Source organism: Hypomesus transpacificus, chromosome 22 (assembly GCF_021917145.1).
Source record: "Hypomesus transpacificus isolate Combined female chromosome 22, fHypTra1, whole genome shotgun sequence".
In the NCBI taxonomy this organism is placed as follows: Eukaryota; Metazoa; Chordata; class Actinopteri; order Osmeriformes; family Osmeridae; genus Hypomesus; species Hypomesus transpacificus.
In genome coordinates, this window is record NC_061081.1 from 6,335,489 (window position 1) to 6,394,885 (window position 59,397).

General features: G+C 49.1%; 8 protein-coding genes and 2 long non-coding RNA genes across 13 annotated transcripts in view; 6 read left to right on the top strand and 4 right to left on the bottom strand.

The window, feature by feature from the left end:
* LOC124484359 overlaps positions 1 to 826 on the top strand; it is a 3,063-nt gene extending 2,237 nt beyond the window's left edge. The window contains exon 8 of the mRNA XM_047045251.1: positions 310 to 826. Within this exon, the coding sequence (XP_046901207.1) occupies positions 310 to 453 (144 nt within the window). The 3' untranslated portion in view covers positions 454 to 826. The remainder of the gene's footprint in view (positions 1 to 309) is intronic.
* Positions 827 to 1,162: 336 nt separating this feature from the next.
* Positions 1,163 to 4,515, top strand: LOC124484360 (coiled-coil domain-containing protein 17-like). The gene is made up of 5 exons (XM_047045252.1): positions 1,163 to 1,176; positions 3,120 to 3,341; positions 3,516 to 3,738; positions 4,050 to 4,160; positions 4,286 to 4,515. Exons 1-5 carry the CDS (start codon positions 1,163 to 1,165, stop codon positions 4,436 to 4,438), a joined length of 723 nt encoding a protein of 240 aa, XP_046901208.1. The 3' UTR covers positions 4,439 to 4,515.
* A 7,485-nt stretch (positions 4,516 to 12,000) lies between these two features.
* si:dkey-88l16.3 (very low-density lipoprotein receptor) lies at positions 12,001 to 19,869 on the top strand. The gene is made up of 22 exons (XM_047045253.1): positions 12,001 to 12,064; positions 12,275 to 12,519; positions 13,050 to 13,128; positions 13,372 to 13,584; positions 13,681 to 13,857; positions 13,955 to 14,170; positions 14,277 to 14,506; positions 14,657 to 14,786; positions 14,909 to 15,102; positions 15,194 to 15,380; positions 15,483 to 15,698; positions 15,778 to 15,961; positions 16,117 to 16,318; positions 16,401 to 16,565; positions 16,689 to 16,907; positions 17,027 to 17,600; positions 17,684 to 17,809; positions 18,004 to 18,111; positions 18,633 to 18,869; positions 19,026 to 19,326; positions 19,551 to 19,686; positions 19,767 to 19,869. Exons 1-22 carry the CDS (start codon positions 12,001 to 12,003, stop codon positions 19,824 to 19,826), a joined length of 4,263 nt encoding a protein of 1,420 aa, XP_046901209.1. The 3' UTR covers positions 19,827 to 19,869.
* A 1,079-nt stretch (positions 19,870 to 20,948) lies between these two features.
* LOC124484555 lies at positions 20,949 to 23,635 on the top strand. The gene is made up of 4 exons (XR_006957972.1): positions 20,949 to 21,135; positions 21,951 to 22,291; positions 22,409 to 22,491; positions 22,674 to 23,635. It is a non-coding gene; the product is annotated as an uncharacterized LOC124484555 (long non-coding RNA).
* Positions 23,636 to 23,879: 244 nt separating this feature from the next.
* LOC124484552 (claudin-23-like) lies at positions 23,880 to 25,979 on the bottom strand. Its single transcript, XM_047045511.1, has one exon. It carries the CDS (start codon positions 25,002 to 25,004, stop codon positions 24,183 to 24,185), a length of 822 nt encoding a protein of 273 aa, XP_046901467.1. The 5' UTR covers positions 25,005 to 25,979; the 3' UTR covers positions 23,880 to 24,182.
* Positions 25,980 to 26,080: 101 nt separating this feature from the next.
* LOC124484553 (claudin-23-like) lies at positions 26,081 to 27,241 on the bottom strand. The gene has a single exon (XM_047045512.1). It carries the CDS (start codon positions 27,117 to 27,119, stop codon positions 26,304 to 26,306), a length of 816 nt encoding a protein of 271 aa, XP_046901468.1. The 5' UTR covers positions 27,120 to 27,241; the 3' UTR covers positions 26,081 to 26,303.
* A 1,514-nt stretch (positions 27,242 to 28,755) lies between these two features.
* Positions 28,756 to 31,607, top strand: parm1 (prostate androgen-regulated mucin-like protein 1). 2 transcript variants are annotated; one of them, XM_047045508.1, is made up of 5 exons: positions 28,756 to 28,951; positions 29,194 to 29,955; positions 30,560 to 30,649; positions 30,760 to 30,838; positions 30,932 to 31,607. In XM_047045508.1, exons 1-5 carry the CDS (start codon positions 28,918 to 28,920, stop codon positions 31,002 to 31,004), a joined length of 1,038 nt encoding a protein of 345 aa, XP_046901464.1. In that variant the 5' UTR covers positions 28,756 to 28,917; the 3' UTR covers positions 31,005 to 31,607. The 2 variants fall into 2 exon arrangements, with proteins under 2 accessions (XP_046901464.1, XP_046901466.1); XM_047045510.1 differs by lacking the exon at positions 30,560 to 30,649 and having other exon boundaries at positions 28,760 to 28,951.
* A 1,456-nt stretch (positions 31,608 to 33,063) lies between these two features.
* On the bottom strand, positions 33,064 to 34,753 carry wu:fk95d07 (formin-like protein 14). Its single transcript, XM_047045513.1, has 5 exons — positions 34,652 to 34,753; positions 34,348 to 34,434; positions 33,971 to 33,997; positions 33,695 to 33,730; positions 33,064 to 33,540 (listed from the first exon to the last, which is right to left on the bottom strand). The coding sequence occupies exons 2-5, from the start codon at positions 34,399 to 34,401 to the stop codon at positions 33,262 to 33,264; spliced, it is 396 nt and encodes a 131-aa protein (XP_046901469.1). The 5' UTR covers positions 34,402 to 34,434; positions 34,652 to 34,753; the 3' UTR covers positions 33,064 to 33,261.
* Positions 34,754 to 37,472: 2,719 nt separating this feature from the next.
* On the top strand, positions 37,473 to 39,488 carry LOC124484557. Its single transcript, XR_006957973.1, has 3 exons — positions 37,473 to 37,901; positions 38,060 to 38,127; positions 38,238 to 39,488. It is a non-coding gene; the product is annotated as an uncharacterized LOC124484557 (long non-coding RNA).
* Positions 39,489 to 40,161: 673 nt separating this feature from the next.
* spp1 (secreted phosphoprotein 1) lies at positions 40,162 to 44,915 on the bottom strand. Of its 3 annotated transcripts, none has more exons than XM_047045507.1 (9): positions 44,709 to 44,915; positions 43,051 to 43,120; positions 42,898 to 42,942; positions 42,716 to 42,778; positions 42,537 to 42,593; positions 42,249 to 42,377; positions 41,909 to 42,145; positions 41,565 to 41,666; positions 40,162 to 41,455 (listed from the first exon to the last, which is right to left on the bottom strand). In XM_047045507.1, exons 2-9 carry the CDS (start codon positions 43,102 to 43,104, stop codon positions 40,925 to 40,927), a joined length of 1,218 nt encoding a protein of 405 aa, XP_046901463.1. In that variant the 5' UTR covers positions 43,105 to 43,120; positions 44,709 to 44,915; the 3' UTR covers positions 40,162 to 40,924. The 3 variants fall into 3 exon arrangements, with proteins under 3 accessions (XP_046901463.1, XP_046901461.1, XP_046901462.1); XM_047045505.1 differs by having other exon boundaries at positions 41,559 to 41,666; XM_047045506.1 differs by lacking the exon at positions 44,709 to 44,915 and having other exon boundaries at positions 41,559 to 41,666; positions 43,051 to 43,270.
* Between the last annotated feature and the right edge of the window lie 14,482 nt (positions 44,916 to 59,397).

Below are 59,397 nucleotides of genomic sequence, written 5' to 3' on the forward strand. Positions count from 1 at the left end.
GTACCGGTTCATAGCTAACCATGCTCTATGGTACTGGTACGGGTCCATAACTAACCCTGCTCTATGGTACTGGTACTGGTCCGTAGCTAACCCTGCTCTATGGTACTGGTACGAGTATATAACTAACCCTGCTCTATGGTACTGGTACTGGTCCGTAGCTAACACTGCTCTATGGTACTGCTACGGGTCCATAGCTAACCATGCTCTATGGTACTGGTACGGGTGCATAGCTAACCCTGCTCTATGGTACTGGTACTGGTACTGGTCCATAGCTAACCCTGCTCTTCTGGTACTGGTCTGTGCCCTCAGGTCCAGGTGAGGTCAGAGACTCCAGCTCTACAGCATCTATCTCTGGAAGCTTCTGAAGATCTGGACCCTGCTCCCTATGACCCTATGTTAGTCTTACCCCTCTCTCTCTCTCTCTCTCTCTCTCTCTCTCGCCCTCCATCATGAACAAGAGAAATACGGATGTTTTTAGAAACGTCATGCAAAGAAAAGAAAAGATGCATTAAAGTTACAGTAAAACTATAGAGTAAAGACAATAGGCATAGTATGTAGTTGATTGGTCAAAGAAAGCGCAACTGTAGAAAGTTCCAGGTGCACACTGACCTTGAGCCAGTGGTAGAGGGAGGTTTTCTCTTATTACTCCCATCCAATATTTAGAATTGTTTTGAGTGATAAGGGGAATGCTGTGGCAAGGTCAGAGATAACTGCAGGCTCAGATAGGAGTGTATGTGTGGGAGGTTGGCACACATCCTGTTGTTCATGATAAAAGTGGAAGTTAGTTTGCAGTTGTGAACCTGTTAGCCTTGTTGTCAAATGCATTGGGAAGAAGCCTTGGTCTATTTAAAGTGTATTAGTAGTACCGTATTTTTTGGACTACAGTATACGTCACTCCGGAATATGAGTCGCATCAGTCAAAAAATGCATAATGAAGAGGAAAAAAACATATATAAGTCGCACAGGACTATAAATTGCATTTATTTAGAAATGTATTTCACAAAACAGACATTTAATCTGGAAAGGCAAGTTATTCAACTACACAATAGCACACAGAACAACAGTCTGAATAGGTGTCCGGTATGTTAACATGACACATTAACAGTTATTCAGCTACACAATAGCATAAAGTACATACCTGGGAGGCTTTCACCTCCCGGAAATGAGTCTCTGCAAGTTGGGATGTCTGCCGTTGTACTCATTGGTTCATGTTAGTCAGTATGAATTAACTTTTAAAAACATGTTAAATTATATATATATTTTGATATATAAGTCACACCTGACTATAAGTTGCAGGACCAGCCAAACTATGAAAAAAAGTGTGACATATAGCCCGGAAAATACTGCAGAGGACCCTTATTATGAGATATGTATATCTGTGTATATATATATACAGTGCCCTCCAAAAGTATTGGAACAGTGAGGCCAATTCCTTTATTTTTGCTGTAGACTGAAAACATTTGGGCTTGACATCAAACGATGAATGTGAAACCAGAGATCAACGTTTCAGCTTTTATTTCCAGGTATTTACATCAGGATCTGATGCACAAATGAGAAAATATCACCTTTTTGTTCGAACCCACCCATTTGTCACGTGAGCAAAAGTATTGGAACATATGACTGACAGGTGTGTTTTGTTGCCCAGGTGTGTCCTATTACATACATTATTCAATCAATAAATACCACTGAATGTCTACACTCAGGTTCAGATTGGGTAAGATAGGTTTTGTCTATGCAGACTGTATTCAGAGGTGAAAACAACATGAAAACCGGAGCGCTGTCTTTGGGTGAAAAACAAGCAATTGTGAGTCTTAGAGAAGATGGAAAATCAATCAGAGCCATTGCAGAAACATTGGCCATAGCCAGTACAACCATTTGGAATGTCCTGAAGAAGAAGAAAACTACTGGTGTACTAAGTAACAGACGTCGAACAGGTAGACCAAGGAAAACATCAGCAGTTGATGACAGAAACATTGTGAGAGCTGTAAAGAAAGACCCTAAAACAACTGTTAGTGAGATCAGCAACAACCTCCAGATGGCAGGAGTGAAGGTATCACTATCTACTGTTCGCAGAAGACTTCATGAACAAAAGTACAAGGGCTACACCAGAAGATGCAAACCACTCATTAGCAAGAAGAATAGGAAGGCCAGGCTGGAATTTGCCAAAAAGTACAGAGATGAACCTCAAAAATTCTGGGACAAAGTTTTATGGACTGATGAGACAAAGATTAACTTTTACCAAAGTGATGGAAAGGCTAAAGTTTGGAGAAAGAAAGGAACTGCTCATGATCCCAAACACACAAGCTCATCTGTGAAACACGGTGGAGGTAATGTCATGGCTTGGGCTTGCATGGCTTCTTCTGGGACGGGCTCATTAATCTTCATTGAGGATGTAACACATGATGGCAGCAGCAAAATGAACTCGGAAGTCTACAGAAACATTTTGTCTGCCAATTTAAGGAAAGATGCAACCAAACTGATTGGCAGAGCCTTCATCATGCAGCAAGATAACGACCCAAAACACACTGCCAAAACAACAAAGGAGTTCATCAGGGGCAAGAAATGGAAGGTATTAGACTGGCCAAGTCAATCTCCAGACTTAAACCCTATAGAGCACGCATTTTACCTGCTTAAGAGGAGACTGAAGGGAGGAACCCCACAAAACAAACAACAACTGAAAGAGGCTGCAGTGAAAGCCTGGGAAAGCATCAAAAAGGAAGAATGCAAAAGTTTGGTGACGTCAATGGGTCACAGACTTGCTGCAGTTATTGAAGGCAAAGGATTTGCAACTAAATATTAAGTCTTATTCACTTAAATATGTTTTAAGTATATCTGTTCCAATACTTTTGCTCACATGACAAATGGGTGGATTCAAACAAAATGTGATATTTTCTTAGTTGTGCATCAGATCCTGATGTAAATACCTGGAAATAAAAGCTGAAACGTTGATCTCTGGTCTCACGTTCATTATTTGATGTCAAGCCCAAATGTTTTCAGTCTACAGCAAAAATAAAGGAATTCGCCTCACTGTTCCAATACTTTTGGAGGGCACTGTATATATATATATATATATGAAACATGTGAGCTTTCCTCATCCCCTCACTGCTGTGTGTCCCCAGGGCGGGGCTGGTGGTATTCTATGACTGTGTGCTGGGACTCTCTCCAGACTTCAGGGTGTGCAGGCTGGAGGTAAGCCTGTCCAGTGGAGACCAGGAGCTGAGCAGCCCCAGACCCTTGCCCCCAGCACACTCCCAGCCTGTCAGCCTGTCTGCCCTGCCACCACTCCCCCAGCAGTCCAGAGGAAGCATGGCCATTTTTGCCACCAGACAGGCAGTGCCCATGTGAGCCTGCCTTCCTTTCTTCCTTAGCTACCTAGCCTACCTAGCCTACCTACCTAACTTTAAGTTGGATGTGAACATTTTACAGGATGTCATTTGTAACTTGTAACAAATATAAGGCCCTACATTTTGGTGTCTTCTTACCTTAATAGTATCTGCCCCTCCCTCCTACCCCAGGCTCCTCCCCTCCTCCTCCATCTCCCTGGGGCTCCAGCTGCAGGCCTCGGGAGGATATGACATGTGTGGACAGGAAGTGAGGCACCTGGTGCCACGGGGCTGGAGCAAAGTTGACCTGTTTGATAAACACAACCGTGTGCTTAGCGGGAGGTGGAAGGTTCTGGTCCGGGTCCTACCGGTCCGACCCGGTCTAACCTCAAGAGAGATCAATACTATTCCTCAGGTGACAGTAGAGCAGGGCCCGGTTTCAGTACAGAAACACTGCTCTTTTTTTCAGTCCGGATCGTTTCAATACACTCACCCTCTTCTGTCTTACCTTCCTTGTTGTAATAGCATTCCTGTGTGACATATGTACAGCTCCACATTCATATTTGACCTCAGCGTTGCACATAAAGCTGATTGCATGAACTGCTTGGATGTGACTGTTTTGTGACGGCTGAAAGTAAAAACTGCACACATTGGTGCCCCACCCCTCTTTCAGTCTCCACTGTATGTTGCCCCCTCCTCCACCCCCACCCCACGCCCCTCCTGTAGCTGGACCGTGCAGAGCTCTACCTCAGGGTCGTAAATGCCAGAGATGCAGACTCCCAGAGCTGTGAGGTCATCAGTCTCAGCTCCATGGGTCTCTACAGGTACCCCCCTCTGGTAGGGACCCCCCACCGCACGCACACATACAGGGGTTCATGGGGTTGTTATATATATATTTTTAATTATTTCTCTATACCTCTCTTCCTTTCTTCCTCCATCACTATCCCTTCAACCGTCACCAGATTTGTGAAAGGAGCACACACCTCGATCCCTCCCGGTACCAGGCTCAGGACCAGTGCCAGGCCCAACTGACAGACTTCCCCCCCCCCAGCTTTCAGCAAGGGGATCCTGGGAAGCCTGAAGCCCCTCCCCTGTTGTCCTACCTGCAGGACTGACAGCTGCAGTTCTTCACTAATGATAATGATGAGGATGATGAGCTGATCTGAGATTCTTGTCTATTAAAATGTCAATGATTTGTAAGGGTTATAATAAATAAGTGTCCTATTATTTATGACATCTCTTGAAGCGATTCTACAGCTGTTTTTTTTCCCAGCACGCAACGGTGTGTGAAATCACGTGCCACCCAACCACCTGCCAGTCCTAATCAGTTCTTAATTAACTCCAAGCTTTGAGAAATCTCCTGCGGGTTGAAGTTGATTTAAGTCTTCCGACTCGACTCTTCTTAATTGTGTCAAGCAACCTGCTGCGGCGTTTTTCAGTCATGGAATTACGTCCGTTCGCTTATTTTATATTAGGCCTACTTACGAGTTTGGGACAAGGTAAAAGCCTCTACTCTTTAACGTTCACGCCACTGTATATCGCAGTTCGTTGGTGTTATCATAATCATAAAAAAGATTACAAATCAAAGCTTGTGTGTGCCTGCACATGCAGGTAAAGGTTGTGGACCAACCCGATGGCAGTGTGATGATGGAACGTGCGTGCCTCCCGAATGGAGGTGTGACGGGGATGGAGACTGTTTGGACGGCTCGGATGAGATGAACTGCGGTGGGTTTCGGTAGCAGTTATAATGTTTGTTTTTCACTTTACGATGTCATATCCGCAGGGGCTCTGATAGAAAACACGTGTGGATTTGCAGTCCAGTATGGTTCTCAGTACAGATTCATGAAGGATGTAATTGTAGATTTGTCTCCCGTTTTCTCCTTGTCTCCAGAGTGTATGCATGGCCAGTTTTTTTGCGTGGGCTCTCGGGTGTGTGTGAGTGAGTCAGCGCGGTGTGATGGTCAGCAACAGTGTGCCGACGGTTCCGATGAGTTGAACTGCACTGTCAGTCTGGCCCAACAACAACACCAGGAGCCAGGGTGTCTACAAGGAGACTGGACCTGCAAGAACACGATATGCATCCCCAAGGAGCTCCGCTGTAACGGGGCCAACGACTGCATGGACAATTCTGACGAAACGGACTGTGGTGAGCTCTGGGGTAATCTCCAGGTTTGGGGGTCCTCTTTGTGATCTGGGAAACATCTAAAACATACAGGGCAGGGGGGCACGAGGACCAGGATTGAGAACCACTTGCTTTAGACATGGATCAAATACAATTGTTTGTGCAGGAAACTGTGACCAGGCTAGTCTGCGTTGTCCTGGAGGGCTGTGTTACTCCACTCAGGAGAAGTGTGATGGCAAGGTCCAGTGTCCTGATGGCAGCGATGAGCCTTCTACTTGTGGTAAAACACTCACATTTCTTCCAGACAACTTCTATTCTGCATAAAAAAAAACAAAAGATCTGTCTGTGGCTGAGCTTGTTTTCCCCTCAAGTCAGTCCTGTGGTTGACCTGTGTTTGTGGTTCTTATGCAGGCCGAAGCTGCTCCGTGGCTAACGGAGGCTGCAGTCACAGGTGTGTACCCCAGACCTGGGGGACCCTGTGTGTCTGCCCCTCCGGCTGGAAGCTGTCTGCCAACGGATCCATCTGCCTGGGTAGCCTTAACTTGGACCACAATTATAAATATACATATTTGTAAGACGTACAAATACTGTTTGTGATGGAGCCCTGAAACTTCTCTTCCACCCTCCAACTCGTCTCCCCTGTCTTGTTTACTGCTCCCCGTTCTCCCTGGCTCAGATGTGGACGAGTGTTCCCAGGCCTACGGTCCCTGCAGCCACAGCTGTGTTAACACTGAGGGCTCCTACTACTGCCACTGCAGGGATGGCTTCCAGCAGAAGGGCAACACAAACTGCCTCCCCACAGGTGACTCGGCCGGACTCAGTCTGACTCTGAGCCAAGGACACGGGCTAGTCCTGCTGGTGCCTTGCAGCCTCAGGGTTGTGACTTATTAACTAGATTGTTAGTCTGACCACTTTACTGCCTAAAATACAAGCTAGTCCTGTTTTAGTACAGGTGACTGGGAATATAACCCTGCCTCAGTCCTCCTGCTTCTGTATCTTATAGTAACTGAGAGAGAACTAACCAGATGGGCTAAAGCAATACCTTTTTGTTCTAGCCTAGCTACCTGCCTGGAGCACAGTCTTCCCCAAGTTAAAGATAACCCCGTCAGCAGCACACTAGATTAGTTTTTTCTTATGCCTGAATGTAGACATCCCTCCCTCTCCCCAGGTGCAGATCCCATGCTGCTGACTGTGCTGAAGGGCACCTTGGGTCTTATCAACCTGAAGACACTGCAGTTTAAGGTGGTGCATAGCATGAGTGCTGACACCTTAACCCTGGCCTACGACCTGACCCGGAGGAGCCTCTACTGGGCTGATGACCAGGGCAACATCTACAAGCAAGGCAACGTCCTATACAGCAGTCAGTTACCAATCCTGCTTGTAGCATTCAGGGGAGGTGGTTTGGGATCACATGGCATTTCTTGGTCTAATGGTGGATTCTATAGTAAAGGCTCAGTGTGTTCACGTGGTGTCGAAAAGGGGTATTGAGACAACATGCACGAGACATGTAAGCCACTTGATTCTTGCTTCAGTTTGATGCTCAGCGGAGAGGTAACTCATGTAACTGATGTTTATGGCTTTACCCCTTACATTCCCTAGCTTTCATTGTTTGCTAGTTACTACACACAAGTCATTTTCTTTCAAGGTCAAACTGGAATCAAAAGTCTGGCATGTGATTGGCTATCTGGTCAACTGTACTGGACCAATCAGAAGTCTAAGTCCATCATACTCGGGGCTCCTGATGGGAGTGGCTTTGCGACCATTCTCTCCAAGAATGTTGACCCACTGGATCTGGTGCTCCTACCCAGTGAGAGGTAGAGTCCTGATTCTGTTCACTCCTGAAGGGGCTACTGGTGTCTTCACCTATCCACCCTGAAGTCCTCGCGTTTTCTTATGCCCCCCCCCCCAGCTGGATGTTCTGGGTGGACCAGGGACCAGGTGAGCGGTTGACCCTGGAGCGTGCTGCACTGGATGGGTCCAGCAGGATCTCCCTGGCGGTGCTGACTGGTCAGGCTCCACGGGGTTTGGCTCTGGACGTGGCTGCTCGCAGGCTCTACTGGATCAGCGACTTCAAGAAGGCAAGTGTGGCATCAACAGCGCCTGACAAATACATAAATAATAATAATTTACAAAAGAGACCAATATTTAAGAATATACTAGAGTGGTGTTGTGTACAAGTCGTGGTCATAACTGCGGCCTAGGTCTACTAACGGGTTGCAACACGAGTGGGGCGTGGCGGCTGATCCTCCTCTCTCCCCCACAGTCCATTGAGACTGTGCAGGTGGACGGGAGCAGGCGTTCCACGCTCGGAGACTTCTTCAGCCGGGGCCAGGCATCGGGCCTGGGGGCCTTTGCAGGCTGGTTCTACTGGGCAGACGAGAAGGGTCTGTGGAGGTCCCCCCAGGACCAACCCAAACGGAAGAGCTTCCTGCAAAGGGCGCCTCTGGCCTCCCTGCTGATCTACCACCATCTGCAGCAGCCCAGTGGTAGGTGACCTCAACTGCACTTCCAACTGAAAATGCTGTCCTCCCAAGCACCGCTTGGTGTTGGCCACTTCTTATTGGTGGAGGGTACATCTGTCCCTATAGCATGTTGGTATGGCTTTGTGTTTTGTGATCCAGGACGCTCTGTGTGTGGGAGAACCCCTTGCCAGCTGTGTCTTCCCTCCCTGGCCAACCCCACTGGCTTCACCTGCATATGTTCTGATGAGAAACTCCTGCTGCCAGAAGGAACCTGTGATTGTATGTCCTAGATCATGTCCTCTGAATTCCATACTTCTGCTCTAGAGTATAGAATCTGCAACATTCTCTGTACTGTCTCCCAGATCCTAGGTTTGCCTATGGCACATCCAGCCGCATCTACCTCCTAGAGTTTAGAGGCACAGAGACTGTGAAAACGTTGATGTTCTCGACAGACCAGGACCTCCAGTCTTTTGACATAGACTGGTATCGGGGCTGGTTGTACTGGGCCAACAGCACTGGACACGTGAAACGTGTCAGCGTCACTGTGGACCAGACTGAAGAAGTCCCAACATTGAAACCAGGTATTAACTTCACACCTCACCATCTCGACATGCTACGGGAAATGACGCGTCCAAGAGGATTTAGTTTTTTGTCTGAGGATCAATCCCATGCTGTGCCCTCTCCTTCCTCCAGCTTGTACAGTCAGGGTGGACCAGACCACTGGGAATGTCTTTTGGTTGTCATGCGACCAGCTCTGCATAGGGTTCACCCCCGTCTTCCTGAGTAAACCGTGGAGACTGTACCACGCAGAAAGTGATGTCAAGGATATATCTGTGGATTGGCTGAGGGGAGTGTTGTACTGGGTAGAGAAGGGCCATGTCAGTACCATGAAGCTCACTGGAGGAGCCACCACAGAAGTGATGAAGGTGGGAGATGGAGTCATTGGCAGCATGGCCCTGGACTTGAGGGCCAATAGTTTCCTGTGGAACTCTCAGGGGAAAGGTCAGTAGAGCTTCACTGTCCAATGGTGAAACTGTTTGCAAACAAGGATTTTAAGTGCTGAATTACACAATCCCAAGTCCCATATTTGATCCATTGTGATGAGAGACGTTCTTCTAATGGAGCTCTTGGTGGCTTGTTTCGTCCTACAAGGCTTGACCTCTTTTAGCCTGGTCCAAGGGAAAGCTCATCTGGCAGGGAGCAGGTGGAACACTTTAGGCTCCATCATGGCAGCCCTGGAACCCTTCATGGTGTCCTATTCTGAAGACAACATCACTCTGTGGAACCGGAAAGACGCCCGCAGAGTGTTGGATGTTTCTGTCGGCAGTGGGGTCATTGGAGTGGTTGCTTCAATGAAGAAAATACAGAAAGGTGGAGTTCACTGCCGAGAATGGGGGTGGGGGGTCAGTCAATGGTTCCATCGTTGTCATGGGAACCAGTTTGTTGGTGTTTTACCATGTAGGTTTTTTTGTTTGTTTCTTCCTCAGTTGCCCCAACTGCTCCTCCCTGCAGGAGTCCTTCAGTGACGTGTCCTGGTTCTTCACTCTGCATCTCCCAGACTCAGCTGTGTGACGGACGGAGGGACTGTCCTGATGGACACGATGAGGACGACTGTGTCACATCTTGCCCCAACAAATGTGTGATGCACTACCAAGTAGAACAATGATTGTAGAAATGCACTAGCTCTTCATGTGCCTCTAACAAAAGGTTTGTGGCACTTTCTCTGTCTCTCCCAGCTGACTTCCTCTGTAAGGACAGCAGGAAGTGTGTTGCCACGACCCTGGTGTGTGATGGACGCTCTCACTGCCATGATGGTTCAGATGAGGTGGGATGCCCCACCATCGCCGCCCCGACCTCCAAGGCAGCAGCCCAGCGGTGCCGACTAGGCGCCAAGCAGTGCCTGGATGGGAAGGGCTGCGTTCTGCACAGCCATGTGTGTGACGGAGAGAGAGACTGTCAGGACGGCTCAGACGAGCAGGGCTGTGGTGAGAAGCTTGTTTCACCTGGTGGAAGTTTTGAATGATTGGTTAAATTGCTGCTACTTCATTCAACGGGTCATCGACAAGGATCATTTGCCCTCTGAACTTTAGCTAGAACAACCGTTCGTAAACTCTTTACTTAAAGATTGGAAGGAAACTTGTATCTGAAAGGCTGGGCTACAGTGCTTTCCTCTGTACCCTTACCTTTTTCTGATAACATTGCATTCCAAAACCTTGGGACTGCAACAGCACTGGAGGGGGTTCCAGAACCTGGAGGAAGTTACATAAACATGGACAAATTACATTTGTTGACGAAACATTTAAATAATGTTTAAACTTTAAAGACTTCAGTAATGACTTTTCTATAAAACTTGTGAGAATATAGTTGTTGTGGTTTTAAGTACTAAGATGGCCTCTTCACAGATTACGTCAACAGCTCTCCAGCTACCCCCCCACCTCCTCAATCTACTCCCCCTCCACCCCCTCAGTCCAGCCAGCCTCCTCCAACCGCTCCTCCCTGCAGGAGTCCTTCAGTGACGTGTCCTGGTTCTTCACTCTGCATCTCCCAGACTCAGCTATGTGACGGACGGAGGGACTGTCCTGATGGACACGATGAGGACGACTGTGTCACATCTTGCCCCAACAAATGTGTGATGCACTACCAAGTTGAACTATGATTGGACAAATCCCCTTGCTCCATACATGCCTCTAATAATTGTGGCACTTTCTATGTCCCTCCCAGCTGACTTCCTCTGTAAGGACAGCAGGAAGTGTGTTGCCAGGACCCTGGTGTGTGATGGACGCTCTCACTGCCATGATGGTTCAGATGAGGTGGGATGCCCCACCATCGCCGCCCCGACCTCCAAGGCAGCAGCCCAGCGGTGCCGACTAGGCGCCAAGCAGTGCCTGGATGGGAGGGGCTGCGTCCTGCACAGCCATGTGTGTGACGGAGAGAGAGACTGTCAGGACGGCTCAGACGAGCAGGGCTGTGAGCTCAAATGCCAACCAGGTCAGAAAGTGGCCTCCTCCCATATCTGGGCTGCAGGTATCAGTATTCAGCTGCTGACTCCTCATGCCATGTTGCCCCACAGGTGAGTTCCAGTGTTCCCATGGCAACAGGTGCCTCCCCCAGCAGCAGGTGTGTGATGGTACGCCCCAGTGCCGGGACCGGTCTGATGAGCAGGACTGCTGGAAGCCCTCCAAGAGCTGCAGCCATCGCTGTGACAACCGGACCAGATGTCTCCCTCAGCATTTCCTGTGTGACGGAGAGAGAGACTGTCAGGACGGCTCAGACGAGCAGGGCTGTGGTGAGAAGCTTCAGCAGCGTCTGGTGGACGTTTGAACGATGATTGGTGACTTTTTGCACCATTATTTAAAAGATGCCAAGTTAAATTGATTTCTGAACTTTAGCTTAGAGCCAAATGTTCTTTAGACTTTCCAACCCATATTAGGTGAAGTTGAGATTTGAGTTGTAGAAATGCACTGCTATAGATTGGTATCTCAAAACCTGGGATACACATCGCTGGCTTCTCTCCCCTTTATCCGTTTCTGATCCAGTGGTTTTGGAAGGCAATGTGAAGGGCTTCCGGAAGACAAAAATATTATTTTTAATCAATTTCACACCTTCAAGACTTTACTCATTAGTGACCATTGTATGAAAACCAAGTTGGCCTTGTCTGGCCTCCTTTCTTTTCAGATTCCATCAACACTTCTCCAAATGTTCCTTTGATCTACATAAAGACAACTACACCATCTCCATCTACTCCTCCTCCACCCCCTCAGTCCAGCCAGCCTCCAACTGCTCCTCCCTGCAGGAGTCCTTCAGTGACGTGTCCTGGTTCTTCACTCTGCATCTCCCAGACTCAGCTGTGTGACGGACGGAGGGACTGTCCTGATGGACACGATGAGGACGACTGTGTCACATCTTGCCCCAACAAATGTGTGATGCACTACCAAGTTGAACTATGATTGGACAAATCCACTTGCTCAATACATGCCATCTAATAATTGTTTTGTGGCACTTTTTATGTCTCTCCCAGCTGACTTCCTCTGTAAGGACAGCAGGAAGTGTGTTGCCAGGACCCTGGTGTGTGATGGACGCTCTCACTGCCATGATGGTTCAGATGAGGTGGGATGCCCCACCATCGCCGCCCCGACCTCCAAGGCAGCAGCCCAGCGGTGCCGACTAGGCGCCAAGCAGTGCCTGGATGGGAGGGGCTGCGTCCTGCACAGCCATGTGTGTGACGGAGAGAGAGACTGTCAGGACGGCTCAGACGAGCAGGGCTGTGAGCTCAAATGCCAACCAGGTCAGAAAGTGGCCTCCTCCCATATCTGGGCTGCAGGTATCAGTATTTAGCTGCTGACGCCTCGTGACATGTTGCCCCACAGGTGAGTTCCAGTGTTCCCATGGCAACCGGTGCCTCCCCCAGCAGCAGGTGTGTGATGGTACGCCCCAGTGCCGGGACCGGTCTGATGAGCAGGACTGCTGGAAGCCCTCCAAGAGCTGCAGCCATCGCTGTGACAACCGGACCAGATGTCTCCCTCAGCATTTCCTGTGTGACGGAGAGAGAGACTGTCAGGACGGCTCAGACGAGCAGGACTGTGGTGAGAAGCTTCAGCAGCGTCTGGTGGACGTTTGAACGAAGATTGGCACATTTTTTGAAGAGTTAAATTTCTTTCTCAACTTCAGCTAGAGCAAAAGCTCTCGACTTTACAACCCATATTTGGGCGAAGTTGACCTTTTGAGTTGTAGAAATGGAACTGCCATGGCTCGGTATCTCAAAGCTGGGAGACGCATTATGGCAATATACACATGGCTTCTCTTCCCTGTATCCATTTCTGATCCAGTGGTTTTGGAAGGCAATGTGAAGGGCTTCTGGAAGACACAAATATAATTTAATCCATTTCACACCGTCAAGACTTTAATGACTTGGTGTGCTTTGTATGAAAACCCATTTGTAAGTTCCAAGTTGGCCTTGTCTGGCCTCCTTTCTTTTCAGATTCCATCAACACATCTCAAAATGTTCCTTTGATCTACATAAAGACAACTACACCATCTCCATCTACTCCGCCTCCACCCCCTCAGTCCAGCCAGCCTCCAACTGCTCCTCCCTGCAGGAGTCCTTCAGTGACGTGTCCTGGTTCTTCACTCTGCATCTCCCAGACTCAGCTGTGTGACGGACGGAGGGACTGTCCTGATGGACACGATGAGGACGACTGTGTGGACGCTTGTAAAGGCCCTGGTAACTACATCCTGTCTCTCGCCTTCTCGCACTCGCTGTCTGTGCTGGACACACTTTTTACACCAAAGTGGTATGGCATCAATGAAGACGGAAGAGAATGTCATATTCCTGAGCAAGCAAGACTTGTTTCCTAAATAACAAGGAATTGGAAGGAATTTAACTTTTCCAAAGGAATATAAGTAGGAAGCTGAGCCAAAGCAGACTTCAGTTATTGCCGCCTCCTAACTGCCTCTTATCTTCCAGGTGACTTCCTGTGCAAGGACAGGAGGAAGTGTGTGTCAAGGTTGGAAGTGTGCGACGGGCGTGCCCACTGCGCAGACGGCTCGGACGAGCGCGAGTGCCCGTCCTTGGCGCCATGCGTGCTGCGCTGTGACCGGGCAGCAGTCTGCCTCAGCCAGGAACACATCTGCGACGGCAAATCTGACTGCAGGGACGGTGCAGACGAGAGAGGCTGCGGTGAGTCACGCCCCTGAGTGGGACCGCACTGAGCGCCAGGAGACTTTTGTGGAACTGGGCGGCTGTACAAACCGACGTGTGTTTGTGTCTCTCCAGCCTCCTACAGTGCAGCCCACCCCAGGACAGTGGCTCCGGTCTCGGTGAAGTGCCGACTGGGTACGCTCCTCTGCAGTGACCACAGGGAGTGTGTGCTCTACAGTCACGTGTGTGACGGAGAAGCAGACTGCCGGGATGGCTCAGACGAGCTGGGATGTGCCGTCCACTGCAAGAAGGGTCCGTGCTCACACACACACACACACACACACACAAACTAGCTCCCTCTCTCCCATGTACAACCTCTGACTAGTCTCCTTACCTGACCCAACCCCAGGTGAGTTCCAGTGTTCCCATGGCAACCGGTGCCTCCCCCAGCAGCAGGTGTGTGATGGTACGCCCCAGTGCCGGGACCGGTCTGATGAGCAGGACTGCTGGAAGCCTTCCAAGAGCTGCAGCCATCGCTGTGACAACCGGACCAGATGCATCCCTGACAGTTTCCTGTGTGACGGAGAGAGGGACTGTTTGGACGGGTCGGATGAAGGGATCTGTGGTAGGACTGTCTAGTCTTGGGACCAGACTAGACCAGCTGAGGCTGTGCTAGTTACTACATCACAACCACTGTTTTCCCTCTTATTCGTCTCCACTCCCTCCACCAGCAACCAATCGGTGTGGCGCCTCAGAGTTCCGTTGCAGCAGTGGCCAGTGCGTGTCGGGTGCGCTGCGCTGCGACAGCCACGCCGACTGCAGGGACCGCTCTGACGAGGCGGGCTGCGCCAAGCCTCCACGCTGCCCCCCCGAGCTGCGCTGCCCGCTCAGCCACGAGTGCCTGTTGAAGGACTGGCTCTGTGACGGAGAGGACGACTGCCTGGATGGCTCCGATGAGAAGGTGGAGGGGGGAGGTTGATCAAAGGGGGTGGAGCAGGTTTGGGGGGGCTCAACCACGGCACTAGACTCGCTCCACCTGCTTGTGATGTTTCTGACGAGGTCCCGCCCCCCCCCCCCCCCCCCCCCCCCCCCCCCCCCCCCCCGTTTCCAGAACTGCAAGGCCTCTCCTCTGAAGTGTGGGCACTACCAGTGGGCGTGTGCCTCCAAGCAGCAGTGTGTACCCGCCAGCTGGAGGTGTGACGGAGGGATGGACTGTCGTGACGGCAGCGACGAGAAGGGATGTGAGTGCCCCCCCGAGGACACGCTCGCACGTCTATCAGCAACTCTGAAGCTGCTACAAGACTCCTCCCAAGTCTACGCTGTGTGTCCTGACTCCTGACCCCCGTGTGTGTGTGTACTCTAGGCGGACGCCCCAAGTGTGCGTCCCAACTCTTCCAGTGCAGTAGTGAGGAGTGTGTCGACCCCAGGCTGGTGTGTAACCAGATCACCAACTGTCCAGATGGGTCTGACGAGGGCCCGGGCTGTGTCCTCCGGAACTGCAGCAGCCCCACAGCCCCTCCCTGTGAACACCACTGCATCAGCACCCCCCATGGACCGGTCGGTAGAAAACCAAACGTTGTTGTCGGGTTAACCCCTCCCGGACCCACCACCGACTCTTTCCTTCCACCTCACCCCGTGTGCTCTGCAGAGATGCGGCTGCGCGTCAGGCTTCAAACTGCGGCCCAGGGGCGTGTCCTGTGAGGACGCCGATGAGTGTAGCCTCCAGCAGGGGGCGCTCTGCAGCCACACCTGCCTCAACACCCGCGGCTCCTACCTCTGCCAGTGTCACTCTGGATACCTGCTGGAGCTTGACGGACACACCTGCAAGAGCCCGGGTATGCGTACACACACACACACACCTGCAAGAAGCTGCGGAATGCATTGCAAACCGCTTGCGCCGTTGTCCCATGCGTGAAATGTGTGTTTCCGTGTGTTAGTGGAGCCGGTGTTGCTGGCATGTGTCACGTCTGAGCTGCTGCTGCTGGGTGTGCGCAGCGCCAGCCTCCGAGTGCTCATCTCCTCCAGCAGACCCGTCTTCTCCCTGGACTACCACTGGGGGCGCCAGAGGGCCTACTGGCTCAGCCTGGAGCAGGAGAGTATCCTCTGGGCCTCCCTGGACCACCACAGCCCTGCTGGGGGGACCCTGCTCAAAGGTTTGGTGCTTGGTGGGGTGGGGGGGGGGGGGGGAGTGGGCTCTGGGACTGGAATGATCTTCCAGTGCTGTGTGTTCAGGTGTGAAGTCTGACTGCCTGGTGGTGGACTGGGTTGGGGAGAACTTGTACTGGCTGGACGGGGAGAAGGGCCAGGTTCTAGTGGCCCACCTGGGCCAGGGTCTGCTGAGGCCTCAGGACTGCATCGTGGTGCTGGACGAGGACCTGGATCAGCCACGCTCACTGGTCCTGCTGCCGCAGAAGGGGTAGGCTTGCCTTGGCACACCCCTGAGCCTAAACAACCAGGCGGGGTAGAGCGCTACTGCTGAAGGAGGGTTGGCTGGAATGCAGTCTCTGTCTCTGGGAAGTGCTATTCCATTTCTCCTCTCTCTCCAACGCTCACCTTTCCTCCTCTCTCCAGGTTGATGTTCTGGTCGGAAATTGGCAGTGAGCCCCAGATTGAGCGGTCAGGGATGGACGGTTCCGAGCGCGTGGTTGTGGTCAGTCGTGGGCTGAGCTGGCCGGTCAGTTTGGCCGTGGACCATCTGGCCCACAGGATCTACTGGACCGACCAGAAGCTGCACTGCCTGGGCTCAGCTGGCCTGGACGGAGAGGACCTCAAGGTGAGATGCTCCCACGAGCCGTGAAGTCGCTCACCCGACACGTGACGGGGATGACAACCTGATGGTTAAACCTGTCACACAGCTGCTCCAGCTATCGGAGACCCACAGCCCCTTCGCAGTGTCCGTGTTCAACGACCAGGTCTACTGGTCTGACACCAAGAGAAGGACCATCCAGACGGCCCACAAGAGAACCGGCAAGAACCGCCGAGTCCTTCTCAAGAGACCCGGCCAGCCGTTCGGACTCAAGGCGAGTCTGGACAGCGGTGGGAGGAACCGATCCCTCGTTCCTCAATCGACTGTTAGAGCCCTGCTAACGGGTCTCTTGTAGTGCTGGTGGTAATGATTCATGATCCTTCTCCTCGTTCTGTAGGTGGTCCACCCCCAGGCCCAGGTCAACGTGTCCAGCCCCTGTGGCAGGGTGAGGTGCTCCCACCTGTGTCTGCTGGCTCCAGGGGTAGCTCCAGGCTCCGGGCCCAGGGCCGTGTGTCGCTGCCCAGCAGGACTGCTCCTCGCTGAGGATGGTGTCACCTGTGCCCCCCCTGTGGACTCCACCTTCCTGCTGCTGCTTTCCCCCACTACCATCACTCAGGCAGGCCCCAGCATTCAGCCTTTCCCTCTCTCCGTGTCAATCCCATTGGTCTACCCGTATCTCTCCAATTGGATCTTTTAACATGCAACTTTTTAATCCCGCCCTCTCCTCTCTCCCAGATCTTCCTGCGCAGCATGCGTGGCGGGCTGGGTCTGAAGCAGTGGCCAGACCACCGCGTCCTGCCCATGCCGGGCGTCAACGAGGCGTCCACTCTGGACGTGTCCCTCCGGGAGCACGGCGTCTACCTGGCCGACTCGGCCCAGGGCTCCGTGGTTCTCATGGCCCTGAGCAGGGCGGGCCTGTCCCCGACGCCGGGCGGCCCCGTGCTGGCCCTGCAGGACGAGTATGTGACGGCGCTGGCTCTGGACTGGGTCACCCTCAACCTCTACTGGAGCAGCAGCAGGCAGCCGCACGTCCACGTCACGGCCACCCGGGGGCGCTTCACCAGGACTCTGGTGCAGGTGCTGCTGGAGGAGACCAGCGCCATCGCCCTGCATCCCGCCACTGGCCGACTTTGCTTCACCTCTCTGGGCAGAGGGGAGGGCAAGGGGGGGGAGACGGCCGGCGGCATGGCACAGCTGCAGTGCACCAACATGGACGGGGGATACCAGGCCATGCTCTGGAGGAAGTCTGTGACACCGACATCGCTGGTGTTCTCTCACAAAGGCACCCATCTCTACTGGGCGGACCTTGGTGAGTGGGCCTTTCCTCTGAGCTGTTGGACATTGTGTCCTTGTGTAAGGGCTTGGATCATCTGACCTGTGGTCTGTCTACAGGGGCTGGGGTTATCTGCTCAGTTGCAGTGGATGGATCAGACTACAGGCAGTACAAGACTGGTCCTGGCATCCTGATGTCCTTCACACGCACTGAAAACATGCTGCTCTGGCTCACCATGGACAACGGTACACACACACGCCAATTTCTCGTACCTGTAAACTCTCTGCAATAAACTGGGTTCTGATTCTGACAGGCACTGAGCTTGCCATACCACCAGATGGCAGTGTAGAGACTTCAGTCCCTACCGGCCTTACCCAAACACATCCCCAAAGGTGTTTAGTCTGTGTACATTAACCCACGTGTGTCTGTGTTCCTGCAGATATAACCAGGCTGTGGTTCAGTGATGGCGTCCAGCCTAAGAAGCTGTGGTTCGAGGTCCAGACCAATGTGGTGTCCCTCCGGGCTTACAGCAAGACCAGCCAGAGAGGTAGGGCTGGGAGAAGTAGGGTGTAGAGTAACGTGTACGGTGTGTCTGTCGAGGCCCAGCAGGGCCCTGGAGAGAGGCGTGTGAATAGCAGCAGGTGATGTGATCCAGCCCCGTGGGATATGGACTTGAGGGGGCTGCAGAGCGGTGAAGGCCTTGTTTGTCCCCTTTTCTCAGCTCCATTCAGGCCTCAGTTTTCAGAGCTCAACTAAAACGTCTCTTCATTCCACACCTCAGTCACCTGGAGCCAGTCTAGCCACACAAACGCACACAATGAACACAACCGATACCAGCTTTGCAAGACGAGAGGCGGTGGTAGTCACAAAGATGATTTACAAATGGCTGCTCTTGCGACACCATACTGGATGAAGCTCATTCTTCTCATGTCACAGTTGGTGGGGCATGTGAAAAAATGGTTTCTAGGTGACAAGTTAGTCAAATCCATTGTTTGTATTTGAACTTGAACTCATGACTCTGCCCCATGACACTACCCTAAACCAATCATGACTCTCCTTTCGTCCAAGGAACCAATAGCTGCTCCGAGAAGAACGGAAACTGCAGCCAGTTGTGCCTAGCCAACCCATGGGGGAGAAGATGCAAGTGTGGCCATGGTTACCACCCTGTGAATGACACTGCTTGTAGCCCCACCCCCGAGTGCCCGCAGGGCTTTAGAGCATGCTGGGACAGCAGTAACTGCTTTCCTGATGCCAGATTCTGCGACGGTGCTTTTGACTGCCCGGACCTATCGGATGAGCAGGAATGTGAGTTGGTCCATCAGCACATTCTCATTGACGTCTTTGACTTAATTCCTCATGCTAAACAGGCTTCAGGTTCATATGTATTGATGCTACATTTTATAATGTAATGCTGGCGCCCGCTCTGTTTTCCAACCGGATTCAACACTCCTCCCCCTTCAGGTTCCTATGGTAACGTGGCAGCCAAACCTAAAGATGGTAACCCTGCCTCCGCGTCGCCCCCGCTCAACAACGGGACGGCACAGGTGAGGAAGGACAGCCTGGCGTGTGACGAGCAGCGCTGCGGCGGCCACGGGACGTGCGTGACGGCGGACGGAGTCGAGAATTGCCAGTGCATGCTGGGATATAAGGGCGCCTTCTGCCAAGAGGGTGAGGGGTCCGGGGGGAGCAAGGCACCCTTGGTCCTGGGGCTGCTAGCCCTGCTGGCTGTACTGGTCATCGCTGGCCTGGTCTTCAGGAGGAGGTACACACATTGGCATGGGGTTGGGGTGGTTAGAAGACATGTAGGGTGAGGGATATGTTTGTAGACAGACTTCTATTTTGTGCTGTGTTAAAACCTCAAACATGTATATGTTTTCTATACCTCTCCTAAAAAGAGGTTAGTCCTGCATCACACACGCATGGGGTGCACACAATGGAGTGCCTTGTTTATGTGGACCTGTCTCATGGCCGAGGGGTCTGTTGTAGGCGAGCCATGGCAGCAGACAAGTGTGGAGGTGCGGAGAAGGAAACCCTGATGACCAACATGGAGGGACGTGCGGTGTACTTTGAGTCCTTCACTAACGACCTCTATGACCCCTCAGACTCCGACCCTGACGACAAGGTAACCGGTGGTTCATGGGGGTCACTAAGCAACCGTCATTTAGTTTTTGGTTCTAATCCCGGGTATCTCTCTCGTCCCAGGTGCTGGTGTCTGCTGCTGATGGCGTGTGTCACCAGGAGGAACCTCTACCTGCTTCATAATGCCTCCCTGTGCTCATTTCTCCTGTTCAATAAAGCATCAACCTGATACCTGACTGTTTCGGTTCACTAACATGGATGTCTCGCGTTTGATGCACAATTATCTGTTGTGGGCTCCTTTTGGGTGCCATGTCAACCCACCTGTTATCCTGTTAAACAAGACTGAGTTCCTGTTAAACTTGTAACCTGCCTGTGTTTTGCTCAAACCTTCCTTCCTGCCCTGTTCTGTACACAGGGTAGCATGTGTTGGGGTCCAACAACCTGGTATTCTGTACCCCCACCCCCCCTCACAGTACAAACTGTATCCCCATCTCAGTACAGCCATTGCCAGTAACTGTTCGAAATATGAATCTATCTATCAAGCATTGCAGTCAGTCGGTGAACAAGTTTAAGAATGTTTATTGCTTGCGGCCGGCCCACAAGGAGACAAAAACATCACTCGCCATTGTGCTACATTACATTTTACATTTACATTTAGTCATTTAGCAGACACTTATCCAGAGAGACTTACAGTAAGTACAGGGACATTCCCCCTGAGGCAAGTGGGGTGAAGTGCCTTGCCCGAGGACACAATGTCATTTGGCACGGCAGGGAATCGATCCGGCAACCTTCTGATTACTAGCCCGACTCCCTCACCGCTGAGCCAACTGACTCCCATAGTTTGTCTGCTAGCATGTGCTAGCTAGCTATTTAAGCAGCCCCACACTTTACAGGCATTGATTAAGACAAAGGCATGCAAATGTTCCATGGCTCTTCTTCATTGGCTCCTTGCGTAGACCTGGTGCGTGTTTGTGTGTGTGTGCCTTTTGATCCCTGTAAGCTTGACCATATGATTCACCCAACACAGATAAGGCCAGACATCTTTTATGGCCTCTCCCTACACACAAGGAATGCTGAACACAGAATCATTCTTATACAGGATAAATGTGTTACATCTTAAATGTTTCCAACAGTAACCCCCCCCCCCCATCTCACAGACCAGTCTGTGCCCTGCCAGTCTCATAGTACAGATCCCATTACCTCCCACCAGGCTTGAAGCTTCTCTGACTACTCAGAACACTGGAAAACAGGCATGTCTGGTCTTGCTTGACAAAGATGTTTTGAGGAATTCTGTGTGTATTGTGACTCAGCCCAGGTAGAGATTAAGAGAGTGGGTTGGATAACACAGAGGGCTTGGCCTCTACTTTTGTTCCTACTTTTTGTTCATTGAAAGGTTAGTTCCCTTTTCCCCTCACACTGCCTGGACTCCTAAATTCCGCTCCCCAGGACGCTCCTAAACCCGAGTTCTCAGACCAGCCTGTCCTCCATGCTCGTGAGTACATGACCAGCTTGCATTTGGGGATCTGTAGGAATGTTTCTGGTAGTTGATGGTACCTTGAAACTGTTGTAGAACCTGAAGAACGGGATGCTTGTCTCATACAGCAGCTGTGGGCTCACTGGGCTGCATATCTGTTAACTTAGTGTCAACTGTGAGCTAATGCTGTCTTTATAAACTGTCCTTTGTTTGGAGTTCTGAGCGGGTGATCTGGTTGTGTACCACCGTCATGGTCACTGCTTTTGACTGTATGGTCTGAACTTGAAGGAATGGTTGTCATCTTTTGTGTGATTTTGGGTTGCGTTTTATCCTCACCTGAACAGAGGTTACACCCAGGGTTAACTACTGTCACAGCAGGTAACATGATATGACCAGGAACGGAAAAGTCCTGAAGTCTGTCCTGTTCTGCATGTCTGTGGTCTACTTTTTCATGTATTCATTTAGCAGACGCTTTTATCCATATGATCATAAACGACAAAAGAGCCCCAAAAACATTGTGGGTGGCCAAAACATGAAGCATACAGCACATTGTGAAAAGCAAATATGTGCCTGAGTAAAACCAGAAGAGCAAGTAGTTAAACAAATTGCAATAAAAAAAAAACATGATCCTCATAAGTGCTCGAGTGTGCCTGGAGGAAAGCAAGCAACAATAATATAATTCATAGTGAGTAGTAGTAGTTAAAGGTAGTTAAACCAGTTACAACTAGGCAACAAGTGTCATTGTGTGTCTATGGTGGGAAAACTTTAACTGCCAAATAGTTGTTTAACCAAGTTGGTCTGTGTTTGTTTGCCTGATTATTTCCATGTTCCAGAGGGAGTGCATGTTCACCTAGGCAGCACAGTGTCCCTGTATTCTCTTGCTGGCCCCACCCCTCACCAGCCTTGCCATGGGCGACAAGCATGGTGTGGACCTGGCTCTGAGCCTGCCCACCTGTGAGGAAACACTCTGTAACAAGCGAGGAAGCTGCGTCACAGTTGACAACTACATGGGATGTGACTGCATGCTGGGATACCAGGGTCCCAACTGTGCCGACACCGTGAACAAGAATCTGAGCCTGCCCCTGACGCTGGGGGTGCTGTCTATCCTCTTCGCCTGCATCTTCCTCGCCTTCCTCTTGGCTCATCTGAGCCGAAGACGCAAGGCTCGGCGCAGGTAACCGTGACAACCAGCCCAGTTTCAGAGGATTGGGTGAAATGTCGTAAACCTTGCGTTACTGGGGTCATGCTGATGTCTGATCAGGTGAATATTGACCTGTTTCTGTATGTGCAGGGTTGATGCACTGAAACAGAGTAATGGTGTGTAGAGAGGTACCCTCAACCCTGGACACTTGTAGGATACAGTCCTAACTCACGGTAGGACCCCTGGAACACCCTCACACAAAAAGGAAGGAATATTAATGTCCTCCAAAAGTGATTTTCAGACGCGTGTAAATGTTTACTAATGTGGTACCCTGTTGTCCTCACTCATATTTTGTTCTCTCCCACAACTTTTTTATTTTATTTCTCCATTTCATTTGACGCCTATCCTCTTCCAGCACCACCCCCTCTGCCTAGCTCCTCCCACCCTCGAACCTCTCACTGTCCTCTCCAGAGCTCATCAGTCTAGCATGAAGAATGGGATTCATCATTTACAAGACAGCTGCTGTTTCTACTTCTAAAGACAACCTGATTCATCAAGAACACCTTTTAATTGCCAATCAACACTATAGATATGCTTTTAGGTTGAGGTTCTGAACAGAAAGCATTGTTGCGCTATAGATTGGATCAAAGGGGAATTTACCGCAGGTGCAGGGGGTGCATTTGCACCCCCTTCTGTTGGGATGAAAACATCAATATTTTAATAAAAAATGATGAAATGTTTTTAGAACATATATCAGAGTTGTATGTTCTATGGTTTGTTGTACTCTAATGAATAATTTTAAATTTTAAGATCGAGTATTCATTTTGAGCATGTTTTGTAAGCAAAAATAAGTAAATCCCCATACCCTTTGCTCCTCCAGTTTTAAAACCTAGAATCGCCTATGGACTGGATATTGGAAGCTGTGCATTTTGGGAAGTGTACTTCTGGTAGCTGTGTCCCTCAAGTGCCTTGCTTGATCATCTTAGTACATCCGTGTCTAGGAAATGTAGGTCTTGTTTTTCGGTAAACATTTCACTGATCTCAGTGTTCTGCCTGAAACACACAGCTCTGTCTCTCTAAACTATATCAGAAACGTACATTCTGCCGCTCCCTGACTGCACCGAAACTGAATTTGTAAACAAGCTTATTGTCTGACAGGTGAAGGACAAGATCTCAACTGGTCTGACTACTGTCATTCCTCTAGTCAGACGTGATGCCTGTATGCAAAACAAACCTATTTATAAGATGACTAATGTTTCATGACCTGTCCAAGCAAACAAAGGTTCTTAATTCCTGTATATTTATTTTTACAAATTGTAGAAATAAAGATGTATTTTGGACAGATGCATTGTTCATAAAATGTTGCTTCACAGCTTATTGATGACTGGTTTGTATCTGATGTCTGCACCAACCTGTCAGCAACAGGAAGAGAATCAACCCACGTGCCTAACCGGTCAGACAGCCTTGTCTGTATTCTTGCATGTGCTTGTGGGTGGAGTGTTAGCAAAAGCAAACAAAGATGTCTGCCTGGTCAAAACAAATCATCTGGACAAGAAGTGTACCATCAGAGCTACATGCCAGCAGTGAAGACCTTCAAACGAGACAATAACAACAACCACAATTGTAAATGAATGTCGTAAACATTTAATGAGAGCCCTTTTGTGATACAGTAATGATTGCAGACATCAGGGCCTATAGCCTCTCAGCCTGACAACATGTTGGCATATATAAAGTGCAACAGAAACACTATGTAAAAACATTATGATGCAAATGCAAAACCAATGATGTAAAATACTTACACAATACTTTATTCAAACAAATGTATAGTTAAAAAAGAGACTTTCCCACAATGTTAACCAAAAAGTTTATAAAATAAGCAGTCTACATTGTCATTTTCCTTCATTTTTACGTGGGAAAGTCCACTTCACAAGTCGGCATCATATGGTTTGCTAGCATACGAGTTGGCAGACAGGGCACCGGACCGCGGTCCAGTGCGGGGGAAAGCCCGGGGGAAGTCCACCTCCTCATCCATGGAGTTCTTGGAATAAGGCACGCTGCTGGCGCTGCTCGTGGTCCGGATTACGCTGGGCACGGCGACCCGCCTCGGAGGGCTCCTTGTGTGTCTGAATTCAGGAATAACCACCCGTTTCTCACCCCGGTTCTTGCCGCCACAGCATCGACAAATGCCAATGAACATGACGAAGCCCGCGACCACTTCAAAAATGCCCCCGATGTACCCCAGAATAATGCAGAAGTCCACACGGATGACTGAGTTTGGCGGCGCGTTAATGTCTTTCAAGATGTGAGTGTACCAGGATATCGGGATAAGTGTCATCACACCGGATAAAAAGATAAGCACTCCGCCAATCCCAGCGACGGTCCAGTTGGGACGGTCCGTCCAGCAGCGAATCCCCGGGATTGCCACGGCCAGTCCAATAAGGGTAACAATGAGAGAGGCCACCATCAACCCTTGGGCTATAGGGATGATCGGATTATTAAAGTAGTCAGTGTCTGGTTGATTGCATTGGACTACCCTACTCGACTCAAACGCTTGACAAATGTCCCATATGCCTTGCTGTAGTATCTGGTCCGTAGATACGCCTGGAAGATCGCGTAGCGTTCTCCAATTCGGAGCCACAGTGGACGTTAGGTTCAGGATCCAGCCGCAGGGCGCGAAGACCATCCCGAATATGAAGATTCCCGGGGTTCGCATGGAAGTGCGCACCCATTCCTCCAATTTGGGCATGGTTATGGTCGTAGGTGTCTGGTAACCTCAGAAGTGTAGAGCTCTGACTCTTAGTAGGCTTCAAATGGTCTAGAGCTGTCTTGAAAGTTGTGTTAAAAACCGAAACTCTAGGTAGGAGGGGCAGTTACTGAGAGCTGAGGGTGTGACGCGCGGCTCGATGAAAGGCTGAGTTATCTCACCTGTAGGAGAAGAGACCGAGAGTGCTCTCACCTGAATAATATTATGTTAATTAGCCACTTACCTGATAGTAACAGGTAAGAAGCAAATCAGGTTCATAAACCTAAATATTCAACTTCTTTGAAATAAACTTATTTAGGCCTACTATGGGTTTATTTCGTTTTTTTCACATAGGCCTAAAGCATTTGTAATTCGTAATTTTAAAATACATCGTAGAAATTAGGCCTACTACTTTGTCAAACGCATTAAGGAAGATACCCATATTATTAGCTATATAAGTGTAGAGCGTGTGAACCATTTGAGCTACAGCTGGAATGTCATGGAAGAATGTGGCTGGTTAGGCCGGATGGGATGTGCCACCATCAAGCCATGAACAAACTGTTGGGGACATGTAACCGCACCCTGCCCTCTCATCCCCACCCTCCGGAATTTCGAAATAATCTCCCAACCCAGTTGTGATTGGCATGAGCTCATCAGCGTGGCAGCATTTCATACTATTAGTGGACGAGAAGTCCTGATGGTCCAATCATCTGTTCATACCTTGTTTCCTTCACTCCTCTCGTCCCTTTCTTCCACTCTCAGATGTTGGTTTCCCCCAGTGATCAACTGGTTAAATGACCGTGGGGATGGAGAGAGGAGGACTAGGAAAAGGTTTTTGGACGCACGTTGGCCAGAAGTGAACAATATGAAAGCGACGTTTCTTATATTTTGTATGGGTGCAATAAAATACATTTAGACTGGACACTAACAACATTGGTAGGCCCTAATGGACATTGCAAACATGCAATGATAATTGAGAACCCGTGTAGGCCTATAGCTATCCATCTGACAAGGCAAACATTAGGGCGACCTATGCGTCTCCGCCTTACAACACGGCATTAGATGTAAAGTGCAATAAATAAATATTCAAAAGGTTTACTTACATTTCATCACACATTTTTACATTTAGTCATTACTTCTTGTATGGGTAAGGGGATGGGTAAAATATGGGTTTCGGGGTGGGATAGCATTTTTACGACACACTTGGCAAAATAAGTCTTCAGAAGTAGGCTAAAAAACAGACAAAGACTGTAATAATCACATTGTTTTCCTTCATTTCAACTAGGAGCTTTAAACTTCACTTCACAAGTCAGCATCGTATGGTTTGCTGGCGTAAGAGTTGGCTGAACGGCCACCAGACCGGGGTAAGGCCCGGGGGAAGTCCACCTCCTCATCCATGGAGTTCTTGGAATAAGGCACGCTGCTGGCACTGCTCGTGGTCCGGATTACGCTGGGCACGGTGACCCGCCTCGGAGGGTTCCTGGTGTGCATGAACTGAGGAACTTCCTCCACCCGTTTCTCTCCCCGGTTCTTGCCGCCGCAGCATCGACATATCCCAATGAACATGACGAAGCCCGCAACCACTTCAAAAATGCCCCCGATGTACCCCAGAATAATGCAGAAGTCCACACGGATGACTGAGTTTGGCGGCGCGTTAATGTCTTTCAAGATGTGAGTGTACCAGGATATCGGGATAAGTGTCATTACCCCGGAGAGGAAGATCAGTAGTCCTCCAAGTCCAGCGACGGTCCAGCGGGGCCGATCCCTCCAGCAACGAACCCCGGGGACAGCCACGGCCAGTCCGATCAACGTCACGATCAGAGAAGCCACCATCAACCCTTGGGCTATAGTGATTAACTGGTTATTAAAGTAGCCATCGTCTCTTTGTTTGCACACGACTGCACGGGACGTATCAGACGCCAGACAGATGTCCCAGATGCCTTGCTGGTAGAACTGGTCGGTAGATAAGCCTGAAGCATTGCGTACCGTTCTCCAGTTTGGAGCAACTGTGGACGTTAGGTTTAGGATCCAGCCGCAGGGCGAAAAGACCATTCCGAAAATGAAGATTCCTGGGGTACGCAGGGAAGTGCGCACCCATTCTACCGTTTGTTTGGGCATGGTTTCTGTCGTAGCTGCGCTATATGCCCGGAAGAAATCTCTTCTGTACCTCTCAGTACAAATGGTGTGTGTCTCGAGAGTTGTCTTACTGTAAAAACGTGGCCACCTGAAACTCTGAAGGGAGAGGGGGGTGGAGGAGAGAGGAGAGAGGGGAGGGACCAAAACTGAGCGTTCGAGCGGAATCTCACTTAGGCCTACATAGGAGATGCGCGCTTTCAAATGTTGCGCTATTCATTGTTTCGGTTAACAAGCATCAGATTGTAAAAAAAAAAACAGACCTGGTTTGTTCTAGTTTTCTCTCTATTCGAAACTTATAATCAATATAACATCGTTTGTTTGTAAACATGCATAATTTTGGATATTTATGCTTAGCCTATTAGATCAGTACCAAACACGCGATGACAGTAGGCCTAAACAAATGGCTTTTGTCAAAATTAGTGTGCGTGTGCATCACTACACCTACACTGGAATGTCAGGAATGTGGCTCAGCCGGTACAGTACAGCATCATCAAGCGAGCACACACACACACACACACACACACACACACACACGCACGCACACACTCACTCACACACAACCCCACAAACAGGTTATGACCGCAGGAACTAAAACGCCACAAGACCAACATGTAGTGTGGTGAACAAGGCTGATTGTCAAAGTTCTATTTCACTTTCGACTTTTTACACAGTGGGAATGAGAGGTCAGTGGTCCCTGTGTACTCCAGCTTTCCCCCAACCAAGCTGCATTGGCTCAGCTAACCAGTGACAAATGAAGAAAGAGAGTGTGCCAGTACAGAAGAAGGAGACATGTCCATCATAGAGGACTATCAGATGGAACAGGGATGGGGTTAGTGTTACAACAGAGGGAGATTGTTAGAACGATAGTATGATTCAGAATGCAGATGTTTGCTTCTTTCAGGCTGCCAGAGGCAAGGCTCTGCAAACGTATGGGGCTATAGGCGTTGATCTGGGAGGAGTGAGAATGTGGGCAAACTAGACAGCATGTTTATCTGCTCTGTCTATGTTTATCTGGTCTGTGTCACTTATCGTACCGATAAGGAGGTTACATGACAGACTAGCTGATCATTTCCACTGTTCCGGTTCGGAACCAGAGACCAACTATAACTTTTCGTCATAGACCATCATACGAGACTATAAGTCGTGAGATGGCGCTTCATCAGTCTTTAGTCTTACTCTCTGTACCACCTACCTACTAGGCTACCGCCAGAGATTTGACCCACTTCAGCATGATTTATTGTCAAGTGCCTGATACTTCGGAGTCAGGCCCGAGCTAGTAGGCTGAAAAGCTCCGCAAATATTCAGTGTTGTCATAAAATATGCAAGTTTTGTTATTTAACATGTGGCCAACTTGTTCGTTTCTCAACATTGTTTCCTACTGACAAAATAACAGTTATAAAATAACATATCATGAATGATAGGCTATTATAAGTTTTGTTTACAAGCCCTTAAATTTAATTTGGCAATTATCTCAAGGAGGCCTGCACTTTCATCACGACATTTAGTTTATTCAAAGCATCTCTAAATAATTCATCTGTACAAATGAATTTCCCTCATTATTTGCAGTAGTCTTCTTGGTTTTAACTCCCTCTAGTGTTTGGTTGGTGTTCCTGTTTGAGAAATCAAGAGAAGGAGGAGGAGGTTAGTTTGAGGCGGAACTTGAAACTCTATTAATCAAAGCGAATTACCATCTGTCATAGACTGGTCGAAGCTACCGGAGTGAACACGGCCGTTTCTGCCACTGAGTACTTGCCTCAGTATTTGTTAGCTGACGCACGCTATGATGAGGGTCGGAGTATTAATCTTTCTATCAGGTCTGTATTATACGGAGCCGTTTCTTTTAAAGGTTTGTCTATCTGCGTAATTGTATCAAAAGAATAGTCGGTAACCAAAAGCTTGAGTAGGCTACACTTTCATTTTAAGTATGACTGTAATTACAAGCTTAAATACAAGGTATTTACCGAATCAATTGTTATTTAGATATTTATAACAATCTAATTTGTAAATTACAGATGTTGTACCTGTGTAATTGAGCGTTTGTCAATTATTCTTGTAGGGTGGTTGTGTCTGGTTGTACCAGGTGTTACCAGCACATCCACACAATCGTTGAACTCAACAGAAACCCCAACAGAAACCACCTCCTCACCAAAACCTCCATCTGAAACCACCTCTTCACCAATCCCCACCAGTGAAATTGTCTCCTCAACCACCTCTTCCCCACCAACAACCCAAGATTCTTCATCCTCCTCCATCACCCCCTACTCCACGACTTCCTCCCCAGTCAGCATCACCACCATTATTCCCCAGACCAACTCTACACAGACGACCATCCACACACCAGGCCAGGAATCAGGAGCGACCTCACCTGTAGCCAACACATCCTTGCCAACCCAGACTCCATCTGAGCAGATCACGACACCCATCCTGACCTCCCAGCCCACACAGCCCCACCAGTCCACTGTGAACGGGTCCACAGGAACCACCAGCAGCCAGACTCCAGCCACCAGTCTGAGCAATTCTACTGGGTCCTCCACCTCTTTCTCCACCTCTTCCTCCATCTCCTCCACCACCTCTTCCTCCACCTCTTCCACCACCTCTTCCCCCACCTCTTCCTCCACCACCTCTTCCTCCACCTCTTCCCCCACCTCCTCCTCCACCTCCTCCACCTCTTCTTCTGAGCCGCAGTCCTCCACCTCTGCTGTGCTGCTGACTACTACAACAGGATCCAAACCCACAACCTCTCAGTCAGTGTCAAGCACCATCCATCAGACCACCGCTACCGGGGACAACAAGAGTCCATCCAGGGCCTTCAGCTCAGGTGAGATAGCACCATGTCTGGAGGCTCTGTCTGCATGGCAGACTAATTGTATTGAGTGGCCCTGTTGAGACTTTTTACCATTCAATATGATGATATGTGCTTTTTCTGGAGTTGGTTTGTATCAAATTACTGTCCAGTACAAACCTTTGGAACCAGGGGGAGAACTTGGAACAGTGTAGGACACCAAGGAAAAATCGTTTTTCTATTCCATTGATAGATTTCCCATGATAGGCATACATTTTTTGTTTGTCTATGGTATTCACCAGCCACAACAAATAATAATAATAATAATACATTGGATTTATATTGCACTCTATATTTAAGCAATCTCCGAGTGCTACAAAGCATATTGTAATACAAATTTAATGAATCAAAGTTTAATAATAATAAATAAAATAAAAATATCAAGGTCAATAAATAATTAAAAGCAAAACCTGTAAAATACATTTAGTGAAAAGCTACAGCTGGCACAGCCTACTTTACAGCTGTCAAAGTCCACCACAGACTATTTTGTGTATCATTAAACAGGTTACTAAGTACCCTGACTTCCTTAGGGTTAATTTGTAAATAACATTACATAAGTCTGTAAAGCCAGGAAATGTAGTTCACAGGTTGTCCAATCCTGTTTCGCTGTCCCTTCCTTGTCAGTGGATAGAGGTCAGAAGCCACAGATGGGTGATGGTTTGTCTAAAAGGTGATTTATTTGTTAGACAGGTGAACTGTTGGTTCAGTGATTAGTGCAGAATGTGTCCAGTAGCTCCCCTAAACTTTGACAACTCTCTCTCTCTTTCTCTTTTACCTCAGGAAAAGTCGCAGCCATCGTGTTTGCATTCATTGCTATAGTGATCCTGATGTTCGGAGGGGCCTACTACTGGAAGTGGAGGTGAGGAAGGTCAGGCAGGATAGGACACCCTCTCTTTTTCTCAACACTCCCTAACTCTCTTCCTCACCCCCCCCCCCCCCCCCTCCTCTCCAGGCGTTCCTCCTACGGCCGTCTCCTGGACGACAACGAATACGCGTCTTTCCACAACCCTCTATATGAACACTGACCCCCGACGACAGCCTGTGCTACCGCTGTTTGACCCCGGCCCCTGGAGAGAGTTTCTTGATGACCAGAAGGAGAGAGAGCCCAGTGACCGTCAGACAGAGCCTGGATGACCCCTTACCCTGGGCCAGCTGGACCACCTCATGGATGTCCAGATAGAAAGGTGTCCCCTAGGAAAGGCTCTTGAAGGACGGTGTGTCTGGAATGACCAGGGGACCCTCCAGCACACGTCAGGCCCATTCTCTGATATCCCATTCGCTTGCAATACAGAGTATATGCACAGAGTATATGTTGATAATATATAGATCGCTCTGGAGTGATTTGAAATGATTCATGACTGTGATTATGTTCTTGTGAAGGTTCTGTAGACAAAGTCGTTTATGTTACTTGAAGTGACTGCTCACCCTGGCAGTCGACTGTTTGTTGTGATCACTGGCGTGTGTTCGCAAGGAAACAGTTTTTCAGTGTGTTTTTCTAGACAAAAGCCAGTACTGTGACAATCCCCATGTGAAGGATCCTCATCTGACCTACTCTGACACACTGTTGTTGATTCGATTTTGTGATTTTTGTGACCTTTCCAGAAGTTAATAAATGTTACTGAACTGTACCTTTCAGTGATCACATTCATTCCTGAAATCCTGGACAATGTTCAGAGATACTGCCGGAAAACACCCAGAACACTGGGTGTGTTCTCCCGCTGGGGAGGGAGAATAGAGGGCGTGTGTCATGTGACCTAACACCTTTCTCCTATACTCATCATGACCCCTTGGCAGTTACATCTTTCACTTCTAAAAGAAAGTATACAGAAAGTTGTGGGGAGGGAGTAATCCCGGAGTATGGATGATAGGGAGGAGGGGGTGTGTGGAGTGACCTCATCATTGGTGCTTGATTGTACCCCTGTCACTCTTCACCCTCCTTCCCCCTCTTCACCCTCCTTCCCTTCTCTCTCTCTCTCTCTCTCTCTCTCTCTCTCTCTCGCTCTCTCTCTCTCTCTCTCTCTCTCTCTCTCTCTCTCTCTCTCTCTGTCTCTCTCTCTCTCACTCTCTCTTCCCCCTTTCTCTCTCTCTCTCCCTCTCTCCCTCTCCCACCAGTGTGTTTGGCTCAAGAGCCTCAGAACAGCAATGTTATCCTGTAATGACAGAGGGGCAGCACTGGGTTATTAAAAGGCTTTAAATATACCAGAGGGCCCGTGTGTGTGTATATGTGTGTGAGGAGCTTACAAACTGCATCTGGCTCACTCATGGTGTTCTTCAGAAACAAAGCTTTGTGTTTAACCTCAAAGGATCTTCTCAGCCCTTCCCAGGCATGTGTGGTAACAGTTCAACCAGGAAACCTGAGTGGTTTACTGATCATACGGGTGGGTCAATAACTTCTCCTTCCCGCGTGCAAATCTGTGTTTGTTTTGTATTCTTGTTCAGAGCGCTTTCCTGACCACAGTACAACAGAACAACACAAAGGCTCAATGCCCCACCCCCTCAACTGTCTCTCAGTGGACATCGTTCAACTGTAAGTCAATACAAAAAGCTTTGGATTTCTTTTCTGGATATTATCAAATGTGGTGTAATGTCATTCAGTTTTTGAAGACAAGCAAAGTAAACACATTCCTGCTGTGAGCTGTTTGAGGTTAGAGTTTCTTCCTCACCCTGCAACACCATGACTCATATCTGTTCATTACATACTTCCTGCCACAGACAGGAGGTGTATCAGTGTGACACAGACTTGGCCAACGCTGATATTTCTGCTCATTTGGACGCATATACTGACTGTCAGTTCCAGTGAAATGAGAAAATGTTACACATAGGGGCACCTTGGAGGGCACTTTCCTACAATTTGTCACTGAATCACGGGCATTTTCTTGCATACCGGGCAGCCATAAAGGGCACTTTGTCATGTTGTATCTACCCTAGAGGGTGACACAACCCTCTAACTTGGATAAGACCCCCCCCCGCATGACCACCAGTGGTCAGATCACACCAACACACACCTGAACACACACACCAACACACACACACCTGAACACACACACCAACACACACACACCTTAACACACGGTTGAGCGCCAACACTGGATGTTTATTATTTAAACACTAGATGGAGCCATCCACCAAAATGTAAACCTAGTGACATCACCTAAGACACTGAGGCATCACAAGTCAACTACTGTGTAGCAACATCATTGTTGTCTTAAACTTTATTTATGACTACCAGAGCAAAATACCTCACTCCACACAGACAGGGAAATGTCAACCCCCCCCCCCCCCTCAATTGAGCTTGGGAAGGCTGATGACGATGGGGGGTAGGGTGTATGCACTGAGGAAGGGGTTGGTATAGGGGGAGGAGGGATAAGAGGGGTAAGAGGGGTAAGAGGGGTAAGGGTATGCAGGGTAGAGGTTGTAGGGATTGGGGTTGGGGTAGTTGAAAGGGTAGTTGTAGTAGGGATTGGTTGGACTGAGTGCAGTCTCTGGGCGGGGCACTGGGTAGTAGATGGTCCGAATGGTGCTACTGGCTTGGGCCTGAGGTGGACCAATTGGAGTGACTCTCTGGGAGGGAAAAAGAGCACCAATGAGATTGAGATGAGGGGTGGTTATTGCCATCAATGATGTGAGAGATGGAGCAGAGTGTCCCCGTGTGTAGAACTACATGGCAGTACCTCTCTCTCTCTCTTTTCCCCTCTCTCATTTCTCTTTATCTTACCTCATGTTCCTCAGGCATCAGAAGAACCTGCTCCACCTAAAGGAAGATAGACAGTGTCTTAACACACAGTAATAACTCTTCTCCACCTCTCTACTGTCAACACACATTTGAATAGTTTTCTCTCTCCTTCTCTCTCTCTCTCTCTCTCTCTCTCTCTCTCTCTCTCTCTCTCTCTCTCTCTCTCTCTCTCTCTCTCTCACACACACACACACACACACACACACACACACACACACACACACACACACACACACACACTCCATCTCTCTGACTTACCTCAGGCATCACAGGGACCTGCTCCACCTACATCAAGATTGAAAACATGGTTTTATCCACTGAAGAATTCAGTATAATCTGTCAACATCTGGAGTCATGTTGTCAGAAGTCATCACAAGTCAGAACTCTCTCTTCTGTCCACAGATGTCATGTTGACTTCTAAACCTAGATCCAACTATTACCAGGACTCCTTTGCAGTGCTTATAAACACCTCAATGCTCTTGTTCTAGCACAAATCGAACCTATAAAGGTCCCCCCATTAAGAAAGCTCCACTGACCTTACTCACAATAGACTCAAGCCAACACTAACCTAACTGAAATGATTTGGTGTGTGTTTGGTATGTTTAGTGAGCATGCTGTCTTCCATAAGATCTTACCGGAGCTGCCAGACACACGCTGACCAGAGCCATCAGGACAGCGAATGACCTCATCTTTAAACACTTCTCTGCAGAAACACCCGGACACTAGAGTAACAGAGACAACCATCCACAGTTAAAGACAGGTTAAACACATCTGTACCACCTCAGCTTGACAAGACAGTGAGTTAGCTCAACATCAAAGTGCAATGACCAATGACGTGCAGTGTTATAACATATCTTGCAGCTTGGTCAGGTTCACTATACAGACATGAAAAGTTGCATAGGGCAGAGGTGTACGGAGAGGTGGTGAAGTGTATCTTACCTTTTAGTTTGTATGCAGTCACTAATCTGAAGGATATCTTTCAGATGCTTCTTTGGCTCGGGGGTTTTAAGTCTTGCTTTTGGGAGACGCTGGCGCTTTCTGGTCCAATCAACTTTCAGCTTCACCATACCAGGAAGTAACCTCAAACCACAAGGATCTGATGATGACATCTTATCAGAAATCTCACCACATTTCAGGTAAACAAAATCACCAAATGTCAACATGTGACTGCAACCGTTTATGGTTTGTGTATGAACGGCACTCCCTGTACAATATGGTTAGGATGAAGAGTTTGTCTAGTGCAGATAATCCAGATTGATTGCTGGGTACACCAGTGATTTTTAAATAAGCTATTTGAAATGGATCTTTACCTTGATATATCCAGTCATACCAGATGATGTGTTCTATGGGAGGTCTTACGTCGCTTTAAGTCACTGTTCATTACAAATGAGATGTTCATTGGCTGGTCTGGAGAAATCCAAACATGATTGTGGAACGATGCGGCAGTTGATAAGCACATTCCAACAGCACCTGCGTATGGCATCAAACCCTGAAGACACACCATCTAGACTTGGCAGAAGACTTGTCAACCTCAACGCCACAATCTCATCGTTCCTTAGAATCCCTCACAGTGTGTGTCTGTGTGTGTGTTTGTGTGTGTGTTTGTGTGTAGTGTTGTATCAGGATTTCTCAATAGTGACCTTAATAGATATCTCAGCGGTTGTCTGCCTGGTTATCTGCACACCTCTGGCAAAATGAGCTACTTCTTTCTGTGGTCTAGAATGGTGATAAACATATTTAATTAGATCTCATCTTTTAGACAAACTTTAACCATGCTATTTTAACATCTGATCTCCTCTAGCATCTAACATATGACCTACCAATCAGAGTTTCCATTGGATTATCTAACATTCGGCGAGTTCACATTACAAAACATGAGAGTAGACATGACATCAGGGAGATCAAACGATGCTGTCTGAACCTGACCTTCATATCTGTGGCCACACTAATTGAACACACAGGAAATGGAGCTGTTTGATTGGATGATCCAGTGCAGGTTGGACCATCTATAAGGTGTCTCCGAGATGTCAGCTCACACAATAGGAGTCACTTTATCAGGTAAGTTAACAGATAGATCAGCCTTCGGTCTTGTCTGTGCTTCTTTTCGTTTGGCATGATTATTTGGGAGTAAAAACCTTCCTGCGCTAAAGGTTCAACTGTTTATCAGAAGAAGGTTGACTTGTATGTAGGACTGACGGTGACTGCAGTAAGATAACGAGTCAGATCGTCAGTGCAAAGAAACCTGTGGGACTGACAACTCAGTGTGTCTGTGAGACCAGGTCTGATCTGACTGGTTCTGGTGCTGAACAAAGGACATTGACACCACAAAGACTGCTATGCAGATGATGAAGATGATGGCCATGGTGATGGTGGTGGGGACCAGTCTTCTGAGCTTCTGTCTCGCTGCACCCGTGAGTACCCGTGTGCTAGGATGATTCATCAGCGTGTTGATCACATGTCACCTCTGAGGACATGAGCGTGACAGTCAGCTGCCTGCCGTGCATGGGTGCATCCTGATCCTGCCTCTGTACACAGGTGGTGGAGCAACAAGAGGAAGAGCCTGTTACCGTCGGGGTGAGTGTGCTTGTGAGTCAGTGTGTGTGTGTCAGTGTGTGGGTGTGTGGATAATAATGGGACTATTAACACTGCGTGACCATGTAATGACAGCATTGTGACTACGCCCTTGATTCTATGTCAGAGTCTGACCTTCATCCGTCGTCCCCTGGAGCAAAGCTCCTCCACCAGGACCGTGTCGTCCACCTACCTGTACCCACGTCCACGGCTGGAGCAGTTCTTCAACCCCAACCTCAACCCTCTCTTCCACCTGAACGGACACAAGTCTCTCAGTTACAACAACGTCGGTTACAATCCCCTTAGTTACAATCCCCTCGGTTACAACCCCCTTGGTTACAACCCCTTCGGTAACAACCCCTATGGCTACAGCCCCTATGGCAGCCAGTACTTTAACCCACAGTTTGGGGCCCCTCAGGTGTACACTCACTACCCCTACCTCAGCGGGCCCCAGCTGCCCCCCACCCTCATCAACCTCAGTAACATGTCATAGACTGTGTGTGTGGGGGGGGGGGGGGTCTCTGGACACACCCACCCCGCGCCCATCTGTGCTGCAAGCACCTCAGAAACCAAGTTAGATGTTTTAAAAATGTGTCTGGCTTATTTTATCAGTCAAACAATAAGTGTGAATAAAGATAATCCTAGAGGGACGAAACATAATGACAACCCTGTGTCTGTGTCTGTGTATGATTATAACCGGAAGGCAACAGCATTAAGGCAGTAATTAGCACCACACAATACAGCTCCTTTCCTTCACACCATCCTTCTCCCTTATTCACACAGAGAAAACATAATAGTTCAGGTTTGGTAAGAGAAGGGCCACTGAGGACAGACCAAACTGAACAGCTGAATATCAATCCTTGGTACGAACACTGGGATCTAGCCCTTCAGTGTGATCGGCTCAGTCACTCCAATACTGGAAGTCCTCAGCCTCCATATATCTTGAGGCAAGTGATTCTCGTTAGTCCTCTGTTATTTTCCACTTTGGGTATTGTTTCTCCGCAACAAAACCCTCAGGATTTGAGGGGTAGTGATAATTACACAAACAGTGCATGTTCAGACATTTGTTGCATTGCTTCCTATGCAACTTAGGGTGCCGCCCCTCTGCATGGGGGGAACTTACACAATGTAAGATTCCCTAAAATACGCATTCCTTTTTCATCCCATTGCATTGCGTGACAGATTTATTTCGTCACTGTTGGTTTTGTTTGTTTTTAGTATAGGGCTGGGGCTGGGCCTGGGTTTGACCATTTAGAAGGCTGGGTTTTGATCTGATTCATTCTGTTTACTTTGCAACACACTAGGAAGTTTGGGAGTGATGCATTAACAGAGTGGTGTCACACGTCAGCAAGATCAGAGAAGTCGATTCACCATGCCAACTATCCTGCTGGAACATTCCATGGTAGGGAACAACCAACCGGCTCTCTCTCTCCTCTGCCTATATCTACACTCCTGTCCTGAGAGGACCTCAGACTGTGGCTAGGTCATGCTGGACATCCTCAGAAGCCTTGCAGAGACCTCACCATAACACAGCACCTTCCAATAACTGTGTGTGAAGACCACAATACAACTCCGAGATAACTCCTGTCAGCAGAAGGCAAGACAACAAGCTATCAAGGTAACACAGCTTTCTCCACTCCTCCGTCAGTACCATGAAAAGGACTCCGTCAGAATGAGTCGCTAGTATTTGGAGAGTCCTGATATTTGATGTGTTATCACTGCATCCATGCTGATGATGTTGTTCACTATTTGTCCTTGTCGTTGTTTGTGCATCAGGCTGAGAGATGCGACTCCTGCTCTGTGGTGTCCTCGCGGTCCTTCTCACAGCCTCCTCATGTGGCCCTGTAAGACTTATTTTTATTATGTTTATCTTTAAATTATTATTTAATTTTTCCTGCTGTCAACACTGATGTGTGGTGCTAGTTGGAGCTGATGTGTGCTGTTCCCTCCACAGGTTTTTGAAGGGTCTGGGGACCAGAGTGGCTCATTGCTTGATTGGCTGAAATTGTTTCAGTGGCAACCCTCTGAAGTAGTCTCCAATCACATCTATGGAAGGGAGCCAAGATACTGGAAATCTTCCGAATCTTCCGAATCCTCAGAATCTTCTGAATCTTCAGAATCTTCAGAATCTTCAGAATCTTCAGAATCTTCAGAATCTTCCAAATCTTCAGAATCCTCAGAATCTTCAGAATCCTCAGAGATCACGGCAAAACCACTGACTCCTAAACCCACAGTTCCAGTGACCCGTCCCACTTCTGCCACAACTGCCACTACAACAAGAACCAGGCCAGTCACCAATTCAACAATGTCACCGACCCCCACACCTTCCTCCACAACAATGTCACCGACCCCCACACCTTCCTCCACAACAATGTCACCTACCACTGCAGAAATGTCCACTGAGGGACCTCTGGAGACTCCTTCACCAGGGACAACAGCTGGCATGACGACCAACGGTGTGACAGATGAGATGCCGACACCTGCTCCTGTCACAGAGAGCAGAGGGGACAACTGACATGGGACTCATCGGGAGACCAATCAGAGATCAGGGTAAAACAACAAACTGAATATAAAGCTGTCGTTTTCCTCAACAGCCTGATTGTGTCATGCTCTGCCCTACGTGTCCCATCTAACTTATTAAACTTGTATCCAACTGAATTGGTCCCACAGATACTGAGTGAATCAAAGGGCCAAGGCTGTTGTAATTGTATTGATTGCACTGAGGAAGGTAAAGGTGCTTCCTGTCATGAAGTATCTTACCAGTGGGTTCTATATGATGTGATGTCAGACCTGTTCTGATCTTCATGTTGACACAGGTTACTGGGAGATGAGTGTGGAGTTGTCTGTACATGTATGTTGGGCGTGGAACTGGGCCAGGAGTGGGATTACTTGGAGGGAGCATGGAGGGGACTGTACCATTTGTAAAGGGGTTTGGTTTCAAACCCAGACCATAAGAGCTAAGCTTGTGACTACTGCTGGAGGGGACGACTGCATCTGTGAGTTCTGTTTCCTCATGCTGCCTGCTGAGTTGTGGATGTGTTCTAGGTCTGTGCTCCTCTCATCTCACCCCTGAACAGATAAACACACCCAGGAAGTCTTCAGTGTCTTCTCTTGTTTTAAAAAAGAAAGGATTGAAAGAAGACTGTTACTTTGTAATGCTGCATTTGAATGTAATAAAGGCGAACAAAAAAAACATTTGTTTTCAAGTAAGTTTTGTTCAATTGGGCATCTCAAATGTATCCTGTTGTCGAAATGGCAGTAGTCATAAAGGAGAGATCCTGTCGAAACCAGGCTGAGGCGAGATAGAGGGCGTTCCGCCTTCCCACTGCAGACACCTCACTCTGATTCAGACTGACAGTGCCCCCCTGTGGCCATTAAGCCCTACTGCAATGCCCATCTCTGAATGCCCGTCCAAAACATAATGTTGACACTCCAGGTCTGAGCTTTAAGCTCTTCATCCTGTAGAGACCTCATCTTCCTCTGTCCCCATGTCAGGATTCTCCCAGGAGTCATAAAGCATTCAGCCTATGTGATCTGCACCCCTGGGGGACAGCTGCTGTCATCTCCGTCTGCAGACTGTGTCTGTCTGGGTTCAGTCTTGTCATGGAGCCAGTCAGCATAGCTAGAAGGCACATTGGTGCACGTGAAGGCAAGCAAGACACTTGGGATTCAGCAATGAATATCGGCATGGTAAAGGAGTATTAGACTGTAAATCAAAAGGTTGGAATCCCCCCTATATGTCTATGTATAAAAGTGTCTGCTAAAGGATTGTACTGTTATTATTCTCCTAAATGTTTACCTTTCTGTCCTGATGTTGTTGACACACTTGGGCTTCAGAGTATTGCACACAAAGAATAAAGTTTTATGAAAAAAGGAACTTTATTTATTTAGAAATGTTACAATATGATACATTACAGTAAACAAACTGGGGACAAACAACATGTATTGTAAATAAGGATTGTGCAATGAACAAGACTAACTGTTCTATGTCATGGCTGGAAAGTGAACCATTAGACCTTGCAGGGCCCTGAGTTTGGCTCTTTTACCCAGCATCCACCCTAGCATGCACCATAAGCCCTGAACACATGTACCCACAATGCACCCTAATTCATCTACGTTGCCGTGCATGCAGAGTAGTATGATAGAGTGGACATCAGGAACTCATTCTCCCTGTTAATTCTTAGTTTGCCTCTGACCCCTCCCCTCTCACAGATGACAGCTAGAGGACTCTGGGTAAAAAGGCTAAGGAGCCACTTCCTGGTTCATGCCTAGGATCAATATTTCAAGGATGAGACATGATTTTGCATAAATAAATTGCTCATGGACACTGACATGGGGTCAGCTTTGGCGTGGGTAGAAGACAACACAAGCTCACTTTGACCTCTAAGTGGACTTATGTCTGCAGAGTTGGTTGTCTCTATGTAGAATTTCACTGGAATATAGAGATTGTATACAAATTGTGTGATAAGGTTCGCATATTTTGTTTGTTTTAGGGAAGGACAGTCAGCTGCCGTTAGCTCTGTTGCTATAGGGGACAAATAACAGCTGGTTCCATGAAATCCAAACGTTCATGTTGTCATGCAGTTTTTGTCTCAGCCTTGACATATTCAACCTAGGCTCAGGCGTGTGCTACTCTCTTGGCTACTTGACGAGAATGACTGAAGGGGTCACGACCTCTGCCTCCACCGGCTCCTCTGCCTCCACCGGGACTTCTGCCTCCACCGGCTCCTCTGCCTCCACCGGCTCCACTGCCTCCTCAGCTGAGTCGCTCTCCTGGCTCTCAGCACTCTCGTCGGACTCACTGTCAGCTGCCCCGGGCGTCTCAGTGGCCTCCTCGCTGCTGTGGCTGGCATCAGACTCCTGGCTGGTGCTGGCGTTGTCGCTCTCCCCCTCTGCATCGCTGGCGCTGGAGCTCTCGTCCGGGCTGGAGCTCTCGCCGGCGCTGGCACTCTCCTCCCCCTCCTCCTCTGCCTCCTCTGCCTCCCCCGCCTCCTGCTCCAGGCTCTTGGAAGGGCCGGCCTCCTGGCTGACTTGGGCCACGCGCAGGGCAGGGTCCTCCTGGGAGGAGCCGGATGAGGGATCCACACCCATGACCTCGTCCAGTCCCAGCCCCTGGCTCTCCACCTCTGGGGTGCTGGTGTCCTCATCCAGCAGCTGGTGGACCTGAAGGGCCTGGGAGGGGGGGGGGGGGAGAAAGAGGGTTGCGTGTTACGATTGAATGGGTGTGTGTGATGCATGTATGTGTACGTGTGTGTATTTGTTTGTGAAAACTAACCTGTACCTTGTACACCTTCATGGTCTGCTTCTCGATGTCATTGCCAACGCCGTGTGCGGATGTCTTGCCCATCATCTTGCCCTCATAAGACTTGAATGGGGAGGGAAGCTGTGGGCACAGCATCATGGTGGTCAATGATGTTAATCCTAACCCCTGACCCTGACCATAACTCCGATCATGACCCTGACCGCGTCCCCAACCTTCATTTTGAACCTGACTCTACCCATGACCTTAACTCTGACCTTGACAGGCACTGTCTGGACTACAAGGAGGAGACGACACAAATACAGTAGGTGTGCTATCTCTTTCTCGCACAATCTCCCCCCAGAGGATCAATAAAGTTTCTTTACCTTTTCCACCGTGTTTGTGTCATGGTAGCTCTTCTTGTAGTCACTCGGGTACCCCATGCTGTCCCCTCGGCCGTCATCGTAGATGATGGGAGGGCTGGGCTCCACAGTGGGCTCCACAGTGGGCTCCACAGTAGGCTCCACAGTGGGCTCCACAGTAGGGGGGGCCAGGGTGGACTCTGCCTCCCCTGACTCTGAGCTGTCACTGGACTCCTCCTCCTCCTCCTCCACCACGTCCTCCTATATGCACACACACATACTGTACTCATGCTGTATACTGCATGTGAATGTGACTGTATAGTGAGCATACTCCTGTGTGGATGCTCTGTGGTCTGCTACTCACGCTCTTCTGAGCGTCCTCCTCGCTGTCCTCGCTGTCTGCACTGTCATCACTGTCCACAGAGGCTGTGTCTGAGGCTGAGGCTGGGTCTGAGGCTGGGTCTGAGGCTGTGTCTGAGGCTGTGTCTGAAGCCTGGAGACAGAGACAGACAGATGTACAGGTTAGGAACAGTCTGAACACAGTACAAGTACTAGTGTCAGTACACATCTCTCTAAATAGTTAGATAGATGGCTGTTCTACATGTATGGGGGGGAGGTGGGGGCGCATGCATTATCCATGAAAACATGTTACCTTTACTTCATCAGAGTTGTCTGAACTCTCATCTGATGCTGCTGCTGCTTCAACATTCTGGAACAAAAACACACTGTGAGACAACACACAAACAATAATGTATTTTCCTATGGGGAAATGACTGTGCTGCTTTACAGTGTGTATGTGTGTGTGTGTGTGTACAGCTTGCAGGCTGTTACCTGTACAGGTTCCAGCTCAAAGATTGCTTCTGCAGCCTTCCTCAACACTGGGGCTGGCTTGACCTGGAGACAGGAGCAAAGGACATGTCTTTCTCTCACGCTCTCTCCCTCTCTCTCTCTTTGTCTTACTTTCTCTCGCTTGTCTTTTGTTTGTCATCGCTCCCCCCCCCCCCTCTACTTACCGACTCCTCAGAGCTCTCCGAGCTGCTGCTTGAGCCTTTCTTCACCTGAGGAACAGAGCACAGAGGCTGTCACTATCGCAAGGCAGCTCCACGCAACTCACGTCTCACACACCAAGTTCAAACACCTCCTGCAGTACATGGAGAGGAACTCACCGGTCGGCAGAGGACCGTTACAAAGAGGAGCGTGAACAGAAAGACGGCCTTCATATTTGCAGTTCGGGATCTGCAGAAAAAAACAGAACACAACGGAACACAATTCAGAACAGAACAGAAGATGACTCAGAGCAGGGCAGGACATGACTGATAGAAAACACCAGTTGGTTGGACGGATATGGTTATAAATGCGTAGAACATGGTTCAATCTACAAAACAGACATTTTAAGGAGAGGAAACTCTCCAGACTTAAGAAAACACTCCTGTCAGCAACTCCCCTCCTGAAGCAGGGCGTTGCTGTGTAACTTCAACACTGCAGTGTAAGTGGACGTGATTTAGCCCATAATTATGTTGAGGAGTAGAACCATATTCCCTTCTGAATCCAGCCCTATAGGAAGGAGCTCTGGAGGAAGGAAGTCAATTCCTTATAAGGTCGGCGCAGCCAGACGTCTGAACGGGTCTTCCCTGCGAGCCTGACCTCCAACCAATGAACCGTCTCCCTCCCAGCTTCAACAACATAACAGAGGGCATAGTTGTGCTTTTCCTGCTGCCTGTGTAATTCTCGTAGTTAAAAGTGGAAGCATGTAAGCCACAATGGTAGCAGCGCAGCACGAACAGCCCGTTGCCCTGAGCAGTGCCTTATTTAGGAAGCTGCTGTGCTCTCTCATTACAGCCCGGGAGCTGTATGGGGGAGGCCTCAAATTAGGGGGGTTGATGGAAGAGAGTGGCAGGTAAAGTTGCAGTGAGGAGAGGAGGAGAAGGATGTTCGGAATGGGAGTATTTGAGAGGGAAATGAGAGGTTGTGGAGGGGAGGAGGGAGGCTGTGAGAGAGGGAGGAAAAGGAGGAGATGGAGAAGAGGGGGATTGGGAGGGAATCCTTGAGAGGAATCGAATGGGAGACGAGGATGAAGATGGAGGGATGGAAGAGGAGAGGAGGCGGAATGGGAGACAGTGGGAGGGCAGACGGTGGATGAGAGGAGAACAGGAGGAGGAAAGAGTGGTAAACAAGTGAGAGGGTACCAAGAGAAGAAGTTGTTTGTTAGCAGAGTTCTGACAAGTCGTGGTCAGGTGGTGGTGTCACTCAGACAGAAAATTAGCCTGAGGTTTGTTTCCTGTTTCCTGTTGCCCACAGATTCCGCTTCCAGTCCCCGTCGTGAAAATCACTTATAAAACCACCACACTGCAGTCAACTCAACCAAGCGGGTCTGGCATACCAAACCCTCAACCAATCAACTTTAGTTGGAGACATAACCAGCATTGTCGGGTAAAGACATGCTATTACTGCAACACAAGCGTTGTGACTTACTAGCTTACTCTAGACTCAGTTCTGTTCTCTCACTACAGAAACATAATTACATGCTGCTGAGGCAGCATGAACTTCATCTAAATTGAGAGGAACACAGACTTGCAGACGCCATAGCTTTCCGAGACCCCATTCCACTCCTTGTGCTTCAGATACAGAGCTGATAGAGTGTACATAGAGCAGAGGGCTACACGTTCTACTCATCTCCATGCGTCATCTACACACCCATAAACCCTGCTGTGCACTGTTGTATCTCTGCACATCAAGTCTCAGCCAAAGGCACTGTTGTGGGTTTGACATGTCCACACACGACAGCTTCAGCATGGATGGAAGGACATGTCTGTCTGTTCCTTACCTGGCTGTGGTTCTGAAAGGATCCTTCTGTGGATGGTAGCAGGAAGGTGGAGATGATTGGGATGGTTGGAGCTGCTTGTCTGAGTCCACGGCAGGCAGGAAGGATAGCGAGTGTCGGAGAGGAAGACACAGAGAGAGAGAGAGAGAGAGAGAGAGCTGCTGTGATCAGTACGCTCCTGTCTGTCTGTCAGTCTGTCAGAGAGAGGAGGATCTGCACTGTGAGGATGCTGCTGAATCCTGCTGTTTGGTTGGCTTATAAACCCTGCTGCCTCGAGGGACAGCCAATCGGAGCCCGGGCTGTGATGTCATGAGGTCAGCCACCACAGGCCCACCTCTCCTCTCCCACTCTTCCTGTGGTCGGAGCGGCCACAAGCCTGGCACTGCCAGCACACACACACACACACATATGTACACTCACACATATAAACTCACAGACATAGGGACTCACATACACTCACGGACACATGCATGAAGTCACAAACACATGCGTTACTTACTCACACACATACCCACACGCATACACAAACACGCATGAACTCACAAACTGCAATGATTCACAAACACATGCACCCTCAGACATGCATGAACACACACATTAACTAATTTACACACACAAACACACACTTCTTCCGTTTTGTTTTAGTGGCTGTGAACTGGCCAGCCCTGTGTGACTCAGAGACATGGTCCATGTCTAACTAAGTCCTAGGGCCATTGTCTCATAATCACCTGATGGGTGATTCAGTCAGAATAGATGAAGAGGTTTATCTGTTGAGACAGGACCGAGCGAGGGAGGAGGGACGTTCGAACGGTTTACAGTGTTGTTGAACCTCCAGACATCCAGGGGTGCATACTCTGAATTCTAGAATGTTGTTTCATCTCATTAAATGTGGGGGCTGTCTCGGGAAGGTGGTACTTTAGACAGATACAGGAGCACTTCTGATTGCTTTATGACTCAATCACTCCCTCGACGTGCAATTAACCTGTCTGGATCTGATGCTTAATGTTTGACAGCAGTCTGACACACGGACTGACTAACTGACTGAAAGGTTGACTGACTGACTGACTGACTGACTGACTGGGTGGCTGACTGACTGGGTGGCTGACTGACTGACTGACTGACTGGGTGGCTGACTGGCAGAATGACTGACTGACTGACGGGGTGGCTGACTGACTGACTGACTGACTGACTGGGTGGCTGACTGACTGACTGACTGGCAGAATGACTGACTGACTGACTGGGTGGCTGACTGACTGACTGACTGGCTGACTGACTGGGTGGCTGACTGGCAGAATGACTGACTGACTGGCTGACTGGGTGGCTGACTGTCAGAATGACTGACTGACTGACTGACTGACTGGGTGGCTGACTGACTGGCTGACTGAAAGGTTGACTGACTGACTGACTGACTGGGTGGCTGACTGGCAGAATGACTGATCTCCACAAGGGTATTCAGACCTCAGAGGGAAGTTGAGAACTGTGCGTGTGTGGGTGTGTGTGTGCCAGCATGTGTGTGTGTGTGTGTGTGTGTGTGTGTGTATGACTGGGCTTGAAAAACTGAGTGTGACTGAGGGGGAATTACTGCAGAGGAAGACTGAACAGCAGACATGCAACTGATAAACAGACAGTCTGAACAGCCTGTGTGTTTGTACACATGTGTGTGTGACCATGTGAGAGAGTGTATGTGTGTGCACCTATGTGTTGCCAGACACAAGGTGGTTCCCCCAACAGGTGAGCACTAGGGACTCCTCAGACACCACGGCAACACCACGAGCCCTTCCCTCTCACCCAGAGGCCAACCACTCCTCAACCACGGCCGTCCACGTTTGTGTCAACAGATTCTACAACATCTGAATGCAGACGAATGAACGAATTGAATCCTTCAAAACAGACATCCTACACAATACAAAGCTCATTCTGTGTTCTCCGGGCTGAGATCGTCAGCTGATGGGGAACCATGTAAACCAGGTGAGAGTTAGTCCACAGTGTTGTAATAATGCATGTGAGAACGGGCAGCATGCTAGAACATCTGTGTCTGCCGCCTCGGCATGGAAACAACCACTCAAACCTCGGGGACTTTCAGACCCTGACCCTCATTTACAGGCTGGCGCTGTGTGTTCTAAGGGGATTATTGAATCAAGCCAATGACGTTTCGTTATCATAAAACTCTCCAAGAGAGTGTTAGGCTCCGAGGCTGAGGTCATACATGGTGGTCATACATGGTTGGACTGCTTCTCTCTGGATTGCTAGCTGTTCATTGTGGAATCAGTGGAAGGTGGCCAAGGACTGAGTGTGTCTGAGTGTGTTCTCAGTTGTGTAACACATCTCCACGGCATAGCTGTACCGTAACACATCTTGTCAGCTAACGATGCGTAGTAAAAATACATGCTGTGCTCTCTGAGAGAGAGAGAATAAAGTTAGAGATTGGTCTGAGATGGAGCTATGCGCCCATGCCCAGACTAAGTATATCTCAAACAACAGGCCATTTCGAGGCAAAGTATGTCTGAAGGAAAGAACCATGGTAAACATGACTGAAGAGTAGAAAGTATTCAGTCAAAAGTACCCTCGCCACCAGCTCATCAACATCAGTGACTGACAGTCCTGTCACAGTGTCTCTGTATGGCTGCATGTGACAGTGTCTCTGTATGGCTGCATGTGACAGTGTCTCTGGATGGCTGCATGTGACAGTGTCTCTGGATGGCTGCATGTGACAGTGTCTCTGGATGGCTGCATGTGACAGTGTCTCTGGATGGCTGCATGTGACAGTGTCTCTGTATGGCTGCATGTGACAGTGTCTCTGTATGGCTGCATGTCTCAGTGTCTCTTTATGGCTGCATGTGACAGTATTTCTGTCAGTGTTTAGAGGGATGCAGTATTTTTCCTGACATGATGGTTATTTTCTGATCCCGCTGGTTGTGGCTGGTAATTGTATTGGTTAGAGGTATTTTTCATGAACACAAAATTACACACACGCACACACACACACACACACACACTGACAGGTCTTACTGTATGTCTACTGCTTCCACCTCCAGTTTCCACAGTGACTAGGCAGCCTTGCGTACTTCCTGTCTCTGGTTTGGGCCCCTGTGTCTCACTTCCAGGAACACCATGATATGAGTTTCCATGAATGATCGCTAATGTGTATAGACCACAAAAAAACAACTTATTAGCACACCTACGCACATATAGGCACCTTCATCCTTAAACAAAGCAAGGAGCACGTAAGACCCATGCACAATGTCTGGAGTCACGTATCGTGTGTGTTATCAAAACAACTGGATGTCAGTCAGGAACATCAGAACTTGTTGACAACTCGAAATGAGACAAAGGTAAAGTGAGAGCCGGCAGCTACAGCAGGTCCTCAGGCACACCCAGGGTGCCGCCCCTACCTCCCGCTACCTGTTTGGGGCCGGCACACCTGGCTGGCTCCCTTACCGTCCTCATCCAGACATTCCTGCTCTAATTGTCTGTGATGAAGACGTGTCGTAGCCCCCTAATGAGGCTTGATGACGGGGCCAGTTCTCTTGTCCCAGATCGCCCCTGGAACAGTGGAACAGTGGAACAGTGCTGCCCTGTTTGACTTGGCTTGGCTGTTTGTCTGGGGCCGCCCATGAAAGCTGCTGTTTTCCTTATGTCTGAGGATGTCGTTTATGTTCCTGGAGTTGGGTCATTCAGGGCGGGGTCCCCCCCCTCCTCCACGCGCCCGTGGAAACGCTACATTCTACTCCCTGAGATGAAGTTGCTCCATACAGGCTTTATAAACGTAGAGACTTTACTATACAGGCCTTAGTTCCTGTTGTAAAAAAACGTTTATTGCATTTGTTTGCAGTAAAGCAAACAGCATAGCTTTGGGGTTACTGGAGGACATGCCATGACTGCAGCATTTCACCTCAGAGCACGTCAACACGAGCTGGACGCCCTGCACCCAATGGGTCCTCTGGTCTAATTGTGATGGAGAATAGTTAAGTAGACCAGGGGTTAGATCTATGCATGCTACACAGAGACAATGAGTTGGATTGTCGTATTTCAAAGTTGTTGCTGGGTATGCAGTTCATTCAGAAGAATGTCCTTGTTACAATGTGTACGCCCTTGTTATAGGAAGAACCCATACGTTGGTGTATTTCAGTAGTTATGTTTATATTTCATGATTATGGGTTTCGTTACTGTGCGGACGGCCCATGGCAGGCTTTCAGCCAGACCTTGACTCTATGGCATGATGGACCTCTATACTGTATACAGCGTGCTCTGTACTGTGTACTGCGTACTCTGTACTGTGTACTGCGTAATCTGTGCTGTGGACTGCATACTCCGTACTGCGTATTCTGTACTGTGTACTGTGTACTGTTTCCTCTGTATTCTGAAATATGTACCGTATACTCCACGTTATTTAGTACTCCACTGTGTCCACATACTCTGTGCTGTGACTGAGTGGAGTTAGGTCTGTGGAGGGGCCGTTGTATTAGATCAACCCAGGCAGAAGTCCATGTGCTAATCCTGTCCATGTGGACGAACGCTGAGTCAACACCATCATTAAACACAAACACTGTAATGACAGCCCTCTCTGGAGGAGAGCACAGTGACAGCCCTCTGTGGAGGAGAGCATAGTGACAGCCCTCTGTGGAGGAAAGCACAGTGACAGCCCTCTGTGGAGGAGAGCACAGTGACAGCCCTCTCTGGAGGAGAGCACAGTGACAACTCTCTGTGGAGGAGAGCACAGTGACAGCCCTCTGTGGAGGAGAGCACAGTGACAGCCCTCTCTGGAGGAGAGCACAGTGACAGCCCTCTGTGGAGGAGAGCATAGTGACAGCCCTCTCTGGAGGAGAGCACAGTGACAGCCCTCTCTGGAGGAGAGCACAGTGACAGCCCTCTGTGGAGGAAAGCACAGTGACAGCCCTCTCTGGAGGAGAGCACAGTGACAGCCCTCTGTGGAGGAGAGCACAGTGACAGCCCTCTCTGGAGGAGAGCACAGTGACAGCCCTCTGTGGAGGAGAGCAGTGGAAGCATGAAGGAGGCTCTACCATATCCAGCAAACCCATGGATCTCACTGCTTCAGGAAGATGCTTTCCGATCTGTCCGTTCGTCTTAAGACTCCAACATGAAACTATTTCATTGAAGCACACACACACAACCTGTTTCCTTGACACACACATATAATCAGTTTTCTTCAAACACACACATTTCAAACAGACAAACAGCCTGTTTTCTTCAAATGAACAAGGGTGATCTGTACGTTCTCACCATTCCAAGGCTCCACAACTTTCCACCAGGAAGGGCCCAGTTTTTGTTACTTTGACGTGCCTGTCTGATGCCAGCATCCAAATAACTCAATCTATGGCATTCACACACATATGTGAGGCATTTAACAAGTATACCAGAAACCCTCTCAGTCAGTCCTGTCTCAGTACTGGTGCTGGCCACTGTGCCAGAGGGTGTGATTCTGTGTTTTGGGGTATTCTAATAATATTTAACAAGTTCTCTGGTAAAACAAGCTGTAAAGTTTGCCCCGACATCGTTCCCTTGGACGGAGACGGTAAGTAGCGGGAAAGAGTTTGTGGTGATATTAAAAAGATGCAGGCTATTTCCCACTGCTGCCCAACAGCACTTCAGTTTGTTATGCAATCTTTGTGTTTACTGTTATTTGTTTTTGTAATATTTTCAATTGGACATCTTTGATCGTCGACAAGACGTGATGTTTTTGAGAACTGAAGAGACCCATAAGACATGTTTTTGAAACAATAAGAAAGTACAAGAAGTAGCAGTGTTTGTCCAGGCTTGACCTGGTTCTGTTTATGCACTACTGCAGACTGGGAAACACCCCTACCCCCACCCCTCATTACAGACTGCTGGGAGACTCCACCACCCCCACCTCTCATTACAGACTGCTGGGAGACTCCACCACCCCCACCTCTCATTACAGACTGCTGGGAGACTCCACCACCCCCACCCCTCATTACAGACTGCTGGGAGACTCCACCACCCCCACCTCTCATTACAGACTGGAGCTTCTGGACGGAGCCTCGGCTTGATGGCTCTCACGCCTCATGCTGTGCCTCACTGTTGCATTGCTAGTCATATGTTGATAAGTAAGGGTAAAGATCTGATATTGGTCTAAACTGGTACAATGTAAACCAATGACTGCTGGTATATCTCTGCCAGGGGTTTCCAGTGCTTGTCAGATCCTTACTCAACAAACCACTCATTTACTGCGTCATAAAGGCCTTTTACGAGCTGCTCAAACATAAACCATGTTCATTAAACATTAATGAATTAACTGGAGCAGAGCCGGAGGGGGATTTAGAACACATGAATATCAAGCACTGCTGGGTCTCTTGTGTTTGGTCCTTCTCTGCAGCCACCAGAAGGGACCTCTGGGAAGCCAAATGTTTGCGGGCTGTACGTATGAGGACAGGATCTATACATATCTGAGACGAGGGAAAATACTCTTGGTTTGTCATTTATTAGATAAACACTTGCTAGAGCGGATCGTTAGGCTTATTTTACAAGCCTGTGTAAAGTCTCTGCAGAGAGCCAGAGAACCCAAGAACCATGCTGCGCTGTAAAAGACTCTGGAGCTGGATGACCTAGGATGGACCTGAGGTGGAAACAGATTCCCAGGAAAGCTTCCTACTTCATCATCCTTTACAGCAATCCAACTCAAACTCCCTCCCATATAAAGACCTCATTGCGGTTCAGTGCTGTCCAGAGTGTTGATTCCTGAACCACTGAGCACTCTATGTTCTTTTGTGTCTGGCTCTTAGACGGCGAGTAGATAATGATGCTCTTAAGTCAAGGTTGGTTGGTTCAGGTGACTGACCCCGGTGCAAGCCCAGCATACAGACCCAGCACAGGGACCCAGGCTGTCCTTTTACAAGTCTGTGGTCCCAAAGCACATCTGACACACAGACACACAGTCTGGCTTCCTGTCATGTGTGGCTAGAGTGGTGGCTAGTGCTGCAGATTCATGTCTGGTCTGGGTCAGGTTTGTTTACACACACTATACAAGTTCTGCTGACTTCACTGTTATCGATAAACATCTAGAACTCAGCACTTTTCTCAGACCTAACCATCCTCCCAACCCCCCAGACCTCCACTCCCCCAGGCCTCCATCTCTCCACCCCCCCAGCCCTCCATCTCTCCCCCTTCCCAGCCCTCCATCTCTCCCCCTTCCCAGGCCTCCATCTCTCCACCCCCCCAGGCCTCCATCTCTCCACCCCCCCAGCCCTCCATCTCTCCACCCCCCCAGCCCTCCATCTCTCCCCCTTCCCAGGCCTCCATCTCTCCACTCCCCCAGGCCTCCATCTCTCCACTCCCCCAGGTCTCCATCTCTCCACTCCCCCAGGCCTCCATCTCTCCACTCCCCCAGGTCTCCATCTCTCCACCCCCCCAGCCCTCCATCTCTCCACTCCCCCAGCCCTCCATCTCTCCCCCTTCCCAGGTCTCCATCTCTCCACCCCCCCAGGTCTCCATCTCTCCACTCCCCCAGGTCTCCATCCACCACTGAGCTCCCTCCTGCTACATAGCCCCAAGTACCCAGTCTCAGTCCAGCACAGGAGGCCCCATCCGACCCACTCATACCCAACCTTGACCTGAACCACGGGCCCCTGTCTCCTGCAGACCAACAACACCAGGATATTTGAGGCCGCAGTTGACATAGAACACTGGGTTGTATGGGTGGAGTCATCAGCCTGTTTACAATTTCAGTTCAATTCTTTGAAAGAAGCAAACATAAAAACAAGACACGATTTCCACGGAATTGTTGCGAGCCCACTTTTATATATTTTGTCATTTGTTTTCAGACAGTCTGAGACAGAAACACATAGTTTCACAAATATGTTTTACTAGAGTAGTTTTTTCCACCAAGAGACCGTGCAACAACGTTATCCTACCCTGGTAGTGCCAGGCCTAATGACTTGACTGCTATTTCAGACTGCCATTAAAGCCACAATCCGTGATATTTCCCGCTATTCTTCCAAAAGTTATTTCAAGTCCTGATATTGTTGGTCAGGCTTGGCCTGGGTCACTGTTCAGGGTGAAACATCATACAGTGGACGTGTGAAGACAGGTTGAATCAAACTGGCTTGTCCAAATCAGAAGATGCACCAGTCTGTACTGTTCTGGTAAAGTCTGGTGTGACCCGATCTGGTTTGATACATTCTGGCCTAGTCTGGCCCTGTCTGACCTAGTCTGGCCTAGTCTGGCCTAGTCTGGCCTAGTCTGGCCCTGTCTGGCCTAGTCTGGCCTAGTCTGGCCTAGTCTGGCCCTGTCTGGGCCTGTCTTGTCTGTTTTGGTCTGGTTTTTGCCAGTGTTTAGGCCTACTGTAGAATAAAGTGATAACTAGGAGGTCTTTCTGTTTAGACTGCTATGTTAATTAACAACATGAAACACTGCAGCTGTTTAATGGCCCTAAGAAACCACACTTTGACATTTCACTGTGTGTGACTCACTAGAGCTAAAATGGCTAATTCACACACACACACACACACACACAGACACACACTGTACTGCAGACGCCCACACAAACTGTACTGCCCGCACACACACACATGCACACACACAAACTGTCTGGCACACGCACGCACACAAACGCTCACAGACTTTACTATAGGCACACATACATACACTTTACTGCAGAACACTCTCACACATACTGAAATTACACTCAGTCTACTGTACTGCACACACACACACATACTCTCTCTCACTCACTCACTCTCTCTCTCTCTCTCTCTCTCTCTCTCTCTCTCTCTCTCTCTCCTCTCTCAGGGTGTTTACAGAGACTGGAGCAATGGTAATGACTTCAGACCCTGAGGTGGCAGAAGATATACTCTGGCAGTAATTCACCTGTCTCACAAGGTTTTATGTAGGTTTGTGTCGTGGTGTGCTTGTGTGTGCATGTGGGTATGTGGTTGACATAGAGCTGATGTCTTCAGAGGATGTCCCTCTTGTGTGTATCCTAGGTGTCCTGCTTCCCGGGCCTGCCTCCCACCCAGACACACAGCTCTCCATCACGGTCTTGTCTTCTCCTAACAGTCCCCAAATGGCAAGCAGGCTTCGTCAGAAATCATCCCTGACACGTCCAGACGATTTACAGCCATATTTCCTCGTGTGGCGTGCGTGTGCATGTGTCCGTGTGAGTGTCAAAGGGTTCACATATGAGTGTGTGCAGGAGTGTTCTCGAGTGTGTCCACCGCAGTCCCTGCCCCCCCCCGTCCCCCTGCCCCCCCGTCCCCCGTCCCCCCCCCATCCCCCGTCCCCCCCCATGTCCCCGCTCACCCCAGACAGAGAGAGGGCAGCAGACGCGATGGCTCTTTTACGAGAGCAGTTCCAGGATGGAGCGTCCTCTCTGCTGAAGACGCATGCAGCTCTCAGGACTATTTACGTCTCGGCACGTCACGGTGGGTCTGCTCAAGGCCTGTGCGCCGGCTTGGAGCTGTGTATGTGTGTGAGTGTATGTGTAAGTCTGTGCAAATGGGTTGTGTGTGGCTGACGGGTCTGACCTGTCTTGCTGCACAGGTGGTTCGGATGTGTCTCATGGCACGGACCATCTCCACCATCCCCAACACTGCCAATGGTACAGCTCGCCCAGTGCTGTAACCATGACCGCAATAAGGTCAAGCTGGGGTCCAATCCTGCCAGTCTGGGAAAACATCAGTGGGACTGAGTGAACTGGATCCTGACTAAGCCAGGTTAGAAGTGGAGATCTGATAACTTGTCAGTGGAGTGGAGAGGTCTGTAGTAGACAGAGGTCAGTTCTGTGGTCTGAGGTATGGAGCAGGACGCTGTGTGTGTCAGTTGTGTGTTCCCTTCCAGAGGTAATTACAGACTGCTAGTGGAGGTTCATGCTGCCGGACTCCCAGCCCAGCTCCAAGGTCCTCTGTCTGCGACGGAAGTGACCTTACATGGGCAGGTCTGGAGGCCACCTTCCCAGCCCAAACACTGACCAGACTCACAGAAACACTCACACACACAGAGGCACAAGCACACCGGCACATACTCACACACGAGCACACACTTACACACCCCACGCACTCTGGGACAAACCCTCGCCCCAGTCCTTCTCTCCAAACATGTTGTTCTCTGAGAATGAGAGTTCTCCTGCAGTCACTCTGGTCTATTTCCGGACGCTGTCATCCTGATCCATGTTTTCCTGTTGGACCACAACCGTGGGTTCAAGAGACGTTTTCCATGACCTGGTGTCTCTGCTCTCACCACCCGAACCCCCCCCCCCCCCCCCCCCCATCTTTGGGTGGAGGCAGGGGGCAAAATGAGGCCTGGGTGGAGCACAGTCTGCTGTATGTTCGTGTAATCGAGGTGAGTTGGTGAAACGTACTTGGTGTAAATACCGCCCACGCATGTCACAGAATTACTGGGCATGCTGTGTATCTGGGAGGAGGTCACATGGGTTTAAATGTCAGACGACCCTCAATCCCATGATCCGTAACATCAGGGCTGTTTCACTCTCAGAGACCACTGTGTTTGAATATCTTGATGACGGCTCTGTCCATCACATTTTTGAGAGAGAGAGAGAGACAGAGTGTGTGCATGTGTGTGTGTACAGGCTCCATGTTTTACTGTGCCAGAGGACATATCTCCCCTCAACCAAACTTGTTTTGGTTCTTTCCAGCATGTTTTAACTGTTGAGTGATGTGGGCCAAACCATGGAGGCCTCGTCAAGCTGCCAACCCTAATGTTGTGAGAACATAAACAGTGAATGGTTTGGTTTGGAGGAAAGCATTTACATTGCAGACGATACACATATCAGAGGACTGCACATCTCACTTCCCCCTAAGATTCCAAGCAGGGTGAATTGTCACACTCTCCAAGTTGAATATAAATAAACACAGACAACGTTTTGAACAGAACAGTTTTGTTGTTTCATAAATGGGCAAAGCTAGTTCAGGAACAGCTCTCAAGCAGGGGACTTCGTCAGCTGACATCTGACTCACGCAATCAACTGCAGGTGTGTTCATTGAAGCTCGTTGGTCGTCCTCTACAGGTTACAGAAACGCTGAATGCTTTCACAGACATGTGCTTCAGGCTCACACGTTATGCATTGCCATGTACCTGCATATCATGCACCTGCTGCTACTCTCCACCATCACCTGCTCCTCCACGCTGTCCGTCTGAACTGTTCAAAAGGCTATGAGTCGTTTGATTTCATTTCCTGTCCACTGGGGATTTCGGTCCTGTGCCTTGTTGATTGTATGTACTTGTGCTGTGTTGGCTGTTTTAAGGCAGGGTGCGTTCCCTCAGTCCACCAAAGTCAAACCTATTTCCATTGGAAGAAAGGGTTCAATCAGTACACAAATCAGTATGACATGCATCAATGTCTCTGCTGTGCTATCTATAAGGGTATTTCACTTTCAGAATGTTTACTTTGTTACATACAGTGTCATGCTCATTTCTGTGCATAGTCATGCCATCAAAGTGGAGGGATATCATCCTATGAAAGGTAGTTGGAGAACTTAGTGGACTAGGATCTCCCCTGACAAGTTTCAAACAAAGATATGTTTTTTTTGCCTGCTGTAATACTAATAAAAGAACAAACTTAGCATGTTAAAGTTTAAGTATAGGAATCTCTGTCCTTTCTGAGACTTTTATATGGCTTTGTCTTTTTATTTGATGCTATACTTGTTCCCCTTAGCATCTATTTTCTCCAGCGTTAGACTCCAATAGCTTTCTTCCATTTCCTGACGGGTTTGCGAAGCTCATAAACTCAGTTGTAGTGTCTTTATGGAGGAGAGCGAGGGAGTGGTGCGAATCGTCTTTATGCCGGAGACGGGGGCAGGGGCTCAAAGCGTCTTTTGTAAAGGGAGCGAGGGAAACACAAGCACGCACAGACACTATTATATTTGCACTGCAACTTTGCGCACTGTTTAACGCACATCATTTGATGTGAGGGTCCGTTATGCTATGACAGTAATTCTGCTTTAATCCAATCTGAGGGTCTTGTAACGCTCCAGAGAAAACAACCTTACATTTCGTGCATCCACTCATTGAGGTGAACAATGTTATTAACCAGATGTGTGATCGTCTTTAGATTTACATGGCAAAGACAGATAATGAGTTGAGATGGTTTGGTTGGTCGAAATATCAAAATATGTGTTTAGCTGTTGTCAGAATATGTGACCTCCTTGTTACATCCCTTGAAATGTCTAAAGCACCAACCAAACAATCTCAGGTGACTTATCTGTCCTGCTGGACATAGTCCACAAGAGGTCATATATTTTGATACCTCAGGTTTTAGTTTTAAAGTATTATAATTTTTGGGATTGGATTGGATTGAATGGAATTAGCTATAAAAATAAACATCATTTTGTTCAATGTGCACTTTTGCAAACCTGACCTGACTGGATATCCGTGGTGGTGTAGCCGGCTTACGTAGTGGGGATGTTTAGAAGAGGTGGTCAGTTGCGTGCGTCAGAGGACCCAAGATCAAAGCCTGGAGAGGAAGTGAACTGACAAGTACTACAATTCCACCTATGACACTCTCAGTATCTCTGAAGGTCCACCGTGTGTCACTGTTCACCACTGTACTGTGGAGTGCTCTGTTAGGAGCTGGGGGCCTGACTGGTCCTGGCAGCAAAGCAGAAATCCCTCCACAGCCATGTATCTCCACTAGGTGGCAGTGTTCCACAGGCCAGTCATGGATGTCTCCTCTTTGGACCCGTCTGGATGCGTTCTTTTGAACCAAGCTGTAGTGACCCCTACTTCACCATGCGTTGCAGGAGTGAGACCAAGGTTTGGGTCGAGTTCAGGGTCAGATTGTAGTGATGCAGTCAGGGTTAGGATCAGGGTTTGGAGGTTGGGGACATGCTTCAGGTTTGGTCAGAGTGATAGAGAGATGGATGTTTGTTTGTCTCTCTAACCTGTCTGTTTCTATAGCCTATCAGAACCTGTCTGTTTCTGCTGGTTTTCCCTCAGTGTTAATGATATTTTATTCTCTGCTGTGTGGGAGGGGAGTGGCCATGTAACCACGGTGACATGACCCATCATTCACGAAAGAGGAAATAACTTATTCTCCGACACATGCAAACTCATTTGCGCACAAAAACAAAAAACCAAGAAGTAACCTTTCACTCAGGCAGAGTCGGTCTTTGAGGAACTGGAGCTGCACTTCCACATGTGCTTCAGCTGTTCAACAACTATTCTATTTTCGTTGAAATATTTCCTCATGTAACACACCTGAAACACACACGGGTTGGGGAAACAACACAACATCCGCCGAGCAGGCTGTAAATAAAGTTTCTCACTCAGTCACAGGAAGGACAACACACATGACCTTTTGGTGAGCCAGGTTGAGTGGGTGAAAGTAGACATTTCTTTCCAGACTTTATGCGAAGTTGAGTGGGTTTACTGAGCAAATGTGTGAGTGATGAAGCGTGTTTGTGTGTGCAAGAGAACTGACAGGAAACACAACGGCTGCATATTCAGAACAAAGCACAGCCCACTCTGGTCACGTAGTCATTCTCTGACACTTACTGTGGCCCTCCCTACCATCTCTGCCTCCCTCTGCCTCCCTATGCCCTCCCTACCATCTCTGCCTCCCTCTGCCTCCCTATGCCCTCCCTACCATCTCTGCCTCCCTCTGCCTCCCTCTGCCTCCCTCTGCCCTCCTCTACCTCCCTCTGATCCCCAACGCCCCCCTTTGCCTCCCTCTACCTCCCTCTGCCTCCCTCTGCCTCCCTCTGCCTCCCTCTGCTTCCCTCTGCCCTCCTCTGCTCCCCTCTGCTCCCCTCTGCCCCCCTCTGCCCCCCTCTGCCCCCCTCTGCTTCCCTCTGCCCCCCTCTGCTTCCCTCTGCCTCCCTCTGCTTCCTTCTGCCTCCTTCTGCCTCCTTCTGTCTCCCTCTGCCTCCCTCTACCCCCCTCTGCCCCCCCCACCCCCTTCTGCCTCCGTCTGCCTCCTTCTGTCTCCCTCTGCCTCCCTCTACCCCCCTCTGCCCCCCCACCTCCTTTTGTCTCCCTCTGCCTCCCTCTACCCCCCTCTGCCCCCCTCTGCCCCCCACCCCCTTCTGCCTCTCTCTGCCTCCCTCTGCCCTACTTTGTTGGTTTGTTGTGTGTCATCTTCCCCAATGAGTTTCTGTTTCTCCTTGCTGCTGCTCATTTCACACTACAGCCTCCACACACCATGGTGGGAGTGTCTGGAAGTATTCTCACTGTTGATTTCAAAACCGCAGTCACACTTCATTGATATGCTAACACCAAGTGTGTTTTTGTGAGTGTGTGTATGCTTATGCAGCAAGCAACCACATGCTGATGTGTTCACTATTCTATGGGGTTGAGACTGGACAACACAGGAAGTGCTTTGTGTGGGCATCTGTATCCTGTCTGTCAGTGCGGAAACTGTCTTAGGTCTTTACCCCACCCACCGAACTGCCCTTCATTCCTGGCTGCATGATTAGATCATCATCATCCTCAACCCAATCATCCTCCTCCTCCTCGTCATCTTTGTCGCCATGTGCTCTGCAGCCTGAGGTAAACAGTGCAGGGATGTAGTCTTGAGGAGCTGACCACCAAGGCTAACCATTTCTAGACAGGAGAAATTCCAGCTGGAGTAGAGGTGAAGACCAGGGGTCAGGGGTCAGGGGTGAAGCTGACCAACACAGGATGACATCATGGGAGAGGTCAGCCCCTGGAGGAACGTCCTGGACGAGCCTTCATGTTTCAAGTTTGAGGAACTTCATGTTGG

Coding starts and splice junctions, on each gene's coding strand:
- LOC124484553 (XM_047045512.1), bottom strand. CDS start 27,119: ATGCCCAAACAAACGGTAGAATGGGTGCGCACTTCCCTGCGTACCCCA.
- si:dkey-88l16.3 (XM_047045253.1), top strand. CDS start 12,001: ATGGTTCAGATGAGGTGGGATGCCCCACCATCGCCGCCCCGACCTCCA. Junction 14,507..14,656: donor TGGATGGCTCCGATGAGAAG/GTGGAGGGGGGA, acceptor CCCCGTTTCCAG/AACTGCAAGGCCTCTCCTCT. Junction 19,327..19,550: donor GGCCTGGTCTTCAGGAGGAG/GTACACACATTG, acceptor GGTCTGTTGTAG/GCGAGCCATGGCAGCAGACA.
- spp1 (XM_047045505.1), bottom strand. CDS start 43,104: ATGAAGGCCGTCTTTCTGTTCACGCTCCTCTTTGTAACGGTCCTCTGC. Junction 42,378..42,536: donor ACAACTCTGATGAAGTAAAG/GTAACATGTTTT, acceptor CTCTGTCTCCAG/GCTTCAGACACAGCCTCAGA. Junction 41,667..41,908: donor ACACAAACACGGTGGAAAAG/GTAAAGAAACTT, acceptor CTGTGCCCACAG/CTTCCCTCCCCATTCAAGTC.
- LOC124484360 (XM_047045252.1), top strand. Junction 3,342..3,515: donor ACCAGACAGGCAGTGCCCAT/GTGAGCCTGCCT, acceptor CTCCTACCCCAG/GCTCCTCCCCTCCTCCTCCA. Junction 4,161..4,285: donor TCTACAGGTACCCCCCTCTG/GTAGGGACCCCC, acceptor AACCGTCACCAG/ATTTGTGAAAGGAGCACACA.
- LOC124484552 (XM_047045511.1), bottom strand. CDS start 25,004: ATGCCCAAATTGGAGGAATGGGTGCGCACTTCCATGCGAACCCCGGGA.
- wu:fk95d07 (XM_047045513.1), bottom strand. CDS start 34,401: ATGAGGTCATTCGCTGTCCTGATGGCTCTGGTCAGCGTGTGTCTGGCA. Junction 33,998..34,347: donor GCGTGTGTCTGGCAGCTCCG/GTAAGATCTTAT, acceptor ATCTTGATGTAG/GTGGAGCAGGTCCCTGTGAT. Junction 33,731..33,970: donor AGGTCCCTGTGATGCCTGAG/GTAAGTCAGAGA, acceptor ATCTTCCTTTAG/GTGGAGCAGGTTCTTCTGAT.
- parm1 (XM_047045508.1), top strand. CDS start 28,918: ATGATGAGGGTCGGAGTATTAATCTTTCTATCAG. Junction 28,952..29,193: donor AGTATTAATCTTTCTATCAG/GTCTGTATTATA, acceptor TTATTCTTGTAG/GGTGGTTGTGTCTGGTTGTA. Junction 30,650..30,759: donor GGTGATGGTTTGTCTAAAAG/GTGATTTATTTG, acceptor CTTTTACCTCAG/GAAAAGTCGCAGCCATCGTG.